Here is a 72089-nt window from a genome sequence, read left to right on the forward strand (position 1 = left end):
TGTGACACCCTCATTTAAAAAAAAAACGAATATTTGGACTAGACATCTAAGAAAAATACTGCCGTACTGCGAGCCATCTCGCAGCCTGTGTGATTTACCATCCCAGTGTTTAAGGATGTAAATAGCGTAGGGAAGCAACCTACGGGTTGCCAATACCAAACAAAAGAATTTCGAACGTAATGAGCCAAAATGGGGTGCGTATGGGCCGCGGCGGGTAAGAAATGGGTGGAATCCCCGGGTAGGATGGTGATCAATGCCGTATGTGCTCTACCCGAGCGCAGCTGACCAGAGGGAGGTCCTCAGGCAGGGCGGGGACCAATGCCGTTTCTCCACTGCCTGAGCAACCGGCAAGAACGGGTAAGAATGTGGTCGTCGTGGGGGCTTCCTGTCGAATCAGGAGAGTAACTATGAATCATGTCTGTCGACAAACTAGTTCCTCTGAACTATTGTCTGGGGACAAACTTGTTCCTCTAATAGGCGTTGGGCGTCAAAGGAGGGGTGACGTGGGGCCGTGAAAACTTTCAGGTTTACGAACAATACTTAACGTTAACACTAACGAACAAACATACAACGAAAATGGTGCAGGTTCCATCAGAAAGGACACCGTATCTCTCCATCGGTTCCTTTTTTCTCCATCATCTGGACACCTCACTGCTCAATAGCGAACAGGGTCGCAAAGGGATTCGTTTGGTGGGAGTCAGACTCTATGTCATCATCTTCTCCCGGCTGCCATACTCTTGACTGGAGTAGTTTGGCTAAAGTTGCTTGGGGCGAATTGGGGTCCATCTCATCATTCCGGATGAGCCTGAACGAATTGTCTCGGTGATAGAATCTTGTGCCGAGGTTGGAGCGACTATGCCTCAATCCGTAATCATCGGGCAGTGGGTCAGGGACTTTGATATAAGTCATCTCAAATGGGTCAGTGGAATCATGCTCGGATTCGCTGGGAGTGGGGCCTGGTACAGGGGTATAGTCGTAACATGGTGTGCTGTGGCTATCGTCATTGTGATCGCTATCACTGTCGCTGTCGCTGCTGGCTGAAGGAACGGAGAAGCGGAGTCGTGCCTCTGGGAGCGGAGTTGAAGTCGTGTCTGAGGGCGGGCTGGAGTGGTTGGGGGTGGTAGGAATACGTCATCTGTAGGCGGGGCGTGCTCGTCTGCTGCTGCGAGCAGGATGTGGTGTGTGTGGTTATTCTGCGAGCCGTAAGCCTTGAGCTGGTTTATGTGAAACCATGCAGACTTTCCATTGGGATAGGTTATTTTGTATACTGAGGGGCTGACTTTGTCCGAAATGGAGTACGGTCCGGAAAATTTTGGGGAGAGGAATGAACTGGGGTTGTAAAGGGAAAGCATAACTTGTTGCCCTACTGTAAACTCAGTGGCGTGTACTGTTTTGTCGAAACAAGCCTTGCTCTGTTTCATCCTGGTTCCAAGTCTCACTGCTGCTGCGAGTTGGGCTGCCTTTATGTTCTGTATCAGTTATTTAACCGCATTTTCATGCGTGAGGGCTGTAACTGCGGGGCTGGCCAAATCCAGTCCTAGTAAATACTCAGTGCCTTTCATGGGGCGTCCAGTCATGAGGGTGTGGGGGGTGTATCCTGTGGACGTGGATACCGTGTTTCTTAAAAACATCAAAGCAAATGGGAGTACTGAATCCCAGGTGCTGTTATTCTGCTGTACCATTTTCCTGAGGGTGGCTTTCAATATCCTATTCATTCGTTCTACAATGCCACTTGACTGGGGGTGGTATGCGATATGGAACTTTTGTCTAATGCCGAAAATCGTGAGGAAGTTTTTCATTACACATCCGGTGCAATAGGAGCCTTGATCCGGACTCTATACTGCGTGGGAGGCCCCATCTTGTAAAGATGTGGTGTGTTAATATTTTAGCCGTTGTCTTGGCCGTATTAGTTCGCGATGGAAATGCTTGCACCCATTTTGTGAAGGTGTCTATGACCACCAACACATACTTGTAACCATTTCTGCATGGGGGTAGGGGAGATTTGTCCAGGGTCCATTAACGGGCGGGTATGACTAAGTTGGGCCTTTTTAGCATATCTGTCCGGATTGTTCTGGGCACAGATTAAGCAATTCTCAATGTAGTGTGTTACATCGATTTTTAAATCAGGCCCCCAGCAAAGCGGTCTGAGGTGGGCTAGGGTGGGTTCAATTCCTTGGTGCCCATGATTGTCATGGAACAAACAAATGATCTGGTTCCTGGCCTGGCTGGGAACTATATAAATGCCATCCTTTAAAATCACACCGTCGTGTGTGGTGATTGCATTCTTGTATTTATCATACGGGGCTGGGAAGGTACCCTTTAAAACTTCCCTGAGCTTTTCATCCACTTCTGTTCCTTCGCTAGATCCTGAATATTGGTCTGTGAGATGTGAACTGCGTGTACTGGGGTACTTTCGGGGGGGGGTTTCCAAAAATAACCATGCCTGGAGCCTGCCTTCGCTGGGGCGTCTGCTTTAACGTTACCGGGGGGGAAGAACGGTGATGACTGCGAACCTTAATTATTCCGTATTTCCTGTCCTTCGCTGTCTCTAACACATGGCGGAGTAATGAGGCTGAGGGTAGGGGTTTACCGTCCGCAGAAACAAATCCTCTTGTTTCCCACAGGGGTAGGAATTCTGTCAAACTATTACAGACATACAAACTGTCCGAATAGATGTCTGCTGGGGTCGGGAACGAGTCTGAGTGGTCTACAATATATGCAATCGCTGCCAGCTCTGCTACCTGCGAGCCTAAGTGTCCTGGCAAATTTAATGAAATTTCATCTAGGGCGTGTCCCTGCGCGTCCTCTACATATATACCGCAACCGGTAATTCTCTCTCCGTTTAACAATGTGGAGGGGCCATCCACATCAATCTTCAGGGGTGCGCACGTGTCTGGGGGCTGGGGGCTCTGGAGTGTACTACCTGTTTTCCTGGGAAGTGTCTTGGGAATAAATGGGCCTGTGTTCTGTTTTGTTGTGATACAAAGAACAAAGAACAAAGAAATGTACAGCACAGGAACAGGCCCTTTGGCCCTCCAAGCCCGTGCCATGCTGCCCGACTAAACTACAATCTTCTACACTTCCTGGGTCCGTATCCTTCTATTCCCATCCTATTCATGTATTTGTCAAGATGCCCCTTAAATGTCACTACCGTCCCTGCTTCCACCACCTCCTCCGGTAGCGAGTTCCAGGCACCCACTACCCTCTGCGTAAAAAACTTGCCTCGTACATCTACTCTAAACCTTGCCCCTCTCACCTTAAACCTATGCCCCCTAGTAATTGACCCCTCTACCCTGGGGAAAAGCCTCTGACTATCCACTCTGTCTATGCCCCTCATAATTTTGTATACCTCTATCAGGTCTCCCCTCAACCTCCTTCGTTCCAGTGAGAACAAACCGAGTTTATTCAACCGCTCCTCATAGCTAATGCCCTCCATACCAGGCAACATTCTGGTAAATCTCTTCTGCACCCTCTCTAAAGCCTCCACATCCTTCTGGTAGTGTGGCGACCAGAATTGAACACTATACTCCAAGTGTGGCCTAACTAAGGTTCTTAGTTGTAGAACTAAGGTTCTTAGTATGTAGATTGCTTAGCAATTTCTGTCCTGTCTGAGAGCTTAAGGTTTTAATCAACATACAGACCTTGCACCTGCTTGTTTCTTAGTATTGTCCAATTTTCCCTGCATTCTTTGCGAGTGTACATTTTGTAACCGGAACGTGACCATCCCAGATGGCTACACAAGACAATGCTTAGAATGCGAGCATTTGCAGTAATTAAGCCTTTACAGATCCAGAGATAGGGGTAACCCCAGGTTAAAGAGGTGTGAATTGTTTCAAGCCAGGACAGTTGGTAGGGATTTGCAAGCCCAGGCCAGATGGTGGGGGATGAATGTAATGCGACATGAATCTAAGGTCCCGTTTGAGGCCGTACTCATGTGTGCGGAACTTGGCCAGAAGTTTCTGGTTGGCGACTTTGCGTTGTCGCACGTCCTGAAGGCCGCCTTGAAGAACGTTTACCCGGAGATCAGATGCTGAATGCCCTTGACTGCTGAAGTGTTCCCCGACTGGAAGGCAACATTCCTGCCTGGCGATTGTTGCGCGATGTCCGTTCATCCGTTGTCGCAGCGTCTGCATGGTCTCGCCAACGTACCACGCTTCGGGACATCCTTTCCTGCAGCATATGAGGTAGACAATGTTGGCCGAGTCGCACGAGTATGTACCGCCTACCTGGTGGGTGGTGGTCTCACGTGTAATGGCGGTATCCATGTCGATGATCTGGCACATCTTGCAGAGATTGCCATGGCAGGGTTGTGTGGTGTCGTGGTCGCTGTTCTGAAGGCTGGGTAGTTTGCTGCAAACAATGGTTTGTTTGAGGTTGCGTGGTTGTTTGACAGCAAGTAGTGGGGGTGTGGGGATGACCTTGGCAAGATATTCATCTTCATCGATGACGTGTTGAAGGCTGCGAAGAAGGTGTCGTAGATTCTCTGCTCCGGGGAAGTACTGAGCGACGAAGGGTAGTCTGTTGGTTGTGTCCTGTGTTTGTCCTCTGAGGAGATCGGTGCGGTATTTTGCTGTGGCGCGTTGGAACTGTCGATCGATGAGTCGAGCGCCATATCCCATTCGTACGAGGGCATCTTTCAGCGCCTGTAGATGTCTGTTACGCTCCTCCTCGTCTGAGCAGATCCTGTGTATACAGAGTGCTTGTCCACAGGGGGTGGCTTCTTTAATGTGTTTAGGGTGGAAGCTGGAGAAGTGGAGCATCATGAGGTTATCCGTGGGCTTGCGGTAAAGCGAAGTGCTGAGGTGACCGTCCTTGATGGAGATGAGTGTGTCCAAGAATGCAACCGATTTTGGAGACTGGTCCATGGTGAGTCTGATGGTGGGACGGAACGTATTGATGTCATCGTGTAGTCGTTTCAGTGATTCTTTGCCGTGGGGCCAAAGGAAAAAAATGTCATCGAGGTATCTGGTGTGTCGGTTGAAGGTCCTGTGCAGTGAGGATGTCTTGTTCAAATTTGTGAATGAAGATGTTGGCATATTGAGGTGCAAATTTGGTCCCCATGGCTGTTCTGTGCGTCTGGATGAAGAACTTGTTGTCGAAGGTGAAGACGTTGTGATTCAGAATGAAGCGGATGAGTTTCAGAATTGCGTCTGGAGATTGACAGTTGTCAGTGTTGAGTACTGAGGCTGTTGCAGCAATGCTGTTGTCATGGGGGATGCTGGTGTAGAGTGCCGAGACGTCCATTGTGACGAGGAATGTTCCTGGTTCAACTTGTCCATGGGTGCTGAGTTTCTGTAGGAAGTCTGTCGTGTCACGACAGAAGCTGAGCGTACCTTGTACGATGAGTTTCAAGATGCCCTCGATGTAGCCAGAGAGGTTCTCACACAGGGTCCCATTGCCTAATACATAGGACGGCCTGGTGTGTTGGCCTTGTGCATTTTCGGGAGGCAGTAGAGATCTCCAACGCGGGGTAGTATGTGGGAGGAGAGCACGTAGGGTGCTCTGAAGTTCTGGATCCAAGGTCTTGATCAGTCTGTTGAGTTGGCAGGTGTGTTCCTTGGTCGGATCTGCGGGTAGGGTAACTGTCTGTTGTGTTCCTGGTTGTTGAGGTGCCAGTACACTTCTTTGCAGTAGTCCGTAGTAGTCTTACTGTGTTCACCCCAATCCAACGCCGGCATCTCCACATCATTTATAATGGAAGGAAGGTCACTGAACAATTAGTTGAAGATGGTTTGGTCTGGGACACTACCCTGAGGAACTCCGATGTCCTGCAAGTGAGAAACTACAGAGAGTCGTGAACACAGCCCAGTCCATCACGCAAACCTGCCTCCCATCCGTTGACTCCGTCTACACCTTGTGGTAAACCACTGTTGCAGCTGTATTAGGTGATGTAAGGTAGGACCTGTACTATAGGTTCGCTGGTAGTCCCTGCCTGCTGACTCCGCCCAGTAGGCGGAGTATAAATATGTGTGAAGGCCTCCCGCCCCTTTGAACGCCTCAGCGTGGATTTCAAAGGGCCCCTCCCCTCCACCGACCGAAACACGTATATTCTCAGTGTGGTCGATGAGTACTCCAGGTTCCCCTTTGCCATCCCATGCCCCGACATGACGTCTGCCACCGTCATCAAAGCCCTAAACACTATCTTTGCTCTGTTCGGTTTCCCCGCCTATATCCACAGTGACAGGGGATCCTCATTCATGAGCGATGAGCTGCGTCAGTTCCTGCTCAGCAGGGGTATCGCCTCCAGCAGGTCGACAAGCTATAACCCCCGGGGAAACGGGCAAGTAGAGAGGGAGAACGGGACGGTATGGAGGGCCATCCAACTGGCCCTACGGTCGAGGAACCTCCTAGCCTCTCACTGGCAGGAGGTCCTCCCTGACGCACTCCACTCCATTCGGCCACTGCTGTGCACCGCTACTAACAACACACCCCATGAACGTCTTTTTGCCTTCCCCAGGAAGTCCATATCCGGGGTGTCGCTGCCGACTTGGCTAGCAGCTCCAGGACCAGTTCTGTTCTGTAGGCACGTCCGCCTCCACAAGGCGGACCCGTTGGTGGAGTGGGTGCAATTGCTCCATGCCAGTATGCCTACGTGGCATACCCTGATGGCCGCCAAGATACTGTCTCCCTCAGGGACCTGGCACCAGCAGGTTCCACACACACACACCCCTCCGGCCCCCGGCGCTCCCAGCATTAACCCCACCAGGACCATCCGTCCTCCCCCTGCCCATGCCCGAGGATGAAGAGGATTTCGGCACGCTCCCGGAGTCACCGAACATCAGGCCAGCATCGACATCGCCGCCACCGCTACTTCGCTCCCAGCGGAACATCAAGGCACCGGACCGGTTAAATCTCAAACTGGCACCGGACTTCAAAAGACTTTTTTTTTTCTGATCAAATACTGTAAATATAAATTCATTGCTGTATATAGTTCTCCACCACCCCCGCCGGGAACCGAGTCTATCACTGAAATAGAGGAGTCTGACGGGGAATCGGGTGGAGTGGCACGCCCGCCGTGTGACACAGCATGGGCGGAGACTCGGTAGGGGTCCGACAGGAGCCTGAAAAGGGAATGGCATATAAAAATAGGGAAGCCCTGCTATAACTATACAAGGCACTAGTTAGGCCTGGAATAGTGTGAATAGTTTTGGTCCTCTTATTAAAGGAAACCCAAACTGGCATTGCAGGCAGTCCAGAGTTGGTTCACTGGGTTGGTCCCGGGTATGGAGGGAATTCTTATGAGGAGAAGTTAAGTATGTTGGGCCTGCAGTCATTGTGGTTTCAAATAATGGGAAGCGGCATTATTGGGACATTTGAATACTCAGGGAGCTTGACAGGGTAAATGCTGAGAACATGTAACTCTTGTGGAAGAGTCGAGGACCAGAGGATATAATCTTAGGAGTAAGAGGTCGTCCATTTCAGACAGAGATGAGGAGGAATTTCTTCTCTCGGAGGGTGGTGAATCTGTCAGCTGTGGAGTCTGGATCGTTAAGTATGTTCAAGGCTGAGATGGACAGGCTTTTAATAAGGGAATCAAGGGTTATGAAAAGATTTCATCGTACATCTCCCTTTTTAGAAATAGTTCTTCTGAATGTTTTCTGTTCCACCTCCCCACTGGTAACAGCTTTAATGTGTTAGGAAGCTCATATTGGAAAGAAAAATGTTGCTTCAAATTATTTTCTGTGGACACCCCCATCCCGTAACAGTGTCTGCCACTTCTGCAATTCTGAGACGAACAGAAGAATTTTCCTGGACCTCATTTCTCCAAAACAAAGAGCGATATTTGTGTTTCAGTGTGACTGTATATTAATCAGATTTGTGCCGTACATAACAAATGCAAGGGGAGATATATAATAGAAGATTGGTTTACAAATCGGAAAAGACCGATTTACTCCACTATGGGGGGGGGGGGGGGGGGGGGGGATTCTCCGGTCGCCCACGTCGAAATTGCGTTTGGAGATCGGCCGGGGAATCCCCGTTTTCACCGAAATCGGGGCGCCCCCTCAAAAACGGCGTACTCGAAGAGTACGCAGCATGTCGTCAGCACGGCCTCAGGATGTCACCTGAGGCCTTCTCCGATGCTCCGCCCCCGATGGGCCGAGGTTTGCGAACCCGGCCTGGAGGCTGCGGATTGCATCCAGCACCGCCACAGTCGGGGGGAGGGGGGCGGGCGTGCTGCTGGCAGGGGTGGGCTTTGGTGGGGGCTGGGCGCCCTGGCAGGGATGGCCCGTGGGTGGCGAGGCTGGTTACAGGGGGGCAGTTTTTGGCAGGCCAGATCCGCGCGCGACCGACGCCATGTTGCACGGCACGGGCGCTGCAGGTCGCCACCGTGCACATGTGCGGCCACGGACCTGGCAATTCTCCGGCTGTATCCGCAGGTAAAGCCGGGGTTCTACGCTGGGCGGCTGCTAGCCCCTCCACTGGACGGAGGATCAGTGCAACTGCTGCGCCATTTTTCTGGCGTAAAACGGCACTGTTCCCACGATTAGTCTGCAAATTGGAGAATCCAGCCCCTCCTCTCTGGAATCTTAAAATAGCTTTCAGATGGTGAAACTGCTTAAGATTGAAATGAGTGACAAACATTTCAGGGAATAGAGAAATGTACAGATATAAGAAAGGAACTGGACGATCAGTGGACATTTCTTTCAGCGCAAGGCAAAGGATAACAGCACAGTGATGTATGTCCGCTTGTATTCAAATACCATTAACCATCTCTCCTCATGTTTTTGAGAACTTTATTTAATTCCGTGCTGTCAAGGTTCAATAAATGAATATTTTAGATTTGTATAGATTTATTATATTTCAGGACAATACAACAACATCGGAAAACCTTGACACTCCATAGAACAGAAGCAATCATTTGAAATGAAATGAAAATGGCTTATTGTCACAAGAAGGCTTCAATTAAGTTACTGTGAAAAGCCCCCAGTCGCCACATTCCGGCGCCTGTTCGGGGAGGCTGGTACGGGAATTGAACCCTCGCTGCTGGTCTTGTTCTGCATTACAATCCAGCTGTCTTAGCCCACTGTGCTAAACCACAGCCTTGAAGAGGAGCCTTGACCTCTGCTCTCCATTATACGTTACAAGTTGATTGAAAAATAGCATTAATTCCTGAACCTGACCCCAACTCCCCCCCCCTGGCCGCACCTTGATCCCCCCCCCTTCCCCCCCTCAAAAAACAGACACATCATGGCCTACATGGAACCCTGGTCCATTGTAAATGGGCGACTCTTAATGCCCTCTGAAGCATTTGAGAGTTTCTGTGCCCCCATCTTAAAGAAATTAGGTTTGGGCCAATAAACGTGGCCTTGGCAGAATCACGTGAAGCTAAAGAGCAAAGTGAACAGAAAATGAACGTACATGCTGAAAATGTTATTGTGTCAATCGCTGGATGATGATTTAAATCGCATTGAGTTGAATTTCAACCGAAACCTGTTCTTATCCAACATACAGATTTTCCATCACTGTCACGTTGTAGGGAGGAGGGTTCCCAGGCAACTGTTGCTGGGGGATGGGCTGTACAGGCGGGTTGTTGTACATCACAATCACCGGCTGAAAACAAACAATGAACAGATTGTGATTGAGCAGAATGAGCCAGTGAGTTCATCATATCTTGGCCGCCTTTCCCAAACCATTGGACCCGTTAATTTCCCCACTGGGGCAATGATGTTTGTGCCAGCTCTCTGCCAGTGCAATTGACAAGGCTGCCTTTAATGGACCACTCCACTCACACTGTCTGTTCCTGCAGAGATTTGCTGACCTGTAAAAACTCACATTTCAACCATTCTTCACATTCCAGTCTGTAATTATCTTGTAATTGTGTCTCTCCTTTATATGCTGTGACTGTGAATCTGCCTCCACTTCACCTGATGAAGGAGCGGCGCTCCGATAGCTTGTAATTTCAAATAAACCTGTTGGACTTTAACCTTGTGTTATGACATTTCTTACTGTGCCCAACCCAGTTTAGCGCCGGCATCGCCACATCATGTTTACTGGTGCCACAACACTAGGGGGAGCACTTCCTGCACTAGCACAGATGAGGAAATCTATCTCTGAATTGCTGGAAATAGTTTATCTTCAGTGAATTAACCTGAATGTGTTTCATTAGTAACTGCATTTTATTAACATAGCTTTCAAAATCTGACTGAATATGATGGACCTTATTGTGGAGCTCAATTTATGCTGGAGAGTTTTCTTTACTCACCTGATGAAGGAGCTGCGCTCCGAAAGCTAGTGATTCCAAACAAACCTGTTGGACTTTAACCTGGTGTTGTCAGACTTCTTACTGTGCCCACCCCAGTCCAACGCCGACATCTCCACATCACAGTTTTATTTAAGGTAGAGACTTGCAAATGATTCTACCATTTTTAAAATAATTATTTGATTGTGAAGACAAGAACAAAGAACAAAACAAAGAGGGCCTTCGGCTCTCCAAGTCTGCATCACCCTCTGTGTAAAAAACTTCCCCCTCACCTTGAACCTGTGCCCCCTTGTAATTGTCATTTCCGCCCTGGGAAAAAGCCTCCAACTGTTCACCCTATCGAAACCCCTCATAATTTTATAAACTTCTATCAGGTCGCCCCTCAGCCTCCACCTCTCTAGGGAGAACGATCCCAGTTTATTCAATCTCTCCTCATATCTAATACCCTCCATACCAGGCAAGATCCTGGTAAACTTTTTCTGTACTCTCTCCAAAACCTTCACGTCCTTCTGGTAGTTTGGTGACCAGAATTGGACACAGTATTCCAAATGTGGCCTAACCAACGTTCTATGTAACTGTAACATAATTTGCGAACTTTTATACTCGATGCCCCGTCCGATGAAGGCAAGTATGCCAGATGCTTTCTTCACCATCATTTCCACCTATGCTGCCACTTTTAAGGATCTGTGGACCTGCATGGCCAGATCTCTCTGTGTCTCTATGCTCCTGATGGTTCTGCCATTTATTTTACAGCTCCCACCTGAATTGGATCTACCAAAATGCATCACCTCGCATTTGTCCGGGTTAAATTCCATCTGCCATTTCTCTGCCCAGTTTTGCAGAGAGCGAGGAGTGACAGTTAATCATACTTTCCCAGGTAATATGTTAAACATTTAAGAAATTTAAAAAAATATATATTTTAATATTTAAGGAAACAGTCACCACCAAATAATGGCCTTTAAATATTTCCCTGGTATCAAGACTCCCAATATCAATCAACTAATACAGAGTCAGGAGACAGAGGTAATTTAAAGTAATCTATTCTACTTTTATTGACTATTAGAATCACGCGGCGGAATTCTCCGTTCCTGAGACTAAGAGCTGGATTCTCCGATTTTGAGGCTATGTCGGAGCAATGTCAGCGCCGCCCCGCCCGGTGGGGGGGCTAACAGCCGCGCCACTTAAAACCCCCGGCCTTCCCGACAGAAACGGCCGAAGAATTGCCGGGTCCGTGGCCGCACATGCGCTCGGAGACGACCTGCAGCGGTCGTGCCGTACAACATGGCGCCGGCCGTGCCCGATCCCGGCCTGCCAGATAGTGTCTCCTGTAACACCCCCCTTGCCAACCCCGGGCCACTCTCCACCGGTCCCGCCAGCCCTCGCCGATGCCCCCCGGCCAGCGGAACGGCTCCCCCCTCCCTTGTCAAAGTAATATTTTCCCACGTCTGTGGTAGAAAAATTCAACACACTCGTTAAGACAGAATAACAAGCTTTATTTTCAAAAACAACTGCTTGCAGTAATGGCTGAAACTTGAAGCCAGAGAGCAGTCAACAAAACTGCTCAGTCTGTCACAAGTTCCGCACTTTCGCAGAGAATTAGATCAATATTTATACATTATCTTTATCAAGATTATGTGACAACAGTATGGTCAGGAGTTTGATCGGAAATACAAACAGAAGCAAAGACCAGGCCATGTTTGGTCATATCACTCATGCCATTATTTAGTCCTCGGAGGGAACATTGAAAGGTCAGAATGGACTTGTTTCTTCCTGAACTTATCTTGTTTTAAATTCCTACGGCCCTGGGTTATGACGAGTTAGTTTTATCAGGAGTTTCCGAGGTCCGGTGTTTTGGAATGTCTCGACCTTCGCTGATCTTTTCAGACTTCAAGTTATGCAGAGTTGGCCTACGGCCATACTAGTCTGAAAATGGTTAGGGCCGCATTCTTTACCTGGGCCTGGGGAGCTGGAATGAGTAGTTTCAGTCTATCTGGTATTGTCTCAAACCTTTTGACCAGTCTTCCCATTGACCAGTTTTCCCATCATGCCATTACTTAATTCGTACCATATCACACCCCCACTGTGGTGGCGCTGGACACGGTTCGCAGCCGCCACGCGAGGTTGATGAAATCCCAGAGCACACGCACCCTGCACCGTTGGGAAGTCAACCCATCGGGGGTGGAGCATCGGGGGTGAAGTATCGGTGGAGGGCCTTCAGGTGACGTCCTGAGGCCGTCCCAACGGCGTGCGGTGTACTCACCGATGATGCCGTTTTGGAGGAGGTGGACCATCCCAAAACAGGCGCCACCCCCGATTTCGGCGTCCAAAGGGATTCTCCGGTCAATCACCGAATGCGATTTCGGCGTCGGCAATCGGAGAATCCCACCCTAAGTGTTGACATGGAGTTGCACAATAGCAAAACTGGCGACGCACCTGGACCGATTCTGCTATTGTTAAGGGGCCGGTATGGGTACATGTGGTGCACGGTGGGGGCAGCACCGGCGCCACATGGAACACAATGGATTCCAATGAGAAACGGTGCAGGGTTCGCTGAATCTGGGATTGACACTCAGGAGGCTGACAAGTTGCAGCTGCAGATACACATTACAATCCCCACACACACCATCCCTACCAACAAGATGGTAGCGGGGACAGCGGCACCCCATTTCAGACACGCTGAGCTGGAGACTCTCTTGGACGCGGTGGAGGAGAGGAGTTGACCCTGTACCCCAGCCTGGGAGGGAGGCTGCCAGCCACCGCCGTTCGGCATGCCTGGGCACAGGTGGCAGAGTCGGCCAGCGCCATCCGGACCAACCAGCAGTGCCGGAAGAAACTGCACGACCTCCTCAGGGCTGCCAGGGTGGCCTGGCACCAACCTCCGTTCCACATACCCAGAACCCACCTCCCCCCCGCCCCCATCCCACTCAGAGGGCAGCCGAACCCCCAACCTGCACTACATGTACCCATACCGGCCACCATTGGGCACCCCGGGAGAGGAGGAGGTGATGGGGCCCGTGCCGGTGATTCCCGAAGGGGAGGTGCCGGAACATTGCAGCACCTCAGACTCCACCCCCCCCCATCCCGGCCTTGGCGCATTTGGTGGGCAGCGAGCAGAACAGGGCAGCACCACCCCACCCCACCCGAACCACCTAGACTTAGCGTTAGGGTCAATAAGGCCAGGAGGGTAGACACCAGTTAAGTTGGCACGGATGCAGGGCATAGTTTAGTGATGGGGCTAGAGCACAAATCTGCATATATGTGTCACATTAAACACCTGTTCATACTGTTACAACCTGCCTCGGTGCTCTGTCCGATGGGTGGTTTCCCTCCGGGATCTGGCACCCGCTTGTTCCCCCACTACAGATCAGACTCCCCCCCCCCACCCCCACCCTCACAGCTCCCCTGCGGGATCCGGCACCCACTACTCCCCCTCCCCTCAGTCCCACCCCTCGTCAGTGGGTACCAACTGCCCGCGCCCCCTAGTGCCTCCCCCTCAACACACCCCGCCGGCGCCGGGTCCGCTACCCCCAGCCCCAGCTGTTTCCCCTGCGCCCCAATCCCCTACCCCGACCTTGACCAAGGCTCCGACCACCGTGCTCCCGGACGTACCCTCAACTAAGACGTCCGTGTCCGCCGCACCACCGCCTGAGCTGAGGAGGTTGATGAGCACGATCAGGCCACCGAAACAAATGAACTTATGATTTCACTTTACCCCGGCCGGGCTTCTTTTTTAAACAGGGGGTGAATGTGATGAACGGTTACTGTATTACTGTGCCCTTATCATCATGTAAGGTGATGTCCCCTTTAAGACCGGGCTTGGAACCCTGGGGGACTCCGCCTACGGCTCCGCCCACCTGGGAGTCGTATATAAGGGGCCGCCTTGTGGGCGGCACCCAGTTAGCACCCGTCTCGGCACCAGGCTAGTTCTTAGCTTATTAAAGCTTTCTTTACCATTTTACTCTCTAGCGTCGTTATTGAGGGTACAACAGGGCGGAATGGGCTGACGTTGTGGGTGACCTGGCCTCATCCCCCTCCCCTCCCCTGACCATCCCCACCACCGTCACCTTAGGGATCCGATGGGACCGTGCAATGGAATGGCCAGCTCGCATGCAGGCATCACCCAGGTGGATGGTGGAAAGTGCTACCGTGGGCAGGAGGCAGACATTGTCAAACGATGAGGAGCGCAAGAGCTCATTGCAGAGCGGGTTGTTATCATCCTCCATGCTGGGGGGGTGGAGGGATGCCGGGGGGGGGGGGGGGGGTGGTGGTGGAGGAGGGGTGCGGTGTCCGTGCCTGATAGATGATAGATTTACTGATTGCTTCATTGATTTATTTGGGGCATTTAAGAATCGATGCAGTACATTTTATAATTCAGTGTCTAGACAGAATCCTCAAGGTCAAAGTGACTCTATTCTCAGATTTAAAAAAGGAGTTAAATTCCTGTAACATTTATTAATGAAAAGTTACATTAAATGTAATGTTACATTGTAATGTTTAAATTGTATCACAGGCTAGCAACAGCCGAGCAAAAGAAACATTTAGTAATAAAAATATATCAACAGCAAGGTTAGCTCCTGCTTGGGCTGGATTCTCCGTTACTGCGACTAACTGTTGACGTCAACGGGAATCCATGGATATCCACAAAAGGGAAATCGGCGCCACACCTTCACCGATTCCGCTACCAGTGAGGGGCTAGCACCGCGTGGAACATCATCGATTTCATGCGTTGTGGATAGCTTTGTGGATAGCACAATCGCTTCACAGCCCCAGGGTCCCGGGTTCGATTCCCGGCTTGGGTCACTGCGAGTCTGCACCGGCTCTTGGAAAGAGCACCTTACCCAAGGTCAACACCTCCACCCTATCCCCATAACCCAGTAACCCCACCCAACACTAAGGGCAATTTTGGACACTAAGGGCAATTTAGCATGGCCAATCCACCTAACCTGCACATCTTTGGACTGTGGGAGGAAACCGGAGCATCCGGAGGAAACCCACGCACACACGGGGAGGATGTGCAGACTCCGCACAGACAGTGACCCAAGCCGGAATCGAACCTGGGACCCTGGAGCTGTGAAGCAATTGTGCTATCCACAATGCTACCGTGCTGCCCGTTCAACTGCACGTTCATCAAGTGGAACCCCTTACAGTTGGTGTCGAACGGCCTGTCATCTGCAGGTGCTCATGGGGGGACATGCATCCCATCGGTCACTCTCTGGACCTGGGGACTGGGCATCCTGGTGGTCCACGTTGAAATGGATGTATTGAACTGACTGGGCATATATGGCTTCCATGACGCGCAGATGCACCTGTGCACCGAGGTCTGTACGATCACAGACAGGGCCCCACTCGGCACCTGGAAGGACCCTGTTGTGTAAAGGGCGACCATCACCTTGACGCCACCGGGAGCGGGTGTCCTCTCCCATACCCACGCGGTGCCAGGTGTGCCATGCTCTGGCAGATATGTCGCACTGTCTTCCTGCTCAGCCGGAGTATTTGACGGCATGCCCGGTCCGGCAGGCCTTCGAATGACAGGCGCTGCCGGTACACGCGAGGCCTCATGCTGCGCTTCCTTTGCACCTTCTCCACCTCCTTGGCCTGTTGGGTGGCCGGCTCTCCATCCTGGGCGGCTGCCTCCTGTTCCATGGGATTGTTTCCATCCACCTGAGACTGTGACTGGGGCCTTGGTTCAATCTCCCATCTGAAAACACAGCACCGACAGACGGGCAGCACTCCCACATCACTGGCACCGGGAGTATCAGCCTAGATTTGGTTCTCAAATCTCTGCATTGGACTTTGATCCAATCTGTACCTCAGATCACAAAGTGCCACCCACTGAATCCCAACTAAAAGCGAATCAGACTGCTTCTTGGAAACCGGGGATATTAAAGTGGTGTCAGGGCCGATTAGAATAAGTGAAAAAAAAAACATAAACCATGAGGGAGAATGCAACAGGTGAAATTGCATCAGATTTGAGAGGTCAAGTCACCTGTTTCTATGTGGGTAACATTTTATGATTCAAGCTTTGGCTGGTATAATCTTGCTGTCGTTCACAGAATGTTTTTCACTTCACTGTTACCTTGTTGGAATGCTGGGCTGGGGAGGGACAGTAAATATTGAGTTAATTCAATTTTAATTGTTCCTGTTGAGTGAGAAGTGGCAGAAACACTTGTTTTCACCCTGCTTGACCTGCTGTTCCATTGAGTTCTGCGGTGTGCGGTGTAATGTAAGAGGTTGGTACCCAGCAGTTATCATTGAGAGTCAGGATAATTGGGTCTTTTTATTCGATGAAAAGATGTAACTAGTGGGGAGCCACAGGGTTCGGTTTGGGCCCCAACTATTTACAATCTTTATTAATGACTTAGATACAGGGATCATAGAATCATAGAATTTACAGTGCAGAAGGAGGCCATTCGGCCCATCAAGTCTGCACCGGCTCTTGGAAAGAGCACCCTACCCAAGGTCAACACCTCCACCCTATCTCCATAACCCAGTAACCCCACCCAATACTAAGGGCAATTTTGGACACTAAGGGCAATTTATCACGGCCAATCCACCTAATAGAAGGATCTATTGCCGAATTTGCAGATGACTCTAAAATAGGTGGGGCAATAAGTTGCAATGAGGAAATAAGAACCTCCCAAATGGATATAGATAGGTTAGGAGAGTGGGCCAAAATGTGGCAGATGGAGATTAATGTGAGTTCATCAATTTTGGGCGGCAAAATGGGAAGGCAACTTATTATCCAAATGGGGAGAGACTTCCAGATGCTCCAGTGCAGAGGGATCTAAGTGTCCCCATGAATGAATCACAGAAAGCTAGCATGCAGTCACAGCAGGTAATAAAGAAAGCAAATTTAATGTTGGCATTTATAGCTAAAGTAATAGAGTATAAAGGTAAGCAAGTGTTGTTGCAACTATACAAGGCATTGTGAGACTGCACCTGGAGTATTGTGCACAGTTTTGGTCCCCTTATTTGAGGAAAGATGTAGTGACATTGGAGGCAGTTCACAGGAGGGTCACTAGATTGATTCCAGAGATGAGGGGTTTATGATATGAAGAGAGATTGAGCAGTTTAGGCCTGTACTCTCTGGAGTTTAGATGAGTGAGGGGGAGATCAAATTGAGGTATGTAGGATGATAAAAGGAATGGGTAAAGTAGACATGGAGCAGATGCCTCCTCTTATGGGGCATTCTAGAACGAGAGATTGTAGTCTCAGGATATTGGGTAGCAAATTTAAAATAGAGATGAGGAGAAACTACTTCTGCAAAAAGATTGTGGATCTGTGGAATTTGCTACCCCAGAGTGCGGTGGATGCTGGGACAGTTAATAAATTTAAGGAGGGGTTAGACAGATTTTTAATTAGCAATGGGTTGAAGGGTTATAGAGAACGGGGAGGATGGAGGCGTTGAGGCCATAATGAGATCAGCCATGACTGTATTGAATGATGGAGCAGGCTCGAGAGGCTAAATTGCTAGTTCTTATATTCTAAGAAATGACTATTCCGTCTAATTCCACCTCCCAGCTCTTGGCCTGTATCCCTGCAGGTAACAACACCTCAAGCACAAATCTGGTGTTCTTGATTAATAAGGGGATCAGGGGTTATAGAACATAGAACATAGAACAATACAGCGCAGTACAGGCCCTTCGGCCCACGATGTTGCACCGAAACAAAAGCCATCTAACCTACACTATACCATTATCATCCATATGTTTATCCAATAAACTTTTAAATGCCCTCAATGTTGGCGAGTTCACTACTGTAGCAGGTAGGGCATTCCACGGCCTCACTACTCTTTGCGTAAAGAACCTACCTCTGACCTCTGTCCTATATCTATTACCCCTCAGTTTAAGGCTATGTCCCCTCGTGCTAGCCATTTCCATCCGCGGGAGAAGGCTCTCACTGTCCACCCTATCTAACCCTCTGATCATTTTGTATGCCTCTATTAAGTCTCCTCTTAACCTTCTTCTCTCTAACGAAAACAACCTCAAGTCCATCAGCCTTTCCTCATAAGATTTTCCCTCCATACCAGGCAACATCCTGGTAAATCTCCTCTGCACCCGTTCCAAAGCCTCCACGTCCTTCCTATAATGCGGTGACCAGAACTGTACGCAATACTCCAAATGTGGCCGTACCAGAGTTCTGTACAGCTGCAACATGACCTCCTGACTCCGGAACTCAATCCCTCTACCAATAAAGGCCAACACTCCATAGGCCTTCTTCACCACCCTATCAACCTGGGTGGCAACTTTCAGGGATCTATGTACATGGACACCTAGATCCCTCTGCTCATTCACACTTTCAAGAACTTTTCCATTAGCCAAATATTCCACATTCCTGTTATTCCTTCCAAAGTGAATCACCTCACACTTCTCTACATTAAACTCCATTTGCCACCTCTCAGCCCAGCACTGCAGCTTATCTATATCCCTCTGTAACCTGCTACTTCCTTCCACACTATCGACAACACCACCGACTTTAGTATCGTCTGCAAATTTACTTACCCACCCTTCTGCGCCTTCCTCTAGGTCATTGATAAAAATGACAAACAGCAACGGCCCCAGAACAGATCCTTGTGGTACTCCACTTGTGACAGAACTCCATTCTGAACATTTCCCATCAACCACCACCCTCTGTCTTCTTTCAGCTAGCCAATTTCTGATCCACATCTCTAAATCACCCTCAATCCCCAGCCTCCGTATTTTCTGCAATAGCCTACCGTGGGGAACCTTATCAAAGGTTTGCTGAAATCCATATACACCACATCAACTGCTCTACCCTCGTCTACCTGTTCAGTCACCTTCTCAAAGAACTCAATAAGGTTTGTGAGGCATGACCTACCCTTCACAAAGCCATGCTGACTATCCCTGATCATATTATTCCTATCTAGATGATTATAAATCTTGTCTCTTATAATCCCCTCCAAGACTTTACCCACTACAGACGTGAGGCTCACCGGTCTATAGTTGCCGGGGTTGTCTCTGCTCCCCTTTTTGAACAAAGGGACCACATTTGCTATCCTCCAGTCCTCTGGCACTATTCCTGTAGCCAATGATGACATAAAAATCAAAGCCAATGGTCCAGCAATCTCTTCCCTGGCCTCCCAGAGAATCCTAGGATAAATCCCATCAGGTCCCGGGGACTTATCTATTTTCAGCCTGTCCAGAATTGCCAACACCTCTTCCCTACGTACCTCAATGCCATCTAATCTATTTACCTGGAGCTCAGCATTCTCCTCCACATTATCTTTTTCCTGAGTGAATACTGACGAAAAATATTCATTTAGTATCTCGCCTATATCTCTTCAGACTCTACACACAACTTCCCATCCCTGTCCTTGACTGGTCCTACTCTTTCCCTAGTCATTCGCTTATTCCTGACATACCTATAGAAAGCTTTTGGGTTTTCCTTGATCCTTCCTGCCAAATACTTCTCATGTCCCCTCCTTGCTCGTCTTAGCTCTCTCTTTAGATCCTTCCTCGCTACCTTGTAACTATCCATCGCCCCAACTGAAACTTCACACCTCATCTTCACATAGGCCTCCTTCTTCCTCTTATGGGGTGAAGGCAGGAGAATGAGGGTGAGGAACATTCAGCCATGATCGAATGGCGGAGCAGACTCGATGGGCTAAGTGGCCTAATTCGGCTCCTGCATCTTATGGTCTTATGGATACAAACATGCTTTCCGAAAATGGGAAAGAGAGCTAATTTACACCAGTAAATACTCAGACGCAATCGAGTCTTAAATCAAGCCATTACGTAACTTACCACTGGTGTTCCACAGCAACCATTCATAGCTTTACAGTTGAAGCTTGAAACTGCAATGGATATTGCTGCGTTGAGCAGGGTCAGCAGGAGAAGTATAGCCACACATGGAATTAGACCCTGTGATGTGTCAAACACAAATAAATTAGGTTGGACAGAAAACGTTTAACAGTATTAAATTTCACTAGCTCAGTAAGAATATAATTTTACACTTACTGAAGTAATGCAGATTCTTGAGTACAGTGGTATGGTAAGGTTCGAGGAATACAATATTATTGCTGGTAAGCAGGAAATGGCGCTGATGATGTTCATTGCTAAGCAACCTCTAATCTGGAAGTTAACAAAAAAAGTATTAAAACCACGAGGAGGCCTGAAAGAAGGAAAAGTTTGAATTGAATTATTCCTATTCCAGTCTATTTGAAACAAACCCATCTCATTGAATCCACACAAACCCATTCAATGCCACACTTTCGGAAGGATGTCAAAGTTTTGGAAAGGGTGCACCTTTCCGATAGCCCCTGCCCCCTCGTTGTTGGAGGCGGCGATGTCAGCCGGGGGGTCGGAGAGGGTGGTCATCTTGGTGATTTACAGGAGGATTCTGGAGGAGAATAGGGTGTCCATGGAGGGGATTAAGGCGAAGTGGCAGGAAGAGCTGGGATTGGGGCTGAAAGAGGGACCGTGGTGTGAAGTGCTGCGGAGGGTCAATGCCTCAACTTTGCGTGCGAGGTTGGGGCTGATACAGCTGAAGGTAGTGCACTGGTCGCACCTCACAAAAGCAAGGATGAGGGGTGGAGGATGCTTGTGAGCGATGTAGGAGGGGCCCTGTGAACCATGTTTGTCTGTTTTGGTCCTACCCGAAGCTGGAGAGATTTTGCAGGACGGCGTTTAGTACATTTTTGGGGGTCTTACATCTGGATGTGGAGCCCGGCCCCTCGAAGCCATATTCGGGGTGTTGGACCGGCCCAAGCTGCAGGCGGGTGCGGGGGTGAGTGTTTTAGCCTTCGTCTCACTCATTACTCGTAGGTGGGTCTTGTTGAGGTGGAGGTCAGCTTCTCCACCCCGTGCCTCGATGTGGTGGGGGGGACCTACTGGAGGTTTTGACCCTGGAAAAGGTGAGTTTGAGCTGAGGGGGGTGAGGGAGGGGGGTTCTACAATTGTTGGATATGTTCATCATGCACTTTCAGCATTTAGTTACCATTTACTGTTGGGGTGGACAGTTTGGGAGGGGGGTTGTGGGGTCTTTTTTGTTTGTTGTTTGGGGGTGTTTTTGTATTGTATTTGTCAACTAAAAGTACTTTTAACAAAAACTCCAGAAACTGGTGTCAATGCAGCAAAGCAGATGAATCTATGGCCATTATTTCTTCCTATACTTGCAGGCTGTCCGGTATTGAAGGAATCTGCATAGTTCTAACTGATGATATTGAATGGATTGGTTTGAGCAACCCAACTCTGATTGGGGCAGCACGGTAGCATTGTGGTTAGCACAATTGCTTGACAGCTCCAGGGTCCCAGGTTCGATTCCGGCTTGGGTCACTGTCTGTGCGGAGTCTGCACATCCTCCCCGTGTGTGCGTGGGTTTCCTCCGGGTGCTCCGGTTTCTTCCCACAGTCCAAAGATGTGCTGGTTAGGTGGATTGGCCATGATAAATTGCCCTTAGTGTCCAAAATTGCCCTGAGTGTTGGGTGGGGTTACTAGGTTATGGGGATAGGGTGGAGGTGTTGACCTTGGGTAGGGTGCTCTTTCCAAGAGCCGGTGCACACTCGATGGACCGAATGGCCTATTCTGCACTGTAAATTCTATGATAATCTATGATTATTCCAGTCGATAGTTTTGTGCTGACACACATTGCAAGAAAAGTACAATAGTCACTTTCCTGATGTTACGACAAATCCACCTGTGGTAGCTTCAGAAGAAGATCCTGGAGAATTGTCCCTAACTGTTTTAAACTGGATCCACCATCGGTTGGCTTGAACATGAAAGTGTTGGAATATTTCCAACTTCATTTTCATTTCTATTCCATTAGTGGACCAGAATTATCAAACAATTTTCTCTTTTCATTCAACAGCACAAATTGTGAATTTTCTGTCCTGATTAAGGTGAGGGAGCTGACTGCTGGGAAATCAGGGTTTGTATATCAGGAGTGCAGTTGCTCCATCAAGTACTCCTGAACTAGGCTCAGCACGGGCTGCATTTAGACTATATGCTACGCAGCCCGGCACAGTCCGAGGACAGATTAGATTAAGTACAATTGAAAGCTGCTCTTCCCACCCCCCTCATCCCACCAGTCTACTGCCTCCTCAAACACATTAAAATGAGTCAAAGTTTGGATACAGAGAAAAGTTCACTCCACATTATAAGATCAAATACACCTGGGCAGTTACTCTACCGGGGCAAGCACGGAAGGAAGAAGTGTCCCCACGGAACAGGCCCGCCCACAGATCAGTGGGCCCCGATCGCGGGCCAGGCCACCGTGCCCCCCCCCCCCCCCCCCGAGGGTTGTATCCCCCCGCGCCCCCCCACGGACCGCCCACGCCGACTTACCTGCCAGGTCCCGCCGTGTGGGACCATGCGTAACCCACGCCGACGGCACTGGCCAAAAACGGACGGCCGCTCGGCCCATTGGGGCCCGGAAACCGTTGGGGGGGGGCTGCTGCCAACAGCCCCTGACTGGCGTGGTGTGAGTCCCGCCCCCACCCAAAAAACGGCGCCAGAGAATACGGCAGCTGCCGTCGGGGCGTCGAGGCGGGATTCGCGCCGTCCCCCCCCAGGGATTCTCCGACCCAGCGGGGGGCATGTGTGAATTACCACAATCTTGCTGGTTGGTTTCCTGACCTCAGGGTCTTATCGAAAACCCAAAATATCAAAACCATTTTTTTTGAGCAAGTACTTACCATAGATTGAGTCGGTTCGTTCTCAACAGCTACAGCAAGAGCCCCTGCAATAATAAACTTTGGGGGAAAAATTGCATCAGAGAGAAAATTGGAAAGGATTGAATAACAATTGGAATGTGGATGTTTTCTGTTAAAATTCTTCACCCCACAAGTAAGAGCCTTAAGTTAGATATTGGCTCCATAAACTCCCTGCCTGTGTGTGACTCCTCACTCAGACGCGATTCTTCTTGTCTGAAGCTGGATAGAGAGTGAATGAAGGAAGTTCAATATGGGGAGCGTCACAGCTCAGACTGACACTTGTGTATGTTTTACCTTCACACTCTCCTTTCCCTTTGAGGAATCAGAATGGAAGTGTTGGAGGGATGAGCAGGCTGGTTATCAACCTGTTAGGGACTGACCCGGAGGTACTTGAATATTTTTCCAGCTGGAATCAATGAATGATGAACTGTAGGAGGATGATTAATCTCAGCCTCCTCCTGAGGCCCCAGTATCACAGATACCAGTCTTCAGAACATCCCATTCACTCCACGTGACATCAGGTAATAGCTGAAGCCACTGGATGCAGCAAAGACTATGGGCTCTGGTAACACCTCAACAGTAGAAATTAAGAGTTCTGCTCCTCAATCAACTTTGCCCATCACCAAGCTGTTACATTGGACCATTGTGGTAAACTACTGATAGCATATTATATGTATTGTGGTGAACTATTACTGGACTACATGTATTGTGGTAAACCACTGCCTGATGGCTCCGCCTCCCCTCAGGCTTGGTATAAAGGTGGCTGACCTCCGGCCCTGCCTCAGTTCGGGATCAGAGGCCAGGACGCTTTCTGTTTAGCTTATTAAAGCCTCAGTTCCATTCACTACTCGTCTCGTGATTAATTGATGGCACATCAAGCTTCACCAGAGGCAGCGCCCCGACAATGAGAACATTTTCCCATGTATGCCCTATCCACAAAATGGAGAACAAATCCAAACCAGCAATTACTCCACCACATTCTGCTTTCAATCATCAGCAAAGTCATGGGAGGCGGCGTTGATAGTGCTGTCCCGTGCCAGTTACTCAACAACAACCTGCTCACCCATTCTTCAATCCGAGTTCTCCCAAGGTCCGCCCATATCTCATTACAGGCCTGCCTCAAAGAGTGCTGAATTTCAAAAGTGGGGTGAGATTGACTGCCTTTCATCAATAATGCATTTGACTGAGGGAAGGATTAAGAATCCAGAGAAAAGTGAAGTCAATGGAAATCAGGGGGAAATCTCTTGAATGTTTGGAGTCATGCCAAGCACAAAGTAAGATGGCTGTGATTATTTCAGACTAATCACCTAAGCTCCAGGGCATCACAGCAGGAGTTCCTCAGGGTAATGTCCTCGGCCCAACCATCAATAATCTTCTTCCAAACATTAGATCATAACTGGAGATATTCGCTGATGATTGTGTGGTGCTCATTACCATTCACAGCTCGCAGAAGCGGTCATACCCATATGCAGCTTGCTTGGACAACGCTCAGGCTTTGGTTTATAGGGGAAGTAACATTGGCACCGCACAAGTTCATGGCATTGACCAGTGCCAACAAGGGATTATCTAACAGTCTCTCCATAATATTCAATGGCATTACCATTGCTGAATTCCCTGCCATCAACACATAGCGGGTGCGATTGACAAGAGGTTTAACTGGACCAGCCATCTAAAGAGTGTGCCTGCAACAATATGTCAGAGGCTGAGAATGTTCCGACAGTTAGCTCATGACTCCCAGGCCTATCTAGGATTGTAACGGAACACTCTCCACAAGCCTGGATGAATTTAGTTCCAGCAACACTTGACACCATTCAGGTCCAAGTAGCCCGCTTGATCAGTATGCCATCCACCAGCATGAACATTCAATCCTTCCACCACTGGCATGCAGCACTAGAAGCAGTGGCGCACTGTATTGTCACTGGACTAATAATTCAGAGAGCCAGGACAATCCTTCAGGTTCAAATCCCACCACAGCAGGGGGTGAAATTTGAAGTCTGGAACCACAAGTCTACGAATGACCATAAAACCATTGTCGATTGTCGTAGAAACCCATCTGGTTCACTAAAGGTCTTAAGGGAAGGATCTGTCATCCTTACCTAGTCTGGTAGATGTGATCCAGATCCACAGCAATGTGGTTGACTCTTAAATACCTTCTGGCATGGCCCAGCAAGCCATTCAGTTGAAGGAAATTAGAAATGGGCAATAATGCCATGAATGAATAACAAAAAAACCTTCCTCTGTTTCCTATCACATTTAATCATCTTTAATCACCAGGCAGCAGTTGAAAGAACCCCTCAACTTTCCGCATCACCCTGACTTGGAAATAGATTCCTTCATTGTTGTTGGTCAAAATCTCAGAACACTCATAAAGTTGTCAATGTGCTATCGCTGCCTGATGGACCTCATGAACGGCGGCTAGATTTAGAAAACTCAAACATTTTACATTCTTCTTTCATCAGTAATACTTACTAGGATCCCAGTCCACCAAGGTGTCCCTGCAACAGCCGAAAAGCTGCAAATTGGACCGCCCAAAGTGATTTGTATAATTCCAATGATTATGGCGATTGTACCCGTCACAATCTGCGTTATCTGCAAGCATCAGAAAACTATGTTAAAATGCAAATAGAACCTTTTGGCAGTAGTTTTAACATCATGTTCACGATGTGAAATTGACACTGCAGATCACCCACTCTTTCCATAGAAAGAGCCTGATTTTCACCTCCACTGAGTGGAATTTATCCGATGAGTTCACAACTTGGAACAATATACCTTTTATTGTCACAAGTATGAAGTTACTGTGAAAAGCCCCTAGTCGCCACATTCTGGCACCTGTTAGGGTAAGCTGGTACAGGAATTGAACCTGCGCTGCTGGCCTTAGTTCTGCATCACAGGCCAGCTGTCTAGCTCACTGAGTTAAAACCAGCCCTATACAATGGTAATTTTCAGGAATTAGTGTAGAAAAAAGAAACAGAGAAAGCAGAATCTTTCACAGAATCCACTCTTCTTTCTAATTAACTCATTGATTTAATGTCAATGTTGAGGCACAACCAGAAGTAACTTTATGGGTTGACTTTGAAACTCATCTTTTGAAAGAAGGGTGACTATTATTCCTTGCCACTGCGGCAGATCATTGTCTATGTGGTGTGTGTCATGTAAGTTCTGGTGGGGATGAGAGTACGTCAGTGACTGAACCCGTCTGATTCTCCATCCATCGATATTAATACAAGGATAATCTAATGGGGACTGGGCAGAATGTGCAGTTTCTTTCATTACATTTTCCTGATAATGCTCAATGCACAGGTAGGAATGAGGATAAGATTCCCCCCTGAATTTTGTTGCGGAATCAGGAAACACAGCAACAGAAGGAGGCCGTTCAGCCCTCACGACTGTGCCAGCCCCTTGCAAGATCTCGGACAGAATTGAACCAAAACATTTCCTGGCGTCATTTTAGGTGGGTTTCTCAGCCGCTCTGTGGGTGAGATCCACACCGCTATTCACCACACTTCGGGCCTGATTCTCCATTTCAGAGACTTATGGCGGAATTCTCCTTTCCTGAGACAAGTGTTGACACTGGGACAGGGTTAGTTCTCCGACAGTAAAACTGGCGCTGCACATGGCTCGATTAAGCTAGGGGGCTCGCGGAACCAGCGCCACATGCAACACGATCGATTCCGATCAGATACGGTGCGGGATTCACCAGGTTTGGGATTGACACTCAGGAGGCTGACAAGCTGCAGCCGCATATACACACTGCACTCACCACACATTCATACCGACCAACAAGATGGCACTGGTTGCGCTGGCGCGCGCCCATCCCGTTTATGGGTCGGCTGGGGCCAGAGGGCACCAAGGGGAGGCAGACGGAGGGAGGGACCCACACAGCCTGGTGGCCCTAAGTTCACAGTGGGCAGTCAGCAGTGTGCGTAGCTGCATGGCTGCCTTATAGGCTGCAGCAATGGTGTTCCGTGCCTGTCCACCCCAACCCCACAGCCCACCACCTGGCCACCCCCCACTACTCCCCGAGGCCCTGATGGAAGCCCCCGGCCAGCTGCACACCTGTCAGCACACTATGGCGATGTTAGACTTTCTGTACCCGCCCCTCTCTCTCATTCAGCAGCCACAGCGACTGATTCACGATTTCTGAACCCACAAGTGAACCTAACCATCAGGAACTCCCCCTGGTGGAGGCAGAGAATTGCAGAGGCCTCGGAGAATATTAGCACTGTTGCTTCACAGGCCAAGGATCCGGGTTCGATTCCTGGCTTGGGTCCCTGTCATAGAACATAGAACATAGAATGATACAGCGCAGTACAGGCCCTTCGGTCCACGATGTTGCACCGAAACAAAAGCCATCTAACCTACACTATGCCATTATCATCCATATGCTTATCCAATAAACTTTTAAATGCCCTCAATATTGGCGAGTTCACTACTGTTGCAGGTAGGGCATTCCACGGCCTCACCACTCTTTGCATAAAGAACCTACCTCTGACCTCTGTCCTATATCTATTACCCCTCAGTTTAAAGCTATGTCCCCTCGTGCCAGCCATTTCCATCCGCGGGAGAAGGCTCTCACTGTCCACCCTATCTAACCCCCTGATCATTTTGTATGCCTCTATTCAGTCTCCTCTGAACCTTCTTCTCTCCAACGAAAACAACCTCAAGTCCATCAGCCTTTCCTCATAAGATTTTCCCTCCATACCAGGCAACATCCTGGTAAATCTCCTTTGCACCCGCTCCAAAGCCTCCACGTCCTTCCTATAATGCGGTGACCAGAACTGTACGCAATACTCCAAATGCGGTCGTACCAGAGTTTTGTACAGCTGCAACATGACCTCCTGACTCCGGAACTCAATCCCTCTACCAATAAAGGCCAACACTCCATAGGCCTTCTTCACAACCCTACCAACCTGGGTGGCAACTTTCAGGGATCTATGTACATGGACACCTAGATCCCTCTGCTCATCCACACTTCCAAGAACTTTACCATTAGCCAAATATTCCGCATTCCTGTTATTCCTTCCAAAGTGAATCACCTCACACTTCTCTACATTAAACTCCATTTGCCACCTCTCAGCCCAGCTCTGCAGCTTATCTATGTCCCTCTGTAACCTGCTACATCCTTCCACACTGTCGACAACACCACCGACTTTAGTGTCGTCTGCACATTTACTCACCCACCCTTCTGCGCCTTCCTCTAGGTCATTGATAAAAATGACAAACAGCAACGGCCCCAGAACAGATCCTTGTGGTACGCCACTTGTAACTGAACTCCATTCTGAACATTTCCCATCAACCACCACCCTCTGTCTTCTTTCAGCTAGCCAATTTCTGATCCACGTCTCTAAATCACCCTCAATCCCCAGCCTCCGTATTTTCTGCAATAGCCTACCGTGGGGAACCTTATCAAACGCTTTACTGAAATCCATATACACCACATCAACTGCTCTACCCTCGTCTACGTGTTCAGTCACCTTCTCAAAGAACTCGATAAGGTTTGTGAGGCATGACCTACCCTTTACAAAGCCATGCTGACTATCCCTGATCATATTATTCCTATCTAGATGATTATAAATCTTGTCTCTTATAATCCCCTCCAAGACTTTACCCACTACAGACGTGAGGCTCACCGGTCTATAGTTGCCGGGGTTGTCTCTGCTCCCCTTTTTGAACAAAGGGACCACATTTGCGATCCTCCAGTCCTCTGGCACTATTCCTGTAGCCAATGATGACATAAAAATCAAAGCCAAAGGTCCAGCAATCTCTTCCCTGGCCTCCCAGAGAATCCTAGGATAAATCCCATCAGGCCCCGGGGACTTATCTATTTTCAGCCTGTCCAGAATTGCCAACACCTCTTCCCTACGTAGATCAATACCATTTGTTCTAATAGCCTGGGTCTCAGCATTCTCCTCCACAACATTATCTTTTTCCTGAGTGAATACTGACGAAAAATATTCATTTAGTATCTCGCCTATCTCTTCAGACTCCACACACAACTTCCCATCCCTGTCCTTGACTGGTCCTACTCTTACCCTAGTCATTTGCTTATTCCTGACATATCTATAGAAAGCTTTTGTGTTTTCCTTGATCCTACCTGCCAAATAATTCTCATGTCCCCTCCTTGCTCGTCTTAGCTCTCTCTTTAGATCCTTCCTCGCTACCTTGTAACTATCCATCGCCCCAACTGAAACTTCACACCTCATCTTCACATAGGCCTCCTTCTTCCTCTTAACAAGAGATTCCACTTCTTTGGTAAACCACGGTTCCCTCGCTCTACGCCTTCCTCCCTACCTGACCGGTACGTACTTATCAAGAACACGCAGTAGCTGATCCTTGAACAAGCTCCACTTATCCAGTGTGCCCAACACTTGCAGCCTACTTCTCCAACCTATCCCCCCCAGGTCACGTCTAATGGGATCATAATTGCCCTTCCCCCAGCTATAACTCTTGCCCTGCGGTGTATACTTATCCCTTTCCATCACTAACGTAAACGTCACCGAATTGTGGTCACTGTCCCCAAAGTGCTCTCCTACCTCCAAATCCAACACCTGTCCTGGTTCATTACCCAAAACCAAATCCAACGTGGCCTCGCCCCTTGTTGGCCTGTCAACATATTGTGTCAGGAAACCCTCCTGCACACACTGTACAAAAAACGACCCATCTAATGTACTCGAACTATATCTTTTCCAGTCAATATTTGGAAAGTTAAAGTCTCCCATAATAACTACCCTGTTACTTTCGCTCTTATCCAGGATCATCCTCGCCATCCTTTCCTCTACATCCCTAGAACTATTTGGAGGCCTATAGAATACTCCCAACTGGGTGACCTCTCCTTTCCTGTTTCTAACCTCAGCCCATACTACCTCGGAAGATGAGTCCCCATCTAGCATCCTCTCCGCCACCGTAATACTGCCCTTGACTAGCAGCGCCACACCTCCCCTTCTTTTGCCTCCTTCTCTGAGCTTACTAAAACACCTAAACCCCGGAACCTGCAACATCCATTCCTGTACCTGCTCTATCCATGTCTCCGAAATGGCCACAACATCGAAGTCCCAGGTACCAACCCATGCTGCCAGTTCCCCTACCTTATTTCGTATACTCCTGGCATTGAAGTAGACACACTTCAAACCACCTACCTGAACACTGGCCCCCTCCTGCAACGTCAAATCTGTGCTCCTGACCTCTATACTCTCATTCTCCCGTACCCTAAAACTACAATCCAGGTTGCCATGCCCCTGCTGCATTAGTTCAAACCCCCCCAAAGAGCACTAACAAATCTCTCCCCCAGGATATTTGTGCCCCTCAGGTTCAGATGTAGACCATCCTGCCTGTAGAGGTCCCACCTTCCCCAGAAAGAGCCCCAGTTATCCAGAAATCTGAATCCCTCCCGCCTGCACCATCCCTGTAGCCACGTGTTTAATTGCTCTCTCTCCCTATTCCTCATCTCATTATCACGTGGCACGGGCAACAACCCAGAGATAACAACTCTGTTTGTTCTAGTTCTGAGCTTCCATCCTAGCTCCCTGAAAGTCTGCCTGACATCCTTGTCCCCTTTCCTACCTATGTCGTTAGTGCCAATGTGGACCACGACTTGGGGCTGCTCCCCCTCCCCCTTAAGGACCCGGAAAACACGATCCGAGCCATCACATACCCTTGCACCTGAGAGGCAACATACCAAACGCGAGTCTCTCACGCTCCCACAAAATCTCCTATCTGTGCCCCTGACTATCGAGTCCCCAATTACTAATGCTCTGCTCCTCTCCCCCCTTCCCTTCTGAGCAACAGGGACAGACTCCGTGCCAGAGGCCCATACCCCATGGCTTACCCCTAGTAAGTCGTCCCCCCCACAAGTATCCAAAGCGGTATACTTGTTTCTCAGGGGAACGACCGCAGGGGATCCCTGCAGTGACTGTCTGTGTGGAGTCTGCACGTTCTCCCCGTGTCTGCGTGAGTTTCCTCCGGTTTCCTCCCAGAAGTCCCGAAAGACATGCTTGTTAGGTGAATTGGACATTCTGAATTCTCCCTCTGTGTTCCCGAACAGGCGCCGAAGTGTGGCGACTAGGGGCTTTTCACGTAACTTCATTGCAGTGTTAATGTAAGCCTACTTGTGACACTAATAAAGATTATTATTATTATTATTATCAGCAATCCACTCCCCACCCACAGCCACTCCAGCCAACAAAATGTAACCCAAAGAGCGGCACCCCGTTGCGCCGATGCGGAATTCCACAGCCTGCTGGATGCCGTGGAAGAAAGGCAGGCACTCTGTTCCCGAGGGTGGTTATGAAAATCCAGTAAATTCATGGTAATCATTGTGGTGTTCTTTGTGATTCTGTTAACAGGATGGATGTTGTAGTGTCACACAGACCACAGAAGCTAAGTTCATTAACAAAGCTAACTTTTATTTACACTGCTTATTGAAGCTTGATCACTTACTCTTATAGTAAACAATAATCTTGATATCTACAATCTACTCTCGACTAACACTAGTCTCTACACTCTATCTATAACTGTACACTGCACTCTCTTACTGCTCCTCTCCAGCCTTCTCCAGCCTTCTTCCAGATGCCCTTGAGTCAGTGCATTGTATAGTTCTGCATCCAGCTCCATAGAGTAGTTAATTATGATATGACATTAACCCTTTGTCTTTGAACATCTTTGTTTTCTGAACATTTCACATAATATCACATCCCCCTTTCTTTGAGAGAAATGTTTGAAATTCTTTCTAACTTTTTTTACATACATTAACGAGAATGAGTTCATACAGTTGCTGCATAATGTTATATCACATATCACAATTGCAATTACAGAGTTGCAGTCTTCCGTGTTTTACATGTTCAGTCGATTAGGTGGTTTTCTTGTCCTTTCTGACCTTCTCAATGCGCTTGCAGTGTCTTTGGAATTGTCTGTTGTGTGTTCCTTATGTCTATTTGATAACAACGCTGTTGATAAGTCAATGTTACAAAACATGGTGTTTGGGTTTTTATAGTTGGCTCTGGAAACTGCAGCAAATTCTTTACTTTGAACAATGCTCGTCAATTTCTACAAAACATCAGTCCAGCCACAGTTTGTACCACATATGATCGTGGTGCAACCTCATTAAACACCGTTGCAATGTCCAACCAACGACCATCTGGATTTTGTATCCTGACGACATCTCCTTCTTTCAGTGGCAGTAATTGTTTTGCATGCCTGTCATAGTCTGCTTTTTGCTTGCAATGCTGTTGCTTTATTTTTCATGTATTAACTGCTCATCCATGTTTGGAATTGTTATGGCAGGCAGACGACAAAGGAATAGCTCTGTAGCGTAACAGCGCTGGCGAAAAATCCTTTTTAATCAGCGAGTGCATTTTTGCACAGTTGTTTGACTATTCCAACTCCTTTCCCGGCTTTCCCATTGGATTGGGGATATAATTGACTAGAGGTGACATGTTGGAAGTTGCATCCTTCTGCAAATGACAACCATTCCCAACTACTGAAACAGGGTCCATTATCCGTCACGACTTTTAATGGAATTCCATTTCGAGCAAACACAGGCTTTGCCGCTCTTATGACTGAGTGAGCAGCCAAATCTGACAACTTTATGACTTCAGGATAATTGGAATAGTAATCAATGATTATTAAACAAATCATTCTCTCTGAAATAGAACAGGTCAACCTTTGACCATGGGTTTGTGACTATCTCACTTGCAACAAAGGTTTCTTACACTGGGATTGTTGATGTGTTTGACAGACACAACACTCTTGCCAACATCGCTATTGATGCCCGACCAGTACACTGACTCTCTGGCACGTCTGCGACACTTCTCTATTCCTTGATGCACTTTTCCAGAATACTTCTTCGTAGACAGGACGGTATTACAATTCTGCCTCTTTTCAACAGGAATCCATTTATAAGAGTCGGGTCATCCTTGACACTTCGAAAACTGTTGCAACTGCCGTTAGTCCATCCTTCTGTTAGGTTTTTGATCACCCGTTGAGGAATTGTGTCTTTTTCAGTTTCACCCCGTATTAAACTTAGCTTTGCATCAGCCACAGGTACCATGTCTGCCACAAATGTGGCAAGTGCTTCCACATTGAGTACTACTTCCGATGCTTTCTCATCATTGTAACTCGTAGCTCTTGACAATGCACCTGCTACAACTAGTTCTTTGCCCGGGGTATAGACTAAAGTGAAGTTGTATCTATGTAGTTCCATCATCATACGCTGAAGTCTCAATAACATGTCATTGAGAACTTTCTTTATTATTGTACCTAGTAGCTAGTTTCATTGGTCTTAATCTCCTACTGCACTATCTCATTTCGCTTATCCTCACCCATCCTATTTTGGTTTATTTTCATCCTTCAGTACTTATGCTCATGTCTTCTTTATTTGCCTGATAATTCTTGTGATTTTGATTGTTGATTGTGGTGAGGGATGTTGGTGTCAGTGTCACTGTTATGTACTCCTAATTCAGGTGAGGCACCAGTCAGATGCAAAGTGAAGGACTCTCTTCATTACCTGGATAACCTTCCCTAATCCCAAAATCTTAAGAGCTCGCTCTAATGTGGCAGCGTAACATTTTTCCAATTTCCACGCCGGTTAACCAGTGTCCTCTCTGATAAGAATTCCATATTGGTTCAGGACGGATTTATTATATAGGCCACCTGAACACTGTACCCTCACAGTTAACTTTCCATGATCTCTCCTTTCTTCTTGCACCTTCTCTTTTACCTTGAGGGAAAAGGCTTCAGAATTACCAGCAGGAAGGACCCTTGAGCTTTTGGGAGTTCGATTCAGTTGAGTGATTTAACGCTTTCCAATTCATATGTGTCAATTACATATATGGGCGGCATGGTATCACAGTTGTTAGCACAGTTGCTTCACAGCACCAGGGTCCCAGGTTCGATTCCCGGCTTGGGTCACTGTCTGTGCGGAGTCTGCACGTTTTCCCCGTGTCTGTGTGGGTTTCCTCCGGGTGCTCCGGTTTCCTCCCACAGTCCCAAAAGACGTGCTGTTAGGTGAATAGGGCATTCTGATTTCTCCCTCTGTGTGCCCGAACAGGCACCGGAATGTGGCCACTAGGGGATTGTAACTTCATTGAAGTGTGAATGTAAGCCTACTTGTGACAATAAAGGTTATTATTATTATGTTGACCAGAGGATGATGATCTGTTTCCACAATGAAGTGCGGCAGGCCATACACATAGTAATGGAACTTGTTTACGGCGCGTTAACAGACCTAGGCATTCTTTCTTCATCTGTGCATTTCTCTGCTCTGTCGGAGTCAGCACGAGATGCATACGCATCCCATCCATAGATTATGTTCTCCTTTTTGTAACAAAACTGACTGGCATCCGTTGATATTTTTGTTTCCTTCGTGGAATCAAAAAATGCTAAGACCGGAGCTGTAGTTAGTGACTATTTCTTGCCACTTTCAGTCACCATGTCTTGCCACTCAGCTGCGTGCTGAGTTGTCCACAGAAATTCAACCTTCTTTTTAATCAGATTTCTTAAAGCTGTTGTTCTGCTGGACTGATTGGGAATAAATTTGCCCATAAAATTAACTACGGCCAGCATCCGTAGAATTGCCTCTTATCCGTCGGTATTGGCATCTGACCAATGGCATGAATTTTAGCCTGATCTTTTTTGATATGACATCATGAATTTTAGCCTGATCTTTTTTGATATGGCATCATGAATTTTAGCCTGATCTTTTTTGATATGACATCATGAATTTTAGCCTGATCTTTTTTGATATGACATCTCCAAGAAATGTTAGTTTCTGGATGCCAAATGGCACTTTTCTCTGTTCAGCTTCAAACCATAGGAATTAACTCTTGTTACGGCTTTCGTAAGCCTCTCACAGTGTTCTTCCGGACACTGGACCATATAATCACATCATCTACATATACACGAACACCTGGTCTTCCTTCAATGATTGTCTCCATCGCACGGTGCAAGATCTCTGAAGCTGATATTATGCCGAAGGTAATCGGTTAAAACAATATCGGCCAAAGGGAGTGTTAAAGGTACACAATTTAGCTTCTGCTATCCAGACATGGTTGCCAGAATCCCTCGGAAGGGTCCAATTTCGTGAAATACTTGGCATGCGCCATTTCTGCTGTTATCTCTTCTCTGTTAGGTATGGGATAGTGTTCTCTTCTTATGTTATTATTTAAATCTTTCAGATCGATACATACTCTTAAGTCCCCATTTGATTTACGCACACACACCATCGAGCTTATCCAGTCTGTCGGCTCAGTCACCTTCGATATGATATCGCATTGTTGCATTCTATCTAACTCGTCCTTCAGACGGTCCCTTAATAGCGCTGGCACTCTTCTGGGCGCACGTATCACTGGCTTAGCATCATTTTTGTGTTTAATACTTTACATGAATGGTAAGGTGCCCATTCCACTAAAGACAGGCTTGAAGTTGCTCAATATTTCCTCAATTCTATCATTGAGTGAGCCATTAACATTTCTGGCTGTGTGCAATCTTTGTACCAAATTCAATTTTATGCATGCATCTACCCCAATTAGTGGTGACTTTGTATCATCCATAATTTCAAATTCCAATGGCATACAGATATCACCATTCTGTACCGTGAGGTAGCAGGAACCTTTGGTCACTATTGCACTCCCGTTGTAGTCTGTCAACCTACAAGTTGATTTTTAAATTCTTGGAATCTTGTTCACTTGTTTTAGATCTGCCTTTGTGATTAAATTTGCATGTGCACCCGTATCCAGCTTGAATGGAACAGCAGACCCATTAATATTAAGTGTTACAATCCAATCTATAATTAAATCAGGGAGTTGAAATATTGTTCCATCTTCAGTGTCCAGTGCATTAACTCCGGTTATCGTTTCTATCATGAAGTTATCCTGCAGAGAAAACTGGTCTGGAAGGGCTGTTTTAGCACAGGGCTAAATCGCTAGCTTTGAAAGCAGCACGGTTCAATTCCCGTACCAGCCTCCCCGAATAGGTGCCGGAATGTGGCGACTCGGGGCTTTTCACAGTAACTTCATTTGAAGCCTACTTGTGACAATAAGTGATTTTCATTTCATTTGAAGTTAACATTTTTTCTTCAGGTCCTGCATTTTGAATACTCTGCACCTTTTTACATCTATGGAACTAATTTTTTGAGTTGTTTGCTGGTATCGCTGAAGTAAACGGGATTCTGAGGCAAAATGATTGAAGGGGCAGCACGGTAGCATTGTGGATAGCACAATTGCTTCACAGCTCCACGGTCCCAGGTTCGATTCCTGGCTTGGGTCACTGTCTGTGCGGAGTCTGCACGTCCTCCCCGTGTGTGCGTGGGTTTCCTCCGGGTGCTCCGGTTTCCTCCCACAGCCCAAAGATGTGCAGGTTAGGTGGATTGGCCATGATAAATTGTCCTTAGTGTCCAAAATTGCCCTTAGTGTTGGGTGGCGTTACTGGGTTATGGGGATAGGGTGGAGGTGTTGGCTTCGGTAGGGTGCTCTTTCCAAGAGCCGGTGCAGACCCGATGGGCCGAATGGCCTCCTTCTGCCCTGTAAATTCTATGAAACTTGCTGCATCGCGAGTATTTTGTTCCATTCGCAGGACAATTTTTTCTGTAGTGGGCGTGGCCACAGCGTGTGCACGTCAATCATTTTCAAAATGGCCACCATCAGTGCCGTGCTGTCCTCTGAACTGTGCCACAGAGTTAATGGCGCCGGCCACGTTTCCCGAGTTTGCGCTTTTTTCTTTAGCCCTGAACTCTGCATATTCGTTTGTGGCGTGCTCACTGGCCTTGCAAAGGTTTATGGCTCCTTCTAACGGCAAAATCAGTCTTCTTAGTAATCTTTCTCGCAATTGCTCATCATATATACCAAACACTATTTGATCCTGCAACATTGAATCCGCAATGGAGGAAAAATTAGAGGACTGCGCTCTCAGTCTTAAATCAGCTATAAACAAATCTATCGATTCTCCTTTTCACTGCAGCCTTTTGCTGAACATGTAGCGCTCGTATGTTTCATTCACCTGCACTTTGCAATGAACATCGAATTTTTCAATGCCACGTTCAAATTTTTTCTTATCCCCACTGTCGATGATTTCAAAGGAATTAAATAATTCTAATGCCTGCGGTCCAGCCAAATTGAGGAGGAGCGTGATTTTTTTGATGATCAGGAGCTGATTCTAACGAGGAGGCAGATAAAAATCTTTCAGATTGCTGTTTGAAATTTTTCCAGTTTAGATTTAGTTGACCGGTCGTCCTGATGTGTTCTGGCTTTTTCAGAGCTTCCATTTTATGATCAGTCGCTTGGTGCTGTCTTTGAGATCTGTGTCCTGTATAGATTTTTATTCTTTTCTTCTTGGAAGCTAACCTCACTTTCTAAACTCCACTGCTTACTTTTAGGAACATACTCCTGGTACCATGTGATATTCTTTGCGATTCTGTTATCAGGATGGATGTTGTAGTGTTCACAAAGACCACAGAAGCTAAGCTCATTAACACAGCTAACTTTTATGTACACTACTTATTATTGCGCGACCACTTACTCCTATAGTAAACAATAATCTAGTAATCTACAATCTACGCTCTGCTAACACTAGTCTCTATACTCTAACTACAACTGTACTGTACACTCTCTCACTACTCCTATACTTTCCTCTCAGTCTTCTCCAGCCTTCTCCCAGAAGCACGTGAATCAGATCTTTATATAGTTCTGCATTAACACCATCTCGTGGTTAATTATATCACAATCATTACTGTTCCCAGATATATTTAATTGGATTTTAATTCCTCAATGACCATAGTGGGATTTCATCTCCTGCTTCTAGACCTTTAATCCAGGCCATTGGATTACAAATATTGTAACATAATCATTTTCTTCCCCATTGAGTAATCTCCTGCAGTTTTATCAAACCCAAAGCTCTGTCAGCCACATCAATACCATTTTATATTGCTACATTAACCCTTTTGTTTTTGTTCTGATCCGCATTGCGATGAAATATGAACAATTTTTCCCACATTTGAGAAGTGCACTTACACCCAGGGCTTTGAGTTTTCCTTTCAGCATCTCCTGGACACCAGAATTATTCTGATTGACCACTGCAGCTATGGGTTGGATCTGAGGACCGTTTTCCACGTATTGCACCAACTGTGGGCCGCTGGCCGGTGGGAGTTGGTTTGGTGCAAAGACATTTCCACCATTCTTCACCATGTCAGCCATTTCCACCGCAACTGTCTGAAAGTTAGAGTAGAGTAAATCAGTCTTTTCCGATTTGTAAACCAATCTTCATTTCCATATCTCAACTTGCCTTTGTTAAGTACGACACAATTCTCAGTGAAATACAGTGATACAGAAGCAGAAGTATTTTGATTTATTTGGAAAAATGAGGTCCAAGCAAAAGTTTCTGTTAGCCTCTGGATTACAACAATGGCGGATGCGACTGTGAGATGCGACTGCCCACGCAAAAGAAATCTTAGCAACATTCTTCCCGTACAAACATCAAAGGTATTGCCAGTGGGGCAGTGGAAGGGAAAACATTTAGTTGTTGCTGAAAAGGGCAACATATTAACAAAACTGTTCATTTTCTATCATCTGGACAAGGTAAACAATGTTAAAGTAAACAACAATTTACGCTGCATGGGAGGAGTGTGCTGATTAGTTGGCAAGTGAACTCTGATTGGTAGAAGCATTGACAATTTCAAAGTTTGTGGAGACAAATAGTATTCTGGCTTATTAATCAGAGAATCATAGAATTTACAGTGTATTTGACCCACCGTGCCTCCGGCGCTTGGAAAGAGCACCTACTTAAGCACACATCTTCACCCTAACCCCGTAACCCAGTAGCCACACCTAACATAGAAACATAGCATTTACAGTGCTGAAGTAGGCCATTCGGCCCATCGAGTCTGCACCGGCTCTTGGAATGAGCACCCTACCTAGGCCCACACCTCTATCCTGTCCCCGTAACCCAGTAACCCCACCCCACCTAACCTTTTTGGACACCAAGGGGCAATTTAGCATGGCCAATCCACCTAACCTGCACATCTTTGGACTGTGCAAGGAAACCGGAGCACCCGGAGGAAACCCACGCAGAGACACGGGGAGAACGTGCAAACGCCGCACAGACAGTGACCCAAGGCGGGAATCGAACCTGGGACCCAGGATCTGTGAAGCAACGGTGCTAACCACTGTGTTACCGTACCGCCCCATGCTACCAAACCGTAGGGGCACAGTACAAGAACAAGACACCAGTTAGACATAGAATAGTGTGTGTAGTTCTGGGTGCCATGCTACAGAAAGATTGTGAATGCATGGGAGAGAGTGTAGAGGAGGTGTACAAGAATGGTTCTAGGGATGAGAAGCTTTTAGTATGCGGATAGATTGGAGAGGCTGGGACTGTTCTCCTTCGAGAGAAAAAAGCCAAGAGGAGATTTGATGGAGATGTTCAAAATCATGAGGAGGCTGGACGGAGTAGATAGGGAGAAGCTGGGCAGGATTCTCCGTCCCGCCACACCCATTTTCTGGATCAGCGCACCCCCGCCCAGCAGGCAGCCAATGGGTTTAACCACTGTGGGCACCCCTACGCCATTGGGCAATCCAAGGGTCTGAGTACGCTGCTGGCACAACAGAGGATCCCGTTGACGGAAAATCCAGCTGACTGCTCCTGCTCAGAAGAGGATCAAAAACAAGAGGCCACAGATTTAAGATGATTTGCAAAAAGAAGCAAGTATGACGTGATAAAAAGAAATTTCACACAGCTAGTGGTTTGGATGTGGAATGCATTGCCTGGAAGTGTGGTGGAGACAGTTTCAAGGCCAAGGTATTGTTCAGGAGAATTCAAGGGAAGGAGCAGCATTGAGGGAGAACTAGGGAATAGGGACAGTGGAGCTCTGAGGCAGAGCAGACAGGGAGAAGTTGCTGAACACAGCGGGTCTGGTGGCCTGAAGTGCATATGTTTTAATGCAAGAAGTATTACGGGTAAGGCAGATGAACTTAGAGCTTCGATTAGTACTTGGAACTATGATGTTGTTGCCATTACAGAGAGGGTTGACCTGTACATCAGGTTGAGGGAAGGGCAGGATTGGCAGCTAAACGTTCCAGGATTTAGATGTTTCAGGCGGGATAGAGGGGGATGTAAAAGGGGTGGCGGAGTTGCGCTACTGGTTAGGGAGAATATCACAGCTGTACTGCGGGAGGACACCTCAGAGGGCAGTGAGGCTATATGGGTAGAGATAAGGAATAAGAAGGGTGCAGTCGCAATGTTGGGGGTTTACTACAGGCCTCCCAACAGCCAGCGGGAGATAGAGGAGCAGATAGGTAGACAGATTTTGGAAAGGAGTAAAAACAACAGGGTTGTTGTGATGGGAGACTTCAACTTCCCCAATATTGACTGGGACTCACTTCGTGCCAGGGGCTTAGATGGGGCGGAGTTTGTAAGGAACATCCAGGAGGGCTTCTTAAAACAATATGTGGACAGCCCAACTAGGGAAGGGGCGGTACTGGACCTGGTATTGGGGAATGAGCCCGGCCAGGTGGTAGATGTTTCAGTAGGGGAGCATTTCGGGAACAGTGACCACAATTCAGTAAGTTTTAAAGTGCTGGTGGACAAGGATAAGAGTGGTCCTAGGATGAATGTGCTTAATTGGGTGAAGGCTAATTATAACAATATTAGGCGGGAACTGAAGAACCTAGATTGGGGGCGAATGTTTGAGGGCAAATCAACATCTGACATGTGGGAGGCTTTCAAGTGTCAGTTGAAAGGAATTCAGGACCGGCATGTTCCTGTGAGGAAGAAGGATAAATACGGCAATTTTCGGGAACCTTGAATAACGAGAGATATTGTAGGCCTCGTCAAAAAGAAAGGTTTTGTGAAGGGGAGGTCGTGTCTCACTAACTTGATAGAGTTTTCCGAGGAGGTCACTAAGATGATTGATGCAGGTAGGGCAGTGGGTGTTGTCTATATGGACTTCAGTAAGGCCTTTGACAAGGTCCCTCATGGTAGACTAGTACAAAAGGTGAAGTCACACGGGGTCAGGGGTGAGCTGGATACAGAACTGGTTAGGTCATAGAAGGCAGAGAGTAGCAATGGAAGGATGCTTTTCTAATTGGAGGGCTGTGACCAGTGGTGTTCCACAGAGATCAGTGCTGGGACCTTTGCTGTTGTAGTATATATAAATGATTTGGAGGAAAATGTAACTGGTCTGATTAGTAAGTTTGCAGGCGACACAAAGGTTGGTGAAATTGCGGATAGCGATGAGGACTGTCAGAGGATACAGCAGGATTTAGATTGTTTGGAGACTTGGGCGGAGAGATGGCAGATGGAGTTTAATCCGGACAAATGTGAGGTAATGCATTTTGGAAGGTCTAATGCAGGTAGGGAATATACAGTGAATGGTAGAACCCTCAAGAGTATTGAAAGTCAAAGAGATCTAGGAGTACAGGTCCACAGGTCACTGAAAGGGGCAACACAGGTGGAGAAGGTAGTCAAGAAGGCATACGGCATGCTTGCCTTCATTGGCCGGGGCATTAATTATAAGAATTGGCAAGTCATGTTGCAGCTGTTTAGAACCTTAGTTAGGCCACACTTGGAGTATAGTGTTCAATTCTGGTCGCCACACTACCAGAAGGATGTGGAGGCTTTAGAGAGGGTGCAGAAGAGATTTACCAGAATGTTGCCTGGTATGGAGGGCATTAGCTATGAGGAGCGGTTGAATAAACTCAGTTTGTTCTCACTGGAACGAAGGAGGATGAGGGGCGACCTGATAGAGGTCTACAAAATTATGAGGGGCATAGACAGAGTGGATAGTCAGAGGCTTTTCCCCGGGGTTGAGGGGTCAATTACTAGGGGGCATAGGTTTAAGGTGAGAGGGGCAAGGTTTTGAGTAGATGTACGAGGCAAGTTTTTTACGCAGAGGGTAGTGGGTGCCTGGAACTCGCTACTGGAGGAGGTGGTGGATGCAGGGACAATAGTGACATTTAAGGGGCATCTTGACAAATATATGAATAGGATGGGAATAGAGGGATACGGACCCAGGAAGTGTAGAAGATTGTAGTTTAGTCGGGCAGCATGGTCGGCACGGGCTTGGAGGGCCGAAGGGCCTGTTCCTGTGCTGTACATTTCTTTATTCTTTGTGCTTTGTTCTAGTGTGAGTGAAAGAGACAGCAGCAGTAACCAGAGCAAAACTGGGAAGATGGAATTCAAATGTAAATCAAAAGTCTGATGCCACTTTAATAGTCTGGGAATTGAGAGTTAAAACAATTGTGAACAGTTTGTTAAGCAGTCAAGATCATGAACTCCTGAAGAGGAGGTGTAAAAACTGCATACTGGATCCATTGTTAAAAGTGGATCGGAAGCTTTACTTGAAAGAGTAATTTGGAAAACCTGGACTGGAGTTGGGAATGCAAACCGCTGGCGCAATGCATTGTGGGCAAAGAAGATGTTAAATTGTGGTGTTTTATGGAGTGGTGCTTGGAACATTTCTTGTGACTGCCATCTAGGGGGGATTCTGAGGAGAAATCCATAGGCACGAACTTCGGTTCAGGGCAGACTGTTTTTGTGAACAGCCAATCTATGTCCTTAAAGGAACCTTGTTTCTGAAACTGATGCAGCTCATGATGTACTTTGTAATTGATGTTAATCTTAAAATCTCTGTGTTTTTGTTCAGCTAAGGGGGGGGGGGGGTTAAGGGGTAGAATACTCCAACCTTTCATGTTTAACAATTGTTTTTTCCCTGTGGTCCTGTGACTGCTCCTCCATGTTTTCTAAGGAAAATGTAAAAGACATAATCTTTTGACTAAGGGTTCTATTCTGGGATCTGCCCGTCCAGTTATAAAATCGACTGGGATTGTAACGCTGCTAACATGGAGAAAGCAGAAAACTACTGTTGACTCTTATGTGGCTGAGTTTCCGCTTGCTTTTCTGAGTATAGGGTGTGGGCAGATCTTTGGAATTCAATCTCTGCCTTCTCCTCAGGGTGGAGGTACAATCTCTAACCTTTTGAAAACAAATTTCCAATTAGGGGGCAATTTAGCGTGGCCAATTGACTTACGCTGCACATCTTTGGGTTGTGGAGGTGAGACACCAACTTAATGTCAAATTCCAATCCTGTTAGGTTAAGGTTTGCCCGATGATCAAACACAGTCAAATTAATAATTCTGGTTCTTTACTTATCACCAAATCATAGAATCATCGAATAGTTACAGCCCAGTAAGAGGCCATTTGGCCCATCTATAATAATAATAATAATATTTATCGTCACACATAGGCTTACATTAACACTGCAATGAAGTTACTGTGAAAATCCCCTAGTCGCCACATTCCAGTGCCTGTTCGGGTACACAGAGGGAGAATTCAGAATGTCCAATTCACCTAACAGGACGTCTTTTGGAATTTATGGGAGGAAACCGGAGCACCCGGAGGAAACCCACGCAGACACGGGGAGAACGTGCAGACTCCGCACAGACATTGACCCAAACTGGGTATCGAACCTGGAATCCTGGCGCAGTTATGGTCAAGGTTTGCCCGATGACCCCACACAATCAAATTAATAATGCCGGTTCTTTATTCATCACCAAATCATAGAATCATAGAATGGTTACAGCCCAGAAGGAGGCCATTTGGCCCATATATAATAATAATAATAATAGTTATCGTCACACGTAGGCTTACATTAAAACTGCAATGACGTTACTGTGAAAAGCCTCTCGTCACCACATTCTGGCGCCTGTTCGGGTACACGGAGGGAGAATTCAGAATGTCCAAATTACCTAACAGCACGTCTTTCGAGACTTGTGGGAGGAAACCGGAGCACCCGGACGGAAGCCACGCAGACATGGGGAGAATGTGCAGACCCCGCACAGACAGTGACCCAAGCCGGGAATCGAAACTGGTCCCTGGCGTTGTGAAGCAACAGTGCTAACCACTGTGCTACCGTACTGCCCCGCTGGTTACTTCTAGCTCTCTGCACGAGCAATTTGCCTCGTATTACTCTGCCTTTTCCCCCATAGCATTTAACATTTTCCTTTTCAGCGAATGATGCAACTCCCTTTTCTCGTTCCCTAGTAGGATTCAGACTCATCAGCAATGATGAAAACTTTCAAGAAATTCGGGGACCCATAAAGAACAGGATGAATTAGAGATATTCCATTAATCTTACCTTACTCTGGGAAGAGTCAGTTTCTCACTCAGATACGCTTCAACCAAAGCCAAGTGAGGTGAGTAACCCGAATGTAATTGCATTAGCTGTTAATGACGGATAGATCTCACAGTCTCCACCCCCTTTGATGGTGATTGATGCCCTGAGGCTCAGCTTTGTATTTAACATCTGTTCTTCACGTCAGCAATTTGGTGACTTTGGAAACTTGCGAAAATGACTTGGAAATATGTGGAATAAATGGCACAGAAACAGACCATGTGCCCCACTTCTCCGCCATGTTTCAACTCCATTCCCATCATTTCCCATGAATGATCCATTCGGCTGTCTTTAGGGAAGGCAGATAAAAATGGGGAAAAGGACATTTGAAAAGGCTTCAAAGGAACCTGCCCGAACAACATAACCTTAAAGGGAGAAACCCAACTGAAGCTCCCTCGATGTCCGGACACTGCCCCAACATACCATTCATTTACCTTCGAAACTCACCTCCCTTACAATGGGACCTTTAAACTTGTGGCGTAAAAGGAGGATTTGTCCTCCCTCACTCCGCTCCTTTTACACTTGAAAACTAGAGTCAGGAACGTGTTTGCTTCTTCGGTTACTCAGCCGGAGTCAGGAAGGTCGGGCGAGACGGGCGGCTTCCATTTTAAGTGCAGGTGAGTCGCAAAGGTGTTGCCGTATGCCGCTGATTGGCAATCCGAGAAATTAATTTTGAAAACGCCGATTGGATCCACATCCAACAATTATTTATGCAATGCTATTTTATATAAACATTTCTCATGATTTAGGAATTCACCCTGTATATAAAAAAAGGGATTGAGCAGATACAATGGGCGGGATCGATCGGTTGCATTGCACCTGAAAAGCAGCGTAGTGCATCGCGACCGGTGGAAGCCGGGAGATCCCACTTCCGTCTTGTGCGCGGGATGATTTTCTGGGAAATCTGCATATTAGAGCGAGACAGCCAGCCTCACTCCAATATGTGTGCCCACAATCTAACCAAGGTGTGGGATCGAACCCCTTCCCCTGGGAGACCTTGGGCAAGTGCCGTTCAGTGCTGGTCTCCACAACGACCAGCTGGAAGGCACTCACGGGGGTCTCCCAGGGGATTGGGGACCACCAGGTGGTTACCCTCCGGGCAGTGTGGTATCCTGGCACTGCTGGTGCCACCTGACTATCCTGGATGTGCCACCCTGGAACCCAGGCAGTGCCATATGGGTGCCAGCCTGGCACTGCCAAGATGCCCAGGAGGCACTGCCAGCTGGCAGGGGTACTGTCAGGGTGCCAGGCTGACATTGCCAAGGTGCCAAGCTGGCATTTTATGGGCGACGATCAGGCCGGGGGTGCCGTGCGTCAGTGTTGGAGAGTGCGGGGTGGCCCCCATATAGTGAGTTGGGGCACTGGGGGTTTCGGAGATCGCTTCGAGGGCTCGAGAGATCGGGACCTCATTTAGGGGCATAACTATAAGGTTCAGGGTGGGAGATATAGGAGGGATGTCCAAGGTAGGTTCTTTACTCAGAGAGTGGTTGTGCTGTGGAATGGACTGCCTGCTGTGATAGTGGAGTCGGACACTTTAGGAACTTTCAAGCGGTTATTGGATAGGCACTTGGAGCGCACCAGAATGACAGGGAGTGGGATAGCTTGATCTTGGTAGCGGACAATGCTCGGCACAACATCGAGGGCTGAAGGGCCTGTTCTGTGCCGTACTGTTCTATGTTCTGTGTTCTACGTTCTTAACAAAGGCGTTAAGGCCTCTCACTGCACTGAAGAGTTCCGGCGAGTAGAGCTCCTCAATATAGAAAATGGGGCTAAATGGGCAATGTCGGGGAGTTCCCTGCTGAGGCCCCCGATCTACCCGGATAGGTGTTAGATGGTGGGGTGCTTCTTGGCACTCTGAGTGCCGGGACCACCCGGCTAATTTTGCGCGCTATGGGACTCTGTCCCATTCGGTTAGATTACGCCCTGTGAAATCGATCTCGACATTCTACAGAAGTTGAAATTTGGCAACACTGATCATTTTTACGTCTCTCCCAAGTTTTTAATTTCTTTTGAATCTTACATTGTCACATTAATCCAAGATCCACCCTCAGGAGCAATTTTAATGTTATTCTGCAACCAGAGTCTGATGTGGCAAGGATAACCACATGAATGAATCTGAAACATGTTTTAAAGGATGAGTCACTGAGATCAGGAATGGAAGCAGAATGATAATATTACTGTACTAATGGGCCAGAGATATGAGTGCCCTCTGAGGAATTTAAATTCAGGTAATTAAATAAATTCATCATAAAAACACGCGAGCAGGATGAATATGTAACTACCAGATGGTTGTAAAAGGCCATCTGCGAACTGATGTCCCTCAGTGAGGAAATCTGTCATCATTGTAGAAATTATCAGCAAAATTTAATGTGTTGCTGGGGTTGTCACTGAGCCAATTGGCAGGGAACTTATTCCTGCTCTGGATGGTTGTCTGCAACCAGTTAATTTTCTGAGGATTGTCAATTACCTGGATGTGGCCCTTCCTTCCTCATTTGGGGCAGTTGCCCTGTCTGATCCCAGCAGTGCCCCCTGGAGAAGTGGCCACTGCTGGAACTGCATCCAGTCAAAGAGCCAGGGGCTGGATGCAAGGTAAGTACGGGAAGATTGGCGGTGTGTGAGAGGTGTTGCGGGGATGTTTTGGGGGGCCCAGACAGGAATCAACGGGGGCAGCGGGGAGGGGGAGGGGATCTAAGAGAGAGATATAAAATCGGGTGCTAAGGCCTGTGGCGAGAGGGAAAATGCAGGGAAATGGTGCCGGGTGGAGGGGAGGGGAGGGGGGGTGGGGGGGGGGGGGGGAAGGGGGGAAGGGGGTTGGTGGTGATAGAACAGACCTTGCTGTTCGGGACCTTCTGGAGTCTGGTGTGTTAGACAATATCACCCAGGAGATACTTGATCAATTCAGGCTGATTGCCTACTTCCTGCAAAAGATCATTCTTTTTTGCAAAAATATGCTTTAAACACAAAATATTTGACCGAATATTATAAAAGCATTTCAAAATCGGCATCACAGAAAGTGCAATAGTATTTAAATTTATTTTACATATCGCATTGCACTCTGATTCAATACAATCAATGGAAAATTGCAGATATTAAAAATTGGCATTGCAGAAAGTGCAATGATATTAAGTTTTCCACATGGACCATGTTGCATTTCGAAGATGTTCAATGCAATTGTGATATATTTAACATTTACTGTGTAAGGATCCTCTTGTGAATTCTTGTCAGTCCCCTGGTTTTCCTTTCATTTCCTGTTCCTTTGTTTGTACATGAACAATAACTGGGGTCTCTGCCTTCCAATGGACTTCTCCTTTAATTTTAAAAAGGAAGGAACCCCCCCCCCCCACCCAACCCCCCCCCCCCCCCCCCCCCCCAAGTACAATGTGCTGTTTGGACTGGCCTCAGGAAATCCCAGGACAGTGTGCTGCTTGGTCTGGCCCAATGATGACTCATCTTGATGGACTTGGCCGGCAGCCAACCAGCTACTTTAGATTCCTGGGTCTTATAGACCCCCAATGCGGATTGGTCCTGATCATTCCGGAATGCTCATTACCATGTGAGACTGCGTGTTTTTGCTTTCAGTTTTCGTTTTGGTCAGAGCTAAAGGCAGCTAGCTCTGTTGGAATCTCTCTCAAACACCCCACTTGAATATCCTGTATTCTCCTCTACCGAGCTGATAGTCGTTCCAGTGAGACTGGAAACTGATTTTAAAAATCCAAGCTAAGAGCTGAGTTGGAGTGGAGACAAGGGATCTTAAGGATCCAATTCAGCCGCTAGCAGCGTAAATGGTTTGAAAATCCTTTTTCGAAGTCTCATGTGAAGAACTCTAGTTTTATCTCAGTGATGCTGATAGACATTCTGGGGTGGGGGGGGTGTAGAGATGGAAACAAATGAGAATTGAACAGACCTGAAGCGCATCTTCCTTGTCAAGGCCCAGGTTAACACAAGGTAAAGTGACTCCCTAGAGCGAATTCCACAGCCTGAGAGTCCAGCCTGAATGTTCCAGCCAGAAGATCCAAAGCAACTGGTGGTTTCAGCATTCCGCGTCCGGGAAAATATCAGCAACAAGGACACTCACCTCTCTTTCTTCCATTTTAATCCCTATCATTTTTCCCTTTTCCTCTCCCCTTTGTGTGTCTGTGTTCTGTGCATTTAGGTAGAGGGTGGGTCAGAAAAGGGGCGGGGGGAAGTAATACAGTTACTGCGAGGTCTGGATAGAGTGGACGTGGAGAGGATGTTTCCACTTGTAGGAAAAACTAGAACCAGAGGACACCATCTCAGATTAAAGGGGCGATCCTTTAAAACAGCGATGAGCAGGAATTCCTTCAGCCAGAGAGTGCTGAATCTGTGGAACTCTTTATCGTGGAAGGCTGTGGAGGCCAAACCACTGAGTGTCTTTAAGAAAGAGATCGATAGGTTTTTGATTAATAAGGGGAGCAGGGATTATGGGGAGACTGCAGGAGAATGGGGATGAGAAAAGCATCAACAATGATTGAATGGCGGAGCAAACTCGATGGGCCGAGTGGCCTAATTCTGCTCCTATGTCTTATAGTCTTATGGTCTAAGTCGGCTTACATTAACACTGCAATGAAGTTACTGTGAAAATCCCCTAGTCGCCACATTCCGGCAGCTGTTCAGGTACACAGAGGGAGAATTCAGAATTTCCAATTCACCTGACAAGCACATCTTTCGGGACTTGAGGGAGGAAACCAGAGCACCCGGAGGAAACCCACGCAGACACGGGGAGAACGTGCAGACTCCGCACAGACAGTGATCCAAGCCAGGAATCGAACCCAGGTCCCTGGCGCTGTGAAGCAACAGTGCAGCAATGGGGTCTGAGCCAGGTCACCCCGATCCCAAGGGGGATACCCCGAGCACACGGACCTGCCACCAAGTTGTTCCCCGCTATACCCTGCAGTCCAGGCCGACACCCCACAGCAAGGCCAAAAGATTTTGAGAGCTTTCTTACCTTCTTGCTCCACCGCAACAGCCAGGGTGCTCCTAAATACTTGCGACCATTCATGCCCACGTGATTCCTGCCTGAGAGGGGCCGAGCATCTGGTGTCCAACCCGTTAATCGTAGGTAAATCGACGCAAATCATAGATCTGCATGGGGCCGCCAGTGCATGGAGCAAACCTCGATGCCTTCGCCATTGGGGGACCAGAGCATCGCTTCAGAATCGGCACAGGGCCCCAATTCCATTTTTTGCCTCTCACAACATTCCACCCCCCCCCCCCCCCCCCCCACCCCCCCCCCCCCGCTCCGATCGTGAATCTTGCTGGCATGAAGCAGCAGAAAATCCCTCCCATGTCATGGAAGTCCAACAATAATCTTTATTGTCACAAGTAGGCTTACATTAACACTGCAATGAAGTTACAGTGAAAAGCCCCTAATCGCCGCATTCCAGCACCTGTTCGGGGACACGGAGGGAGAATTCAGGATGTCCAATTCACCTAACAAGCACATCTTTCGGGACTTGTGGGAGGAAACCGGAGCCCCCGGAGGAAACAATGCTGCCCACTGTGCTACTGTCTGCCACCTAATGATTTTGGAGCGATGTTGTGCAATAGGCAACGTCAGATCAGAGTCCTATTAAATATGTTTCCTATCTTTGTTGCTACTGATGGCTTGGCTCTGTTAACCTGTGCCTAAATCTTCAACAGTTGTGGCATTTGCAGTGTTGTTACTGGAATGGTCTGTGCACATACTAATGTAAGATAACTCTTTAAGAATTTATATTTCGCAATCTATTTGAATTTCAGCTGACCGAATCGGAAATAAGTTAAACTCCAGCTAGCTTCCGTGCTGGACTGTGACTGGGATTTCTGCATTCCCGGACCGCAGCTCCTGTGGCTACATAGTGATCATGCTCAGTGTATCAACCACTCCAATTGAGAAACAGACATCTCCGATTGAGAAATGTGCGCTCACAGTCACCTTTGCAGAATTGCACAACAACAGGGGCCTTTTATGACCATTGCCACATGACCACCAGCCAGAAACTATTTTTTTAATTTCAGCCCTGATGGATTTATTCAACTGAATTTGAATTCCTCACAAGCCCAGTGAGACTTGAATTCTTTCTCCATCTCATTAGCCCAAACCTCTCTATTGTTAGTCCAATAACATAATCAGTATTCTAATGTTTACAACGGATTCCTTCATAAACAACGTTTAATTCAGGAAGAACCACAAACTGAGCGATAGCCATTCAGCAGCATGTTTTCAAGACAATATTAATGACCTTTGGACGTGCAAAATTGGCTGTCATTTTGACTATTTCACCTTCACCTTCAAGACCAGTTTCATTCCTCGCGTATTTGGATCTGTATGTCTCTCTGACACTGAACATCCTTCACCGTCTTCCCATTGCCGGTACACAACACCCAATGTCCTTGAGTTGGAGAGTTCCGAAATCTTTTAAAAATTCATTTACAGGATGTGGGCGTCACTGGTCGGGCCCAGCGTTTATTGCCCGTCCCCAATTGCCCTTCAGAAGGTGGTGGTGAGCTGCCTTCTTGAACAAGTCCTTGAGGTGCAGGTACACCCACTGTGCTGTTAGGGAGGGAGTTCCAGGATGTTGCCCCAGCGACAGTGAAGGAACGACGATATATTTCCAAGTCAGGGTAGTGAGTGACTTGGAGGCGAACCGCCAGGTGGTGGGGTTCCCAGGTATCTGCTGCTCTTGTCCTTATAGATGGTAGTGGCCGTGGGTTTGGAAGGTGCTGTCTAAGGAACCTTGGAAAGTTATTGCAGTGCATCTTGTAGATGGTACACACGGCTGCCACTGTTCGTCGGTGGTGGAGGGTTTGAATGTTTGTGGAAGGGGAAGCAATCAAGCGGGCTGCTTTGTCCTGGATGGGTTTGAGCATCTTGAGTGTTGTTGGAGCTGCACTCATCGAGACAAGTGCAGAGTACTCCATCACACTCCTGACTTGTGCCTTGTAGATGGTGGACAGGCTTTGGAAGGTCAGGAGGTGAGTTACATGCCGTAGGATTCCTAACCTTTGACCTGTCCTGGTAGCCACAGGAGCTGTATGGCTAGTCCAGTTTACTTTCTGGTCAGTGGTAACCCAGGATGTTGATTGTGGGGGATTCAGTGATGGTAATGACATTGAATGTCAAGTGGCAATTGTTAGATCCTCTTTTGCAGAATATGATCATTGCCTGGCACTTGTGTGGCGCGAACTTGCCACTTGTCAGCTCAAGGCTGGATATTGTCCTGGCCTTGCTGCATTTGGACAGGGACTGCTTCATTACCTGAGGAGTCGCGAATGGTGCTGAACATTGTGCAGTCATCTGCAAATATCCCCACTTCTGACCTTATGATGGAATGGAGGTGATTGATGAAGCAGCTGAAGGTGATTGGGCCTGAGACACTACCCTGAGGAGCTCCCGCAGTGATGTCCTGGAGCTGAGATAATTGACGTAAAACCACCGCAACCATCTTCCTTTGTGCCAGGTGTGACTCCAACCAGTGGAGCCTTCACCCCTGATTCCCATTGATTCAAGTGTAGCTAGGACTCCTTGATGCCATGCTTGGTCAAATGCTGCCTTGCTGTCAAGGGCGGTCGCTCTCACCTCACCTCTGACATCCAGCTTTTTTTTCCATGTTTGAACCAAGGCTGTAATGAGGTCAGAAGCTGAGTGACCCTGGCGGAACCCAAAGTGAGCGTCCGATCAGAGGTAGCAGAAGAGGATACTGGGAGCAGTCAACTCAGTCACCTTGACTGTATTGTGGGTGGCCGAAAAACTGGTGTCAAGGGGCGGTTAAGCCCAAAACATCACATTAGTGTTTCCCTCTCTCCCTCCGCCTCTAACCAAAAAAAAAGGCACTGTGAGGAGAACAAGCAAGGTAAGATTCTTATTCTTAAATATTTCTGAAGTGTGCAAAGGTAGAGATGGCAGTTAGGGCAGATTTCGGCGGGAGAACAGCTGGTGAGTCAGTTTCAGCGGGAGCAGTGCGGAAGTGGCTGCTGGGAGGTAAGTCTGTCCTTGTCCTGTCCACTTGTCTTTGCAGGGGCAGGCCAGTCGATTTCGGCGGGAGTGGAGCTGGCTGGTTAGTCAATTTCAGCAGGAGCTGAGAATTAAAAAAAAAAAATTAGTGTTTTAGGTGGGAACAGGAAGTCGACCCGCGGACGTCTGGGAAGACCCTCACCAATAAATTCTGGTGGAGAGGAAACCCGAGACACTACACGTGTAGTGTCTCCCACCCGCCCTCCTCCTCCTCTAACCTAATAATAAAACCCTTTGGTGTGAGGTAAGTACCATATTTTATTATTGTTATTAATACCAGAATTTATTGGTGAGGGTCTTCCCAGACGTCCGCGGGTCGACTTCCTGTTCCCACCTAAAACACTAATTTTTTTCTCAGCTCCTGCTGAAATTGACTAACCAGGAAAAAGTCCGGAGTGATTCGCGCCCGTTTTCTGGCGGGCGTGGGGACCTAGTCCCCAGAACGGAGAATCCAGGCCAGTGTCTTTAAAAAAGAGGTAGATAGGTTTTTGATCAATAAGGGGAGCAGGGGTTATGGGGAGAAGGCAGGAGAATGGGGGTGAGAAAAATATCAGCCATGACTGAATTGCGGAGCAGACTCGATGGGCCGAGTGGCCTTATTCTGCTCCGATGTCTTATGGTATTATGGTCTCCTTCCAGATGTGGGAGACCAGGGAGCTTTCTAGCCTCCTTGATAGCTAAGACTGTGGGAAATGTGACCTGCGGCATCTCCTCACAGACCGTGTCGTTCGGTTGGAGCAGCAGCTGGACACATTGCAGAGCCTACAGGGGGCAGAGAGTGTGCTAGACACTAGCTTCAGGGAGGTGGTCATACCACAAGTTCAGACAGGTAGGTGGGTGACCTCCAGAAGAGGCAGGCAGGTAAGGTAGGAGCTCCCTGTGGCTATTCCCCTCTCAAACAGGTATACTGTTTTGGATACTGTTGGGGGTGATAGCCTCTCAGGGGAAGATACCAGCAGCAGCCAGGCCTGTGGCACCACAACTGGTTCTGCTGTAGAGCAGGGTCGGGCTAAGTCCAAGCGAGTGATAGTAGTAGGAGATTCGATAGTCAGGGGCACAGACAGGCGTTTCTGTGGCTCCAAATGGGAATCTAGGATGGTGTGTTGCCTCCTTGGTGCCAGGGTCCTGGATGTCTCTAAATGGCTGCAGGGCATCCTGAAACAGGAGGGTAAACAGACAGATGTCATTGTCCACATTGGGACCAATGACATAGGCAGGAAGAGGGAAGAGGTCCTGTAAAGACAATTCAGGGAGTTAGGTCGGGAGATAAAACATAGGACCTCTAGGGGAGTAATCTTAGAATTACTCCCCGTGCCACGTGCTTGTGAGGTTTGGAAGAGAGAGATATTACCGTTGAGCATGTGGCTAAAGTACTGGTGTAGGAGGGAGGGCTTTAGATGTATGGATCACTGGGATGTTTTCTGGGGAAGATGGTACCTGTACAAGAAGGACAGGTTGCACCTGAACTGGAAGGGCACCAATATCCTGGGCGGGAGATTTATTGGTGCTGTTCGGGAGGGTTTAACCTCGTGTGGCAGGGGGGGTGGGAACCGGGACAGCAGGCCAGTACGTTAGAGGCTGGGGAAGAAAAGTGAGACGGAGATAAACATAGCGCAGAGTAAGAGCAGGCAGAGGGAAGCCACAGGGCTCAGCGGGATTGTAGGCCTGGAGCGTTTGCTTCAATGCAAGAAGTATAACAGGTAAGACAGATGAACTGAAAGCCTGGGTTACGGCATGGAACTATGATGTAATTGCAATTCCGAGACATGGTTAAAGGAGGGACAGGATTGGCAGCTTAACGTTACAGGATATCGTTGTTTTAGACGGGACAGAAGGGGAAACATAAGAGGTGGGGGAGTTGCATTGCTGATTAGGGAGCAGATCACAGCTGTGTTGAAGGAGGACACATTTGGAGGGATCTTGTAGTGAGGCATTATGGGTGGAGCTCAGGAATAAGAAGGGTGAAATCGCAATGTTGGGAGTGTGCTATAGACCTCCCAACAGCCCGCAGGAAACAGAGCAGCAGTTGTGTCGTCAGATACTGAAAAGGTGTGAAAAAAGCAGGTTGTTGTGATGGACGATTTTATTTTCCCCCATATTAACTTACAGCCAGGGGCTCGGATCGACAGCAATTTGTTAGATGTGTCCAGGAGGGCTTTTTGATTCAATCCAACCAGGGAGGGAGCCATACTAGACTTGGTATTGGGGAATGAGCCAGCTCAGCTGATTGACGTTTCAGTGGGGCAGCATTTTGGGCTGAGCGACCATAATTCCATAAGATTTAGAATAGTCATGGATAAGGACAAGAGTGGCCCGCAGGTGAGGGTGCTTAATTGGGCGAGGGCCAATTACATCCAAATTAGACAGGAACTGGGGAATGTGGATTGAGACCGACTATTTGAGGGCAAATCAATGTCTGACATGTGGGAGGCTTTTCAAGGCCAGTTGATTGAAGTGCAGGAGAGGCATGTCCCCGCAAAAATGGAGGATAGAAATGGCAGGATTCAGGAACCATAAAGGACAAGGGAAATTGTAAGCTTAGTCAAAAGAAAACAGGAAGCATACAATAGGTCTAGGCATCTAAAAACTGACAAAGCCCTTGAGGAATTCAGTGAAAATAGGAAGGAACTTAAATGTGGAATTAGGAGGGCTAAAAGTGGCCGCGAAATGTCTTTACAAACATTCTCAAGGAGAATCCCAAGGCTTTTTATGCATATATTAGGAGCACGAGGGTAGCAAGAGAAAGAGTAGGCCCACTCAAGGACAATGGAGGGATGTTATGCGTGGAACCAAGGAAGTGGGTGAAATCCTTAATGAGTACTTTGTATCGGTATTCACCAGGGAGAAGGACATGATGGATGTTGAGGTCAGGGATAGGTGTGTGAACGATCTTGAGAACGTCACTATATCAAAGGAGGAAGTGTTGAGTATCCTAAATTGCATTAAGGTAGACAAGTCCCTGGGACCGGATGGGATCTATCCCAGGTTACTGCAGGAGGCAAGGGAAGAAGTAGCTGGGGCCTTATCAGATACCTTCGCATCCTCTTTGACCACAGGCAGGGTTCCAGAGACTGGAGAATAGCCAATGTTATTCCCTTGTTTAAGGAAGGAAGCAGGGTAAGGTTTACGGATGACACGAAGATTGGCGGAGTTGCTGATAGTGCCAAGGGTTGTCAGAGGATACAACAATTGGCGGAGTTGCTGATAGTGCCAAGGGTTGTCAGAGGATACAACAGGATATCAATAGATTGAAGACTTGGGCAGATGCATGGTAGATGGAATTTAATCTGAGCAAATGTGAGGTGATGCATTTTGGAGGATCAAATCAAGGAGAGAATTATACTGGAAATGACAGAACCCTTAGGAACATTAACATACAGAGGGATCTGGGCGTACAGGTCCACAGTTCCCTAAAAGTGGCAATACAGGTGGCCAAGGTGATTAAGAAGGCATATCGCATGCGTGCCTTCATCAGCAGGGGCATTGAGTACAGGAATTGGGAAATCATGTTGCAGCTGTATAAAACCTTGGTTGGGCCGCATTTGGAGTATTGCGTGCAGTTCCAATCACCACATTATTGGAAGGACGTGGAAGCTTTGGAGAGAATGCAAAGAAGGTCCACCAGGATGTTACCTGGTCTCGGGGGTGTTGGCTATGAGGAGAGGATTAATAAACTAGGATTGTTTTCATTGGAAAGACGGAGGCTGAGGGGAGACCTGATAGAGGTCTACAAAATTATGAGACGCATAGACAGGGCGGATAGTCAGGGGACTGGTTTGATTCCCGTACCAGCTTCTCTGCACCCGAACAGGCGCCGGAATGTGGCGACTAGGGTCTTTTCACAGTAACTTCATTGCAGTATTAATGTGAGCCTACTTGTGACAATAAAGGTTATTTTTAGGGGCTGGTTTAGCACAGTGGGCTAAACAGCTGGCTTGTAATGCAGAACAAGGCAGCAGCGTGGGATCAATTCCCGTACCGTCCTCCCCAAACAGGCACCGGAATGTGGCGACTAGGGGCTTTTCACAGTAACTTCATTAAAGCCTACTTGTGCCAATAAGCGATTATTATTATTATTTTTCCAAGGGTGACAGAGTCAATTACAAGGGGGCACAGGTTCAAGGTGAGAGGGGAAAGTTTAAGGGAGATGTGTGGGGTAAGTCTTTCAAGCGGAGAGTGGGTGGGTGCCTGGAACACGCTGCCAGACGATGTGGTGGAAGCTGGCACATTAGCAACATTTAAGACGCACCTGGATGGGTCCATGAATAGGGAGAAAATAAAGGGATATAGACTGAGGAAGGGCAGAAGGTTTTTTTTTAGTTAGGGCGGCAAGATAGCACAGTGGTTAGCTTCACTGCTCCAGGGTCTCAGGTTCGATTCCCGGCTTGGGTCACTTGTCTGTACAGATTCTGCACGTTCTTCCCGTGTCTGCCTGGGTTTCCTCCGGGTGCTCCGGTTTCCTCCCACAGTCCAAAGATGTGCAGGTTAGGCGGACTGGCCATGCTAAATTGCCCTTAGTATCCAAAAAGGTTAGGTGGGAGTTACGGGGATAGGGTGGAGGTGTGGGCTTGGGTAGGGTGCTCTTTACAAGGGCCGGTGCAGATGATGGGCCGAATGGCCCCCTTCTGCGCTGCAAATTCCATGATTCTGTGAATTCTATGATTCTATGATCGGAACGGGCTTGGAGGGCCGCAGAGCTTGTTCCTGTGTTGCACTTTTCTTTGATGTGGAGATGCCGGCATTGGACTGGGGTGAGCACAGTACGAAGTCTTACAACACCAGGTTAAAGTCCAACAGGTTTGTTTCAAATCACTAGCTTTCGGAGCGCTGCTCCTTCCTCAGGTGAATGAAGATGTACGTTCCAGAAACATATAGATAGACAAAGTCAAAGATGCCAGACAATGCTTCGAATGCGAGCATTTGCAGGAGCCTGTGAGTATGACTGGTCTGTGAGACAGCTCTCCTAACTTTGACACAGGCCAAATGTTAGTGAGGAGGATTTTACAGGGCTGACAGGGGTGGGTTTGCCGTCATTGTTTCCGGTGAGTGGGTCGATGTCGGGTGGTCGTTCCGGTTTCATTCCTCTTTTGTGTTTTCGTAGCACTTGCGAGGCCTATTCAGAGGGCATTTTCTGTGGACCAGACCAGGTAAGGATGGCAGTTTTCCTTCCTTCCAGTGAAGCCGATGGTGTTTCTTCATGGTCATTATTAGAATTTTTATTCCAGATATTTTAATGAGTATAAATTCCACTACCTATCGTGGGATTCAAACCCCAGTCCTCAGCTCATTCTGCTGGGTCTCTAGGTTACTAGTCCAACGACAATATCACCACCACCGCCGGCTTTAAGAAATCGAATGGTGGACAAGTTTTGCAATTATAAAAAAATTCAATTAGTCACATTTGGAATAAATGGAATTACAGCTGAAATGAAAAATGAAATGAAAATCACTTCTTGTCACAAGTAGGTTTCAAATCAAGTTACTGTGAAAAGCCCCTAGTCGCCACATTCCAGCACCTGTTCAGGGAGGCTGGTACAGGAATTGAACCGTGCTGCTGGCCTGCCTTGGTCTGCTTTCAAAGCCAGCAATTTAGCCCTGTGCTAAACCAGCCCCTGGTTCCAGCTACCTTTCAAAATGCAAGTATATGTGGCTTTTGACAATTTTTCATGTGGCTGCATTCGAAATGACTATTGTTTGAGAAATTAATCTCGGGGATCTGTTGCCTCACGGCGCTTTAGGACCCGGGTCCGATCTCGGCCACGGATCGCTGTCCATGTGGGGTTTGCACATTCTCCCTGTGTCTGCGTGGGTCTCACTCCCACAACCCAAAGATGTGCAGGGCAGGTCGATTGGCCACGCTAAATTGCCCCTTAATTGGAAAAAAATAGAATTGGGTACTCTAAATTTAAAAAAGTCAAATAAATAAAATAAAATAAATCACAGGATGTGAGTGCCTCTGGCACTGCCCAAATTTATTACCCATCCCTAATTACCCTTGAAAAGCTGGTGCTGGTTTGCATTCTTGACAACTGAATCAGCCACTTCAACGGGAAGTTATGGACCAGGGGCGGACCCCCCGCCGGATTGGCGAATCGCCGGGGTCTGGCGTGAATCCCCGCCGTGACCTGAATTCTCCGCCACCAGAGATTCGGCGGGGGCGGGAATCGCGTCACGCCGGTCAGCGGGCCCACCCCCGGCGAATCTCCGGCCCGCGATGGGCCGAAGTCCCGCCGCTGTCAACCCTCTCCTGCCGGCGTGGATGAAACCACCTACCTTACCGGCGGGTGCAGGCGGTGCGGGCGGGATCCGGGGACCTGGGGCGGGGGGGTGCGGGGCGATCTGGCCCCGGGGGGTGCCCCCACGGTGGCCTGGCCCGTGATCGGGTCCCACCGATCCGCGGGCAGGCCGGTACCGCGGGGGCACTCTTTTTCTTCCGCCTTCGCCATGGTCTTCACCACGGCGGAGGCGGAAGAGACCCCCTCCCCTGCGCATGCGCGGGGATGACGTCAGCAGCCACTGACGCTCCCGCGCATGCATAGAATTACGCAGGCCGCTAAAGTCCTTTCGGCCCTGTCTGGCGTGGCGCCAAAGGTCTTCCACGCCAGCCGGTGGAGCGGAAACCATTCCGGCATGGGCCTAGCCCCTCAAGGTGAGGGCTTGGCGCCTAAAGATGCAGAGACTTCCGCATCTTTGGGGCGGCCCGATGCCGGAGTGGTTCCCGCCACTCCATCATGCCAGGAACCCCTGCCCCACTGGGTAGGGGAGAATCCCGCCCCTGGAGTCAGACTGGGTAAGATATTGGGCGTGATTCTCTGCTCCCGCGACTAAGTGCCCACGCCGTCGTGAACGGCGTTGAGGTTCACGACGGCGCTAAACGACCCCGATCTCAACCGATTCAGGGCCCGAAAATGGGCTAGGATCGGGGCCGCGTGAAACTCGGGGGGTGTGTCGCTAAAGCAGCGTCGTCAGCCGCGCCGGGCATTGGCGCCGCATAAAAGCGGCGGCGCGTCATCCGCCGTCTAACTGGCGTCACCCGCGCATGCGTGGTTGCCGTCCTCCCCGAGGCCGCCCCGCAAGAAGATGTCGGATGGATCTTGCGGGGCGCGGAGGAAAGGAGGTCCCCCTTCAGAGAGGCCGGCCCGCCGATCGGTGGGCACCGATCGCGGGCCAGACCCCTTTTGAGTCCTACCCCGGTGAAAGAACCCCCCTCGCCCTCCACATGCCGCCCCCCCCCCCCCCACCCCAGCGTTCCCGTGCTGTTCCCACCGGCAGCGACCAGGTGTGGATAGCGCTGGCGGGAAGCCGTCGTTTTGGGCAGGCTGCTCGGCCCATCCGGGCCTGAGAATAGCGGGGGTGGCGGAGAATCGCCATTTTGGGAGTCTCGGGCGGTTCACCGGACTCTGCCGCGCAGAACTAGATAGTGCCGATCTCGCCGCTTGGGTGCATCGCGGGAGGGCGTCGGACCGGCGTCCCGTGAAAAAATGGAGCCCCAGGCGATTCTCCCAAACGGCGCGGCATCGGAGAATCGCGCTCATTATATTTAGAAAACTTCTGACGTTGTCTCAATAATGTTGATTCATTACGAAGTTGTCTCCGCCATGTCCAATCCTGTGCCAATGACTGGGGTGAATTTACATATTTGGCAAGTGCAGCTGCAAGTGACTTGTTTGTGAATTTATTTCGAGTGGAATGCAGAATCTCCGGATTAGCGAGCCTGTCAAACCTGCCTCTGGGGAGGAAGATCAGTGGAGCGTGAGCCCTGGGAGAATGAAGGCACTTCAGGAAGAGCATAATGCCTTGTCGAGCTGTCTGAAAACTTCAAGGTGAAGGTTAAAAAGGCAACGATTCTCCTGGCTTGTGTCCTTTACTTCAGTGTTCAAAGAAACGATGAGTTAATAGATCCATTGAAACAACTGACTGGGCGATTGAGGCGGTCCTTGCAAGATGAGACGTCTTCAGCAACAACGTGTGTCCTCTGTCACAACAAGCGCGGAAATGCCATTCGCTCAGGAAGCTGAAACTCAAAGCAGAAACTACAGTTTTATATATAAAGGAGTTATTTGGGGGGGTGCAAGGTTAACCTTTGGGAGAAGTAATACAGAATCCGGGTAGAGAAACCAATCACTCCCAATGCCATTGAAAAATGTGCAAGTTGCGGGGAGAACTGGGTGGACAATCATTCCTATCTGTTATATCCACAGGGGGATTTACACCGGGTGGGACACAGATTGAGAGTTTGAATGGGAGACGGCTACTACAGACACCAGCATGATGAGGGACCTCCTCCACAGGCATGGCGCGGTGGCACAGTGGTTAGCACTGCTGCCTCACAGCACCAGGGACCTGGGTTCAATTCCGGCCTTGGGCGATGCCTCTGTGGAGTTTGCACATTCTCCCAGTGTCTGTGCGGGTTTTCTTTGGGAGCACCTGTTTCCTCCCTCGGTCCAAAGGTAAGATGGATTGGCTATGGCAAATTGCCCCTTAGTGCCCAAAGGTGAGCAGGTTAGATTATGGGGATAGGATGGGGTGAGTAGGGGAATGCATGAGAAGATCGGTTGGAAACTGGATTTGGATTGGTCGAGGAACTGCCATGGAGAATGTGCCAGAGAACAGTTTACTACCATGTTTTTATTTAAATTCAAATCAGGCATGTCAACTCTGATTGGTGGAGGCATTGCCATGGGGAATGAACCAGGGAATGGCTGTCTCCAAAACTTCTGATTAGTTTAAAACCGGACAAAGCATGAAGAAAGCAGTTGATTCATAAGAACATAAGAACTAGCAATTCAGCCCCTCAAACCCACTCAATGTGATCATGGCTGATCTCCTCTCGGCCTCAACTCCACCATCCTGCCCATTCTCCATAACCGTTCGGCCCATTAATAATTAAAAATCTGTCTAACTCCTCCTTAAATTTACTCACTGTCCGGGCATCCACCGCACTCTGGGGTAGCGAATTCCACAGATTCACAACCCTTTCGGAGAAGTAATATCTCCTCATCTTTGTTTTAAATCTGCTACCACTCATCCTAAAGCACTTCTCATTCCAGGCTGTCCCACAAGAGGAAGCATCTGCTCCACGTCTACTTTGTCAATACTTTTTATCATCTTATATACCTCAATTAGATTTCTTCTCATTCTTCTAAACTTGAGAGAATATCGGCCTAAACTGCTCAATATTTCTTCAGAAGACAAACCTCTCGTTTCTGGAATCAACCTAGTGGACCTCCTGTGAACTGCCTCCAATGCCACTACATCTTTCCTCAAATAAGGCGACCCAAACTGTGCACAATGCTCCAGGTGCAGTCTCACTAATGCCTCGTACAGTTGCAACAACACTTCCCCACATTTATATTCCGGCCGACATGGTGGCACAGTGCTTAGCACTGTTGCTTCACAATGTCAGGGTCCCAGGTTCGATTCCCAGTTTGGGTCACTGTCTGTGCGGAGTCTGCACGCTCTCCCCGTGCCTGCGTGGGTTCCCTCCTGATGCTCCAGTTTCCTCCCACAAGTCCCGAAAGATGTGCTGTTAAGTAATTTGGACATTCTGAATTCTCCCTCCATGTACCCGAACAGGCGCCGCAATGTGGCGGCTAGGGGCGTTTCACGGTGACTTCACTACAGTGTTAATGTAAGCCTACTTGTGACAATAAAGATTATTAAAAAATATATATACCATCCCCTTCTATGTTACACCTACCAAAATGCATTACCTCACATTTGTCTGGATTAAACTCCATTTGCCATTTCTCTGTCCAAATCTCCAACCTGTCTATGTTCTGCTGGATCCTCTGACAATCCTCAACACTATCTGCTTCTACACCCACCTTGGTCAGACACAGAGAGATCTGGGTGTACAGGTCCACAGAACACTGAAAGAGGCAATGCAGTTGGAGAAGGTAGTCATGAAGGCATACGGCATGCTTGCCTTCATCGGACGGAGTATAAATATTGGCAAGCCATGCTGCAGCCGCATAGAATACTTGCAATACAGTGTTCAATTCAGGTCGCCATACTACCAGAAGGATTATAACACCAGGTTAAAGTCCAACAAGTTTGTTTCATTAGGTGATGAAGGAGCTGTGCTCCGAAAGCTAGTGATTCGAAACAAAGCTGTTGGACTTTAACCTGGTGTTGTAAGACTTCTTACTGTGCCCACACCAGTCCAATGCCGGCATCTCCACATCATGGCTACCAGAAGGATGTGGAGGCTTTGGAGAAGGTACAGAAGTGGTTTACCAGGATGTTGCCTGGTATAGAGGGTATAAAATATGAGGAGAGGTTGGATAAACTAGGTTTGTTCTCACTAGAACGATGGAGGTTAAGGGCCGACCTGATAGAAATTTACAAAATTATGAGATGCATGGACAGAGTGGATAGTTAGAAGCTTTTTCCCAGGGTGGAAGAGTCAATTACTGGGGGACATAGGTTTCAGGTGTGAGAGGCAAAGTTTAAAAAAAAAAGTTTTTATTGGTTTTCACATCTTTATGTTACACATTCCAGTTTGGATTTTAAATTGACAAGTTTCACCGTGTAGCACTGAGCAGAGCCAGCAAAGATAAATTAAAAATGACAGGTGAGGAGGGTAAGCCAAACAAGGATCATTGTACATATTTCCATTGGCTGCATCAGAGTGCTAAATTGGGAGTTCGGTGACTGGGGGATGTTAAGGGCTCATTTCCATCTAAAGTCTAGTCTTTCAGTTATTTAGTAAATTATCTTAAAAGTTGCTGTTTGGGTTAGAAAAAGGTGAGTTTCAAACCAGCTTTGAACAGAGTTTACTCAGGCTCTACTTGCAGCTGCAGCTTGTTCATTAGTTCATTGGATTCAGCCAGTTTTCAGAGGCTAGAGTGAGAATGGATAATATTACACTGCTGACTTTGTTTGCAGTGGAGTGCTGACTTTGGGCGGCATTAGAGTGCTAAAGTGGGAGTTCGCTGACTGAGGGAGTTTGGTGAGGAGGGAGCAAGGTGCCCCTTTCATTTCCTACATTTCCTCAAAGAGCGTGAGGGGAGCCGGGAGTTTACAAAGACTGCAGCTGACTGGGAGCAGAGTCGGTGGGCGGAGTTCCAGCTGGTTCACAGGGCAGAATCTCAGCTACATTCTGCAAGGTAAGAGTTTTTCCTTTTTAAGGGGCAACAAGCAATATTTGTATCATTCAGCAGAATCAATTTTAGAGGGTTCACTTGCGAGAGTAGCAGCAGAATATATATACATATATTTTTATGTGCCTAACTGGTGTTTAATCTTTAATTTTTTTTTGCTTTTAAATCTCTATGGGAATTCAGATCAGAGGGGATCAAAGCTAGGGCAATTGCATGCTCCTGTAGGTGGTAAGGGACACCTCTAGTGTCCCCACTGACTACACCTGCGGGAAGTGCACCCAACCCCAGCTCCTCGGAGACTGCATGAGGGAACTGGAGCTGGAGTTGGATGAACTTCGGATCATCTGGGAGGCAGGGGGGGAGATAGAGAGGAGTTACAGGGAGGTAGCCACACCAAGGTTCAGGACAAAAGGAGCTGTGTTACAGTCAGGGGAAGGAAAGGAAACAGGCAGACAGTGCAGGGATCCTCAGTGGCCGTTCTCCTTCAAAACAAGTATCATGCGATGGTACCTTTAAGAAATGGGTGTTTATCATAGAATTTACAGTGCAGAAGGAGGCCATTCAGCCCATCAAGTCTGCACCGGCTCTTGAAAAGAGCACCCTACCCAAGGTCAACACCTCCACCCTATCCCCATAACCCAGTAACCCCACCCAACACTAAGGACAATTTTGGACACTAAGGGCAATTTATCATGGCCAACCCACCTAACCTGCACATCTTTGGACTGTGGGAGGAAACCGGAGCACCCGGAGGAAACCCACGCACACACGGGGAGGATGTGCAGACTCTGCACAGACAGTGACCCAAGCCGGGAATCGAACCTGGGACCCTGGAGCTGTGAAGCAATTGTGCTATCCACAATGCTACCGTGCTGCCCCCATTTAAGAAACGTACCTTTAAGAAATGGGTGTTTAACAGTGATGTCAGAGTATGGGTGGAGCTGGGCTGTCTGTCAGCTTTTTACTTTTGTTTTAGGCTGTTTGCTGCAGGGTGTGTTTTAGTTTCGTTTTCAGTGTTGGAGCTGAAGCCAGACAAAGCAGGTGTACTGTTGATCTCTCTGCCATGAAAAAACTATCTCTTGATGATTTGGTGAATTCAGAATTATAAATGTTTTCAGTAGTGACTTTAACCTGATGTGCTTCTGTTAAAGATTCCGTTTTTTGTAAGTCTTCTGGATGTTAAAAGGACAGCGTAAGTGTTACTTAGTGTTGTGTTCTTTTGGGGTTGTATTTGAATTGATGGTTGCTAAAATATTCACTGTATGTTTTAAAAAGGTTAACTTGAGTTCATAGAATAAACATTGTTTTGCTTTAAACAATACTTTTCCATTTCTGCTGCACCACACCTGTAGAGAGGGCCGTGTTCTCCCCATACCACAATCTATTAAAAGTAGTGGGTCAAGTGAACTCCATGATACACTTTGGGGTTCCCTACACCCTGGCCCACAACAAATTGGGGGCTCGTCCGGGATAACAGTCTATCTCTTGGATTGGCTGAGTGATCTTAAAGACAGTGAGAGGTGAGCACATTGTGGTTGCTTATCATGTGTGGTATTCTAGTTTAAGTGGGGAGTGTGTTGTGGACAAGGGCTCTTTCAGAGGCTCTGAAGTTTTTAGGGTGGAGACGGTCACACGCAGTACCTTAGGGAGAGAGACTAAAAGCAGACTGTTAGGTTTTGCAAAAACATTGCAGTTAACATTACCTGACAAAATGCAAAAAGGTGAGGTAATTATGGCGGTGGCTAAGCATTTAAAGTTGCCTGAGATACAGTTTGACTCATTGGAAATGGCAAAAATTCAGTTACAAATTAAATAAATGGAACGTGAGAAAGAATTAAAGCAGCTTGAATACGAAAGAGAGGAAAAAGAAAGTGAGAGAGTGGCAAAAGAAAAAGAAAGAGAGAGAGCGGAAAAAGGAAGAGAAAGAGATAGAGAGGAAAAAGAAAGAGAGAGAGAGGAAAAAGAAAAGGAGAGAGAAGAAAGGAGAAAAGAAAGAATAGCCCTAGCAGAACAAAAAGAAAGAGAAACGGAGATACAGATCAGGGAAAAGGATAAAGAGAGAGTGTTTGAACTTCAGAAAATGGCCATGAAACATGACAGTCAGTTAAAATTGGCAGACGTAAAGGGAAACGTAAAGTTGGATGATGGTGATGAGGATAGTGAGAAAGAGCATCAAAGTCAAAGGCTTGGTGGGAATCTATTTAAATATATCCAAGCATTGCCAAGGTTTGATGAGAAGGAGTTTGGGTTAGGAGGGTGGAAGAGAAATGAAAAGTTTCAAATATTTTCACTGTAATAAAAAGTGGTAAAGGAAAGCCCAAGTGAAGCGAAGGAGGTGCAAAAGATTGTACAGTGTGATCAAGAGGTGATTGATAAGAAGGTGCCCAATCTCTTTTAAGAATTTACTAATTCTTAAAGTTTACTCAGGTGTACCAGGAGGAGAAGGTAAAGAAGTCACAATTTTAAGAGATATGGGAGGCAGTCAATCTTTAATGGTAAGAGATGAGGAAATATGTAGTTTGGAAAGAATGTTGCCAGAAAAGGTGGTATGTGGAATTCAGGGTGAGAGGACTGTATTCAATTATATAAGGTAAGTTTGGAAAGTCTGGTGACGAGTGGTGAAGTGGTTGTAGGAGTAATAGAGAAACTATCTTGTCCAGGAATACAGTTTATCTTGGGTAATGATATAGCTGGATCGCAGGTGGGAGTGATGCCTACTGTGGTTGATAAGCCAGTGAAATATCAGACAACTGAAGTGTTGAAGGACGAATATCCTTGGATTTTTCCGGATTGTGTAGTAACAAGATCGCAAAGTCACAGGTTAAGACAAGAGGAGAAACCAAAGACTGAAGGTCAAGTTGAAGTTCAATCATCAGAAATGATTTTTGATCAGATGGTTGGAAAAGAACAGATTGAGGATGAGGCGGATATTTTTAGTTCAGGAAGATTGGTTACAATAGAAAGATATAGAAATGAAATGGATGTATCAGAAAGCATACATGGAAGTGGAATCTGAGTGTATACCAGAATGTTATTACAGTAAAAATGATATCTTGATGAGAAAATGGATTCTGTTACATATGCAGGTGGATGAAAAGTGGGCAGAAGTTCATCAAGTAGTATTGCCGGTAGGATATAGAAAGGAGGTGTTGCGCGTAGCACATGAGGTACCAGTGGGAGGTCATTTGGGAATAAGGAAAACTCAAGCTAAAATCCAAAAACATTTTTCTTGGCCTGGACTACATAAAGATGTAGTTACATTTTGTCATTCATGTCACACATGTCAAGTGATAGGGAAACCTAAAGCAGTGATAAAACCAGCGCCCTTAATACCCATTCCAGCATTTGAGGAACCTTTTACAAGGGTCCTAATTGATTTCGTAGGACCGTTTCCTAAAATGGAAAGTTTGAATCAATATCTTTTAACTATAATGGATGTGTCTACTAGGTTTCCAGAGGCCATTCCAGTACGTAATATTACAGCTAAAAAGATTATGGAGGAGTTATGTAAATTCTTTACTCGGTATGGACTACCCACAGAAATACAATCGGATCAAGGATCAAATTTTACCTCAAGGTTATTCAAAGAAGTTATGAATAGCTTAGGAATAAAACAATTTAAATCAACTGCGTCCCATCCAGAATCACAGGGAGTGTGAGAAAGGTGGCGTCAGACATTAAAGACAAAGATGAGGGCTTATTGTCAAGATTATCCAGAGGATTGGGATAAAGAAATTCCATTCGTACTGTTTGCAATTAGGGATGCATCTAATGAGTCAACCAAATTCATTCCTTTTGAAATAAATTTTGGTCATGAGGTAAGAGGACCACTTAAATTGATTCAGGAAAAATTGGTGAGTGAGCAGTCGGAACTTATATTATTGGATTGCGTGTCAAATTTTATGGAACGATTAAATAGAGCAGGGGAATTTGCGAGACAACATTTAAAGGTTGCACAACATGTGATGAAATGGGTAGCAGACAAAAAATCCAAAGTTCGTAGTTTTGCCAGTGGAGATAAAGTTTTAGTATTGTTATCAGTGGTAGGGGAACCTTTAAAAACAAGGTTTTGTGGACTTATCAGATTGTAATGAAATTAAGTGAGGTGAATTATGTGGTAAGAACGCCAGATAGAAGGAAGACTCACCGAGTGTGTCCTGTGAATATGCTTAAAAGGTACTTTGAAAGGGAAGGAGGGCAAATGGAGGAAGTTTTATTGATTCTAACTCAGAGTGAAGAACCAAATTCAGATGACTTTGAATTTGGCATCCCTCAAATTAAATTGGAAAACGAGGATGTTCTTAAAAATTGGGATAAATTGTTGAGTTAACTTCCAGAGGAAAAGCGAACTGACCTGAAAGAGTTATTGATATCACATGGGCAAACTTGTGGAGATAAATTGGGAAGTATTAAAATGGCTATACATGATGTAGATGTGGTAAATGCCATTCCAATCAAACAACATCCATATAGACTTAACCCTTTAAAACTGGATGACGTTAACAAAGAGATTGAGAATATGCTTAAAAATTGTATCATTGAAGTGGGTTGCAGCCAATGGAGCTCCCCCATAGTGATGGTACCTAAACCAGACGGTATCCAATGGTTGTGTGTGGACTATAGAAAGGTTAATGCAGTTACAAGAACGGACTCTTATCCTAGCCCACGTTTGCAGGATTGCATTGAGAAAGTGGGACAATCAGCGTTTATTTCCAAATTGGATTTACTTAAAGGTTACTGGCAGGTACCTTTAGCCGAAAGGGCGAAGGAGATTTCAGCTTTTGTGACTCCAGATGGTATATACCAATTCAAAGTTATGCCATTTGGCATGAAAAACGCCCCAGCCACATTTCAACGGTTAACTAACAAAGTCGTTTCATGATTACCCAATTGGTGCAGTATACATCGACGATCTGGTAATTTTCAGCCAGACATGGAAAAAACATTTAAAACATCTGATGGAGTTCTTTGATCGACTTCAGGAGGGGGGTTTGGTGGTAAATCTAGCCAAAAGTGAATTTGGAAAAGCGCAAGTCACTTTCCTTGAGGAGTTTTCAACATCCTCGAGACAAAGGGAAATAATCCGATTTCTTGGCATGAGTGTATTTGATTGAACATTTGTGCAACATTTTTATCGTGTGGTGGCTCCACTCATGGACTTGCTGAAGAAATGTCGAAAATTTCAGTGGACAGCGGACTTTCAACAGGCATTTGACTGCCTGTATGCTGTGACAACCAATGCTCCTGTGTTGGAGAATTGCAAGGGACTCTGTGATATAATTGAACTAAAGTATCTGACTTTAAAGAGAAATGCTGAGGCATAGAGAAGTCGACGGATCGTGCAAGGACCTTCTTGTTCAAAGAAACTGTCAATCGAGATGGATTTCAGTTGGAGGAAGAAGAGCGAAAAAATAAAATGGACTATATTATTACACCTGTTTGCGTGTGTTGCTTTTTGAAATGAAAAAGTGTTTACTGTGTGCCATTGTTAAAGGATAGTGAAAAGATGAAAAATGAAACCATTGTGAAGTTGATGGTTTATTTTTTTTCTTTGGGGGAGGTGTCATGTGAGAGTACCTTTCAGAAATGGGTGTGTATATAAAAATCTGTAGTGAGAGTACCTTTAAGAAATGGGTGTTTACTACTGCAGTGATGTCAGAGAGTGGGTGGAGCTGGGCTGTCTGTCAGCTTTTTACTTTTGTTTTAGGCTGTTTGCTGCAGGGTGTGTTTAAGTTTTGTTTTCAGTGTTGGAGCTGAAGCCAGACCAAGCAGGTGTACTGCTGTTCTCTCTGCCATCAAAAGACTATCTCTTAATCATTTGGTGAATTCAGAATTATAATTGTTTTCAGCAGTCACTTTAACCTGATGTGCTTCTGTTAAAGGTTTTGTTTTTTGTAAGTCTTCTGGATGTTAAAAGGAAAGCTTAAAGGATTACTTAGTGTTGTTTTCTTTGGGGGTATTTGAATGAATGGTTGCTAAGATGTTCACTGTGTGTTTTAAAACAGGTTAACTTGAGCTCATAGAATAAACATTGTTTTGCTTTAAAAAAATATTTTTCCATTTCTGCTGTACCACACCTGTAGAGTAGGCGGGTGCTCCCCATACCACAATCTATTGAAAGTTGTGGGTCAGATGAACTCCATGATACACTTTGGGGTTCTCTAAACCCTGGCCCATAACAGCCCTCCGAGTTGTCCTCCCTCAGTACGTCTTGCCTCTCTGCTTTCTGTCATTTAGTCATTCTTCTATCCAAAGTCATAAATTGCCCCTAATCCCATGTGATCATCAAGATGCAGAGTGAAGTGGTTGATTGTGAGACTAGGGTCCTATATCCTTAATAAAGGAAACAACAATCCTATGAGGTGTGAATTGGCAATGATCGATTGGGAAGGTTACTTAAAGGGATGGCAGTGGATAGGCAAGGTCAAACATTCATGGGGAAACCACAACAATTATTTATTCCCATTTGGCACAAAAGTAAAACAGGAAAGGTGACCAATCCATGGCTTACAAGGAAAATTAGAGATAGCATTTGATGCAAGGAAGAAGCATACAAAAAAAGCATCAGGTCTGAGGATTGGGAGCAATTTAGAATTTAGCAACAAAGGACCCAGGGGAAAAGCAGCTTGCAGGAAACATAAAAACTGACTAAAGGTACGTGAAGAGAAAAAAGATCAGTGAAGACAAATGTAGGTCCCTTACAGTCAGAAACAGGGGAATGTATAATCGTGGACAAAGAAATGGCTGAGCAACTAAATACATCCTTTGGTTCTGTCTTCACAAATGAGGACACATATAAGATACCAAAAATGTTGGGGATCACAAGGTTAGTGAGAGGGAGGAACTGCATAAGATCAACATTAATTGAGAAATGGTGTTGGGGAAATTGATGGGAATAGAGGCTGATAAGTTGTTGGAATCTTTAATTTAATGGATCTTAACCTGCCGAACTACGCCAAGTTGGAGGAAGCTTAGTTGATGAATCAAAGTCCTGGCGCACTACGACAAGTTGAAAGATTTGTAATATTTCTGGACTACGCCAAGTTGTTGGATTCCTAGTATTATTTGACTGTGTAAAGTTGAAGGAATTTATATTATTTCTACGATTCGGTTACCAGTAGCACTTTGCGATTACTAGAACTCAGCAGAAATTTGCAGTTAAAACTTCTCAGGTGCCAAAAGGAATTATTTTATTTGTCTTCTTTGATTACAATTTGAAAGTCATTTAAAAGGCAATTCGTAGACAATTTGAAGCTTTCAGAGAATTACAGACATTATCTTTTTACTTAGGCAGACAGCTCGAAAGTAACTTTTAAAAGGTCAAAGTCTGGAAATGAAACATGAAGAGAGAGAGACAGCTAAACTTCAGCTAAACTCAAACTCAAAGTACAAAACAGACTAACAGACTGACAGACTGACAGAATCAAAAACAGAACCCCCAAAATTAAAGAAAACAAAACTAAAATGGCAGGCGGAAACTTTTCAGTCATACACTTTCATATCTGTCTTAAGTCATCTAATCACACCCCAATATAATCCTAATTGGTTTGGGTTAGACTCAAACACATTTGATTTGATGGCAAGCCGTCCATCTTCAATGTGCAACATTAGCTTTTAATTGTTTCATGTCTGCATGTTATGGAATGTGATATTCTGCTCATCTTTACCAGCAATAAACTGGTTTTAAGCTAGCTTGGCTAATGTAACAATGGAGACTTCATATCGAGAAAGATTGAATCAAATATATATTTGATTCAATGCTTTACAAGCTGCACTGGACTCCTGCCACCTCATTGCCATGGAACTCAGCACGTGTCCTTGACAATTAGCACAAGCAGTGTCAAATTGTCTTGCAACTGTGCTGTTTTAATCTATGATGGAATTTTATGCTGTTCCATGTATCTATTGAAGACCTGAGGTTATAGGTGCTGAAATTCTCATTTTTAAATGAGTATTTAAAACTGGGGCTTACGGCGAGGTCCCTGTGGGAGTGGTCTGGGAAGCACTAAAAGCGGTGGTCAGAGGAGAGCTGATCTCTATTGGGGCTCACAAAAGGAAAACAGAGGCCAAGGAAAGGGATAGACTACTGGGGGAGATTTTAAGGGTGGACAGGGAATTTGCAGAGATCCCGGAGGAGGAGCTGTACAGGGAGAGGAGACGACTCCAGACCGAGTTTGACCTTCTGACCACCAGAAAGGCGGAGGTACTGTGGAGGAAGGCACAGGGGAGGAGGTATGAATATGGGGAAAAGGCTAGTCGCCTGTTGGCGCACCAACTGCGAAAGAGGGCAGCAGCGAGGGAGATAGGAGGAATTAGGGATGAAAGGGGAGACACTGTGCGAAGGGCAGGAAAGATAAATGAGGTGTTTAAGACCTTTTATGAGGAACTGTATAGGTCTCAACCCCCAGAGGGAGAGGAGGGGATGCGGCAGTTCCTGGACCAATTGAGGTTCCCGAAAGTGGAGGAGCAGGAGGTGGCAGGCCTGGGGGCGCCGATTGAGGTGGACGAGGCTATTAAGGGACTGGGAAGCATGCAAGCAGGGAAGGCTCCGGGGCCGGACGGGTTCCCAGTGGAATACTACAGAAAATATGTGGACTTGTTGGCCCCGTTGATGGCGAGGACGTTCAATGAGGCCAGGGAAGGGGGGACTCTACCTCCGACGATGTCGGAGGCGACGATATCGCTAATTTTGAAGAGAGACAAAGATCCGTTGCAGTGCGGGTCGTATAGACCTATTTCACTATTGAACGTGGACGCCAAGTTGCTGGCAAAGGTACTGGCATCGAGGATAGAGGACTGTGTCCCGGGGGTGGTGCACGAAGACCAGACAGAGTTCGTAAAAGGGAGACAACTGAATGTTAACGTGCGATGATTATTAGGGGTGATAATGATGCCCCCAGTGGAGGGGGAGGCAGAGATAGTGGCGGCAATGGACGCAGAGAAGG

The 72089-nt window shown here is 47.2% G+C and overlaps 1 protein-coding gene across 2 annotated transcripts; it reads right to left on the reverse strand.

Annotated features, from left to right (window-relative positions):
- Positions 1-9171: 9171 nt before the first annotated feature.
- On the reverse strand, positions 9172-44550 carry LOC140389253 (membrane-spanning 4-domains subfamily A member 8-like). Of its 2 annotated transcripts, none has more exons than XM_072473432.1 (7): positions 44473-44550; positions 37871-38068; positions 25341-25460; positions 22854-22910; positions 20179-20292; positions 19966-20082; positions 9172-9552 (listed from the first exon to the last, which is right to left on the reverse strand). In XM_072473432.1, the coding sequence occupies exons 2-7, from the start codon at positions 38051-38053 to the stop codon at positions 9439-9441; spliced, it is 705 nt and encodes a 234-aa protein (XP_072329533.1). In that variant the 5' UTR covers positions 38054-38068; positions 44473-44550; the 3' UTR covers positions 9172-9438. The 2 variants fall into 2 exon arrangements, with proteins under 2 accessions (XP_072329533.1, XP_072329532.1); XM_072473431.1 differs by lacking the exon at positions 44473-44550 and adding an exon at positions 43990-44051.
- Between the last annotated feature and the right edge of the window lie 27539 nt (positions 44551-72089).

This window comes from Scyliorhinus torazame, chromosome 14 (genome assembly GCF_047496885.1).
Source record: "Scyliorhinus torazame isolate Kashiwa2021f chromosome 14, sScyTor2.1, whole genome shotgun sequence".
NCBI classification, from domain to species: domain Eukaryota; kingdom Metazoa; phylum Chordata; class Chondrichthyes; order Carcharhiniformes; family Scyliorhinidae; genus Scyliorhinus; species Scyliorhinus torazame.

Excerpts from the sequence above, each read along its gene's own strand:
- LOC140389253 (XM_072473432.1), bottom strand. The coding sequence starts at position 38,053 with ATGGCTGACATGGTGAAGAATGGTGGAAATGTCTTTGCACCAAACCAA. Across the intron at positions 25,461-37,870 it reads GAAAACTCAAAGCCCTGGGT|ATAACGCAGATTGTGACGGG; the intron begins GTAAGTGCACTT and ends TGATGCTTGCAG. Across the intron at positions 9,553-19,965 it reads GTTGCTGTGGAACACCAGTG|CCGGTGATTGTGATGTACAA; the intron begins GTAAGTTACGTA and ends GTTTGTTTTCAG.